This window comes from Ranitomeya imitator, chromosome 1 (genome assembly GCF_032444005.1).
Source record: "Ranitomeya imitator isolate aRanImi1 chromosome 1, aRanImi1.pri, whole genome shotgun sequence".
Taxonomy (NCBI): domain Eukaryota; kingdom Metazoa; phylum Chordata; class Amphibia; order Anura; family Dendrobatidae; genus Ranitomeya; species Ranitomeya imitator.
Window position 1 is genome coordinate 487,041,138 of NC_091282.1, and position 72,089 is coordinate 487,113,226.

Here is a 72,089-nt window from a genome sequence, read left to right on the forward strand (position 1 = left end):
CTGTCCGCAGAAATCCACAAGTGTCCCACGACGATCTCCCGTGAAGAACGGCAGCATCAGCTGATGCGACCACTCTCTAGGGGCTCCAGGAACATAATGACGGGAGGAAGGTATCCTTCCGCACTGTATTCCTCCGCCGCTGTAATAAAAAAAATAGTCCCTAGTCTCACTTTTGGCATTGCTGTATGAGAAATTTTCCCATGCAGCCATTGCCATAAAGTGAGACTTTGTCCTAAGGTAACCTCAGTGATGCACTGCTGGAGCCATTGTCTCCTGTCATTGTGTCACTGAGAGTCCTATAGAGCAGTGACTGTTGTGAATTCTGTTGTCGGGCTCCCTCCTGTGGTCATGAATGGTACTTCGGCTGGTTCTGTCCATGGACTTCCTCTGGTGGGTGTTTCTGAGGTTCCTTCCACAGGTGACGAAGTTAAGTCGTTAGCAGGCTGCTCTATTTAATTCCACTTAGATCTTTGCTCCATGCCACCTGTCAATGTTCCAGTATTGGTCTAGTTCGCTCCTGGATCGTTCTTGTGACCTGTCTTCCCAGCAGAAGCTAAGTTCCAGCTTGTATTTCTTTGGTTTGCTATTTTTCTGTCCAGCTTGCTATTTTTATTGTGGTCTTGCTTGCTGGAAGCTCTGGGACGCAGAGGGAGCTCCTTCGCACCGTGAGTCGGTGCGGAGGGTCTTTTTGCGCCCTCTGCGTGGTCTTTTTGTAGGTTTTTGTGCTGTAACCTTTCCTATCCTCGGTCTGTTCAGTAAGTCGGGCCTCACTTTGCTAAATCTATTTCATCTCTGTGTTTGTATTTTCATCTTTACTCACAGTCATTATATGTGGGGGGCTGCCTTTTCCTTTGGGGAATTTCTCTGAGGAAAGGTAGGCTTTATTTTTCTTTCTTCAGGGCTAGCTAGTTTCTTAGGCTGTGCCGAGTTGCATAGGGAGCGTTAGGCGCAATCCACGGCTATTTCTAGTGTGTTTGATAGGATTAGGGATTGCGGTCAGCAGAGTTCCCACGTCCCAGAGCTCGTCCTTATTGTCAGTAACTATCAGGTCATTCCGTGTGCTCTTAACCACCAGGTCCATTATTGTCCTGACCACCAGGTCACAACAAGTGACATCACCCGATGTCACTGTTCTATAGGGGAGATCGTCGTGGGACACTTGTTATTAATTGGACTACGGCGGACAGGTAGTATACGGTTTATTATTTTACGTTTTTTGCAGGTGCTGAAGTATGGTAAGTATGGTTAAATGAAGAATATTAAAATACTTTTTTCCTAATGTGTGTGTGTTTTATTAACCCATTATTACTATTGGATTAATAATGGATAGGCGTCTTATTGACGCCTCTCCGTTATTAACCTGGCTTAATGTCACCTTACAATAGCAAGGTGACATTAACCCCTTATTACCCCATATCCCACCGCTACACGGGAGTGGGAAGAGAGAGGCTAAGTGCGGAATTGGTGCATCTTGCAGATGCGACATTTCTGGGGCGGCTGCGGACGGGTATTTGTAGCCGGGGGGGGACAATATCCATGGCCCCTCTCTAGGCTATGAATATCAGCCCGCAGCTGTCTGCGTAGCCTTTCTAGCTATAAAATATAGGGGGACCCCACATCATTTTTTTGGGGTCCCCCTATTTTAATAGCCAGTAAAGGCTACGCAGACAGCTGCGGGCTGATATTCTTAGCAGGCTACAAATATTGGCCCCCGGCCGTCGGCTTTCCCCCTCTGGCGCAGAAAATTGCGCAGGAGCCCACGCCGTTTTTTTCCTGTTTTTTTTTTTAAATTCAATGCTCATTAAGGCCTCATTCACACTTGTGTTGGTACGGGTCCGTCGCTATGCGTGGGGCCAATTTACCGACGCACGTTGTGAAATTTGTGCCTGATGTGGGCAGCGGATGTAGTTTTTCAACGCATCCGCTGTCCATTCTGAAGTCCGGGGAGGAGAGGGCGGAGTTTCGGCCATGCATGCGCGGTAGAAAATAGCGGACGCGACGGACAAAAAAACCTTCACTTGAACGTTTTTTCGTGCTCACGGTTCGCCAAAACAATCCGTCGCTAATACAAGTCTATGGGTAAAAAACGCATCCTGCAAGCACATCCTTTTTTTCCCAAAACGACGGATTGTGACTGATTGCTAAAAACGCAAGTGTGAAATTAGCCTTAGAAACATCGGCCTTTCTATTATACAGTGCCTACAAGTAGTATTCAACCCCCTGCAGATTTAGCAGGTTTACACATTTGGAATTAACTTGGCATTGTGACATTTGGACTGTAGATCAGCCTGGAAGTGTGAAATGCACTGCAGCAAAAAAGAATGTTATTTCTTTGTTTTGTTTTTTTTTTAAATTGTGAAAAGTCTTTTCAGAGGGTCATTTATTATTCAACCCCCCAACCCACCAGAATTCTGTTTGGTTCCCCTAAAGTATTAAGAAGGTAGTTCAGGCACAAAGAACAATGAGCTTCACATGTTTGGATTAATGATCTCTTTTTCCAGCCTTTTCTGACTATTTAAGACCCTCCCCAAACTTGTGAACAGCACTCATACATGGTCAACATGGGAAAGACAAAGGAGCATTCCAAGGCCATCAGAGACAAGATCGTGGAGGGTCACAAGGCTGGCAAGGGGTACAAAACCCTTTCCAAGGAGTTGGGCCTACCTGTCTCCACTGTTGGGAGCATCATCCGGAAGTGGAAGGCTTATGGAACTACTGTTAGCCTTCCACGGCCTGGACAGACTTTGAAAGTTTCCTCCCGTGCCGAGGCCAGGCTTGTCCGAAGAGTCAAGGCTAACCCAAGGACAGCAAGGAAGGAGCTCCGGGAAGATCTCATTGCAGTGGGGACATTGGTTTCAGTCAATACCATAAGTAACGTACTCCACCGCAATGGTCTCCGTTCCAGATGAGCCTGTAAGGTACCTTTACTTTCAAAGCGTCATGTCAAGGCTCGTCTACAGTTTGCTCATGATCACTTGGAGGACTCTGAGACTGACTAGTTCAAGGTTCTCTGGTCTGATGAGACCAAGATCGAGATCTTTGGTGCCAACCACACACGTGACGTTTGGAGACTGGATGGCACTGCATACGACTGCAAGAATACCATCCCTACAGTCAAGCATGGTGGTGGCAGTATCATGCTGTGGGACTGTTTCTCAGCCAAGGGGCCTGGCCATCTGGTCCGCATCCATGGGAAGATGGATATCACGGCCTACCTGGAGATTTTGGCCAAGAACCTCCGCTCCTCCATCAAGGATCTTAAGATGGGTCGTCATTTCATCTTCCAACAAGACAACGACCCAAAGCACACAGCCAAGAAAACCAAGGCCTAGTTCAAGAGGCAAAAAATCAAGGTGTTGCAGTGGCCTAGTCAGTCTCCTGACCTTAACCCAATAGAAAACTTGTGGAAGGAGCTCAAGATTAAAGTCCACATGAGACACCCAAAGAACCTAGATAACATGGAGAAGATCTGCATGGAGGAGTGGGCCAAGATAACTCCAGAGACCTGTGCCAGCCTGATCAGGTATAATAAAAGATGATTATTAGCTGTAATTGCAAACAAAGGTTATTCCACAAAATATTAAACCTAGGGGTTGAATAATAATTGACCCACACTTTTATGTTTAAAATTTATAAAAATTTAACTGAGCAACAAAACTTTTTGGTTTGTAAGATTTATGCATCTGTTAATAAATCCTGCTCTTGTTTGAAGTTTGAAGGCTCTAACTTATTTGCATCTTATTAAACCTGCTAAATCTGCAGGGGGTTGAATACTACTTGTAGGCACTGTATATCTATGGATATATCTATCTATCGATATATTTATAGATAGATATATCTATAGATACATAGATGTATCTATCCATATACCTGGCTGCTTCACACATCAGGTTTTTGCCATCAGGCACAATCCGGCCAATTTTGGAAAAAACTGATCCGTTTTTTCCGACAGATCCGTTTTTTTCCGACTGATCCATTTTTTTCCGCCAGATCTGTTTTTTTTTTCAGCCGGATCCGTTTTTTCCACCGATCCATTTTTTCCGCAGGATCTATTTTTTTCCGCCGGATCAGTTTTTTTCTTCCGGATCTGTTTTTTTCCGCCGCATCCGTTTTTTTTCTTCCAGATCTGTTTTTTCCGCCGGATCCATTTTTTTCCACCAGATCCGTTTTTTTCCGCCAATCCATTTTTTTCCTGCGGATCCGTTTTTTTCAAAACTCGCCGGATTGTGCCTGATGGCAAAAACCTGATGTGTGAAAGCAGCCAGATATATGGATAGATACATCTATGTATCTATAGATATATCTATCTATAAATATATCTATGGATAGATATATCCATAGATATATAATAGTAAGGCCGATGTTTCTAAGGCTACTTTCACACTTGCGTTTTTAGCAATCTGTCGCAATCCATCGTTTTGGGAAAAAAACGGATCCTGCAAATGTGCTCGCAGGATGTGTTTTTTACCCATAGACTTGTATTAGCAATGGATCGCGACGGATGGCCACACGTCACATCCGTCGTGCAACGGATCCGTCGTGTTTTGGCGGATATTCGGCACAAAAAAGTCCAAGTGAAGGTTTTTTTGGCCATCGCGTCTGCCACCGAAACTCCGTCCCCTCCTCCCCGGACTTCAGAATGGGCAGCGGATGCATTGAAAAACTGTATCCGCTGCCCACGTCGTGCACAAATTTCACAACGTGCATCGGTACGTTGGCCCCACGCATAGCGACGGACCCGTACCGACACAAGTGTGAAAGAGGCCTTAATGAGCGTTGAATTTAAAAAAAAATAGAAAAAACGACGTGGGCTCCTGCAAAATGTTCTGCGCCAGAGGGGGAAGCCGACGGCCGGGGACCAATATCTGTAGCCTGCTATTAATATCAGCTCGCAGCTGTCTCCATAGCAAATGACGTGGAGTCCCCCTATATTTTATAGCCAGAAAGGCTAGGCAGACAGCTGTGGGCTGATATTCATAGCCTAGAGAGGGGCTTTGGATATTGCCCCCCCCCCGGCTACAAATACCAGTCCGCAGCCACCCCAGAAATGGCGCATCTGTAAGATGCACCAATTCCGGCACTTAGCCCCTCTCTTCCCACTCCCAAGTAGCGGTGAGATATGGGGTAATAAGGGGTTAATGTCACCTTGCTATTGTAAGGTGACATTAAGTCGGGTTAATAACGGAGAGGCGTCAATAAGACGCCTATCCATTATTAATCCAATAGTAATAAAGGGTTAATAAAACACACACACATTAGGAAAAAAGTATTTTAATATTCTTCATTTAACCATACTTACCATACTTCAGCACCTGCAAAAAATATAAAATAATAAACCGTATACTACCTGTCCGCCGTAGTCCAATTAATAACGAGTGTCACACGACGATCTCCCCTATAGAACAGTGACATCGGGTGATGTCACTGCTCTATAGGACCCTCAGTGACACACTGACAGGCGACAATGGCTCCTGCAGTGCATCACTGAGAGGTTACCTTAGGATAAAGTCTCACTTTATGGCAATGGCTGCATGGGAAAATTTCTCATACAGCAATGCCAAAAGTGAGACTAGGGACTATTTTTTTATCACAGCGGCGGAGGAATACAGTGTGGAAGGATACCTTCCTGCTGTCATTATGTTCCTGGAGCCCCTAGAGAGCTGATGCGGCCGTTCTCTACGGGAGATCGTCCTGGGACACTCGTGGATTTCTGCAGACAGGGAGTATATTGGTTGTTTTTTATTTTCATATTTTTTTTACAGATGACACTAGCTTCAGGGAACAAAGTGACAAGTAATGGTGAGCATGAACTCTATGTTTAATGTACTGTATGTCTGTATGTATGTACTGTATGTAATGTATGAATGTATTGTATGCAGTATGTATGTAGTATGTATGTATGTAGTATGTATCTATGTATGTATGTAGTATGTGTGTATGTAGCACGTATGTAGTATGTATGTTTTTTTTTTTCATTCAAAACATTAGCCGGATAATGGGACTACTACTGTCCCATCATTGGCTAATGTGTCAATCACTGTCACTGTAGTAGGCATCATCTGATGGGACTTGAGGTCCCATCGGACGATGCCTGCACACAGGCACAGAGCCCCGGCACACCGCACAGAGCCCCGGCACGCCGCACAGAGCCCCGGCACGCCACACAGAGCCCCGCACACCGCACAGAGCCCCGCACGCCACACAGAGCCCCGGCACACCGCACAGAGCCCTGCACGCCGCACAGAGCCCTGCACGCCGCACAGAGCCCCGGCACGCCGCACAGAGCCCCGGCACTCACGCACAGAGCCCCGGCACTCACGCACAAAGCCCGCACGCCACATAGATCCCCGCACGCGGCACAGAGCCCCGGCAGGCCCGCACAGACCCCCGGCAGGCACACACAGACTCCCGGCAGGCACGCACAGACCCCCGAGAGGCCCGTACAGATCCTCGGCAGGCCCGCACAGACCCCGCCCAGACCCCGCCCGCACACACAGACACCGCCCACACTCTTCCCCCCTCCAGAACAGGATGTAGAAGGTCAGAAAGAGTTTATTTACATTCCGATATTTGTGTCCTGTTGACTTGCATTGGTATCGGGTATCAGTATCGGCAATATCCGATATTTTTTGGATATCGGCCGATCCAATCCGATACCGATACTTCTGGATATCGGAAGGTATCGCTCAAAACTACTTAGTACCCTTTATTTTCTACATGTACTGTCTCTATTTATTTATTTATTTATTTACTTACAGCAGGATATTTACTTATTTTGTTTTTATCCTAGGTTGCTTGTCTTTTTCTATATGTTACATCAATTTTGAAGATGCTCCTTACAAATTGTGATTTGTAAGAATTATTATTATCATTATTATTATTTATTATTATTATAGCCCCATTTATTCCATGGAACTTAACATGTGAGGAGGGGTATACATAATGAAAAACAAATACAATAATCTTAATAAATACAAGTTACGACTGGTACATGAAGAGAGAGGACTCTGCCACGAAGGGGGCACACACTACAAGGGATGTGTGAAAATACAGTATGCGAGGGTAGAGCTGGTCATGCAGTGGTTTGGTCTATCAGTGGTTACTGCAGGTTGTAGGCTTATTGGAAGAGGTAGGTCTTCAGGTTCTTTTTGAAGGTTTCCACGATAGGTGAGAATCTGATGTGTTGGGGTAGAGAGTTCCAGAGTATGGGGGATGCGCGGGAGAAATCTTTTATGCGATTGTGGGAAGAGGAGATAAGAGAGGAGTATAGCAGGAGATCTTGTGATGATCGGAAGTTGCGTGGAGGTAAGTTTAGGGAGACGAAGTCACAGATATATGGAGGAGACAGGTTGTGGATGGCTTTGTATGTCATGGTTAGGGTTTTGAACTGGAGTCGTTTGGTAATGAGGAGCCAGTGCAGGGATTGACAGAGTGGAGGGGCTGGAGAATAGAGGGGGACAGGTGGATTAGTTGGGCAGCAGAGTTTAGAATAGTTTGGAGGGGTGCGAGGGAGTTAGAGGGGAGGCCACAGAGCAGGTGGTTGCAGTAGTCAAGGCATTAGATGAGAAGGGCATGGACTAGGGTTTTTGCAGATTCTTGGTTTAGGAATGTACGGATCCGGGAAATATTTTTTGAATTGAAGTCGGCAGGAAGTGGAAAGGGCTTGGATATGTGGTATGAAGAAGATATCAGTGACAAGGATTACCTCGAGGCAGCGAGCTTGTGGGACTGGGGAGAGTGAGCAGCCATTTACTTTAATGGAGACGTCTGTTGGGGGAGTCGAGTGAGGGGAAAGATGATGAATTCTGTTTTGTAAATATTACATTTTAGAAATCTAATGGAGAAGGATGAAATAGCAGACAGACATTGTGGGTCTGTAATAGTATGGAAAGGTCCACTGTATTAAAGGCAGAGGACAATTCTAGTAGGAGGAAGACAGAGTAGTGTCACTTGGCTTTGGCAGTTAATAGGTCATTAATGACTTTAGTTAGGGCAGTTTCAGTGCAGTGATGTGGTCGGAAGCCAGATTGAAAGTGGTCAAAGAGGGAGCAGGAAGAGAGGTGGGAAGACAGTTCAAAATGGACGTGTTGTTCCAGTAGTTTTGAGGCATAGGGGAGCAGTGATATGGGGCGATAGCTAGATGCAGAGGATGAGTCAAGAGAGGGCTTTTTGAGAATAGCTGTGATTGAGGAATGTTTAAAGCTTGAGGAGAAAACACCAGTTGTTAGTGATAGGTTGAAGAGATGGGATAGGGTTGGGATGAAGACTGTGGTGAGGTTTGAAATGAAGTGGGATGGGATCCGGTCAAGGGCACAAGTGGTGAGATGTGATCTTGAGAGTAGAGTGGAGAGTCGATCTTCTGTAATGGTGGAGAAGTTGGTTTTGGAAAAGGGCTGAGCAATTAAGAAGAAGGGCTCTGGGGGTTGTCAACCAAAACTGTCTCTGATGTTATCGATCTTCTGCTTGAAAAATGAGGCAAAGTCTTCTGCCGGGAGTGGAGAGGGAGGGGGTGCTGGGGGATGGAGGAGAGAATTGAAAGTGTTGAATAACTGTTTAGGGTTGTGAGACAGGGAGGATTTGAGAGATAAGAAGTAGGTTTGTTTTGCTGCAGCGAGTGTGGCCTGGAAAGTAGTGAGGGACTGTTTGAATGCGATGAAGTGCTCATTGGAGTGGGATCTTTTCCATCTCCACTCAGCAACCCTGGTAGCCCATCTCCGTTCTTTGGTCAGGCTGGTGTGCCAGAGCTGTCTGTTGACTTTGCGATCTTTGCTATTTGCGAGAGGGGCAATCGATTTCAGAGCTGCAGCTATTGTGGTGTTATATAAAGCAGCAGCGTCATCCGCAATGTGTAGAGAAATTATATCTGTGAGAGGGAGGAGGGATTCAGAATGAGTGTAGATCGAGGTGTTTAAGATTTCTGCAAGGATGCAAGTTTGTGGAGTGGGGATTGGGGACAAGGAGTGGGGAGGGAAGAGAATGTGAGTAGGTTGTGGTCAGAAAGAGGGAGAGGCAAGGTAGAGAGGTTACATAGGGAGCAGAGGAGGGTGAAGATGAAGTCCAATATGTGGCCATCTTTGTGAGTGGCTGCAGAAGACCATTGAGTGAGGCCGAAGGAGGAAGTGAGAGATAGAAGTTTAGTGGCAGCTGAGAGGGAAGTGTCAATGGGGATGTTGAAGTCGCCCATGATGATAGTGGGGATGTCCACAGAAAGGAAATGAAGAATCAATAACCATTAAAAATTAAACATAAAAATATAATTTTATTGAATAAATTATATCTCAAAATTCATGAAATATATTGTGTAACACGGAACTGAAGTTCATGAAAAAAAGCAGCAGATAAGGGGGCAACATACATGGCCAGTGTAAAGTCTATTTGTAATATTGGTAACACATTGAAAACATAATATCACATGGAACCTCTGCATAGATGGTATACAGTGGGGCAAAAAAGTATTTAGTCAGTCAGCAATAGTGCAAGTTCCACCACTTAAAAAGATGAGAGGCGTCTGTAATTTACATCATAGGTAGACCTCAACTATGGGAGACAAACTGAGAAAAAATATCCAGAAAATCACATTGTCTGTTTTTTTAACAATTTATTTGCATATTATGGTGGAAAATAGGTATTTGGTCAGAAACAAACAATCAAGATTTCTGGCTCTCACAGACCTGTAACTTCTTCTTTAAGAGTCTCCTCTTTCCTCCACTCATTACCTGTAGTAATGGCACCTGTTTAAACTTGTTATCAGTATAAAAAGACACCTGTGCACACCCTCAAACAGTCTGACTCCAAACTCCACTATGGTGAAGACCAAAGAGCTGTCAAAGGACACCAGAAAAAAAATTGTAGCCCTGCACCAGGCTGGGAAGACTGAATCTGCAATAGCCAACCAGCTTGGAGTGAAGAAATCAACAGTGGGAGCAATAATTAGAAAATGGAAGACATACAAGACCACTGATAATCTCCCTCGATCTGGGGCTCCACGCAAAATCCCACCCCATGGGGTCAGAATGATCACAAGAACGGTGAGCAAAAATCCCAGAACCATGCGGGGGGGACCTAGTGAATGAACTGCAGAGAGCTGGGACCAATGTAACAAGGCCTACCAAAAGTAACACACTACGCCACCATGGACTCAGATCCTGCAGTGCCAGACGTGTCCCACTGCTTAAGCCAGTACATGTCCGGGCCCGTCTGAAGTTTGCTAGAGAGCGTTTCGATGATCCAGAGGAGTTTTGGGAGAATGTCCTATGGTCTGATGAAACCAAACTGGAACTGTTTGGTAGAAACACAACTTGTCATGTTTGGAGGAAAAAGAATACTGAGTTGCATCCATCAAACACCATACCTACTGTAAAGCCTGGTGGTGGAAACAGCATGCTTTGGGGCTGTTTCTCTGCAAAGGGGCCAGGACGACTGATCCGGGTACATGAAAGAATGAATGGGGCCATGTATCGTGAGATTTTGAGTGCAAACCTCCTTCCATCAGCAAGGGCATTGAAGATGAAACGTGGCTGGGTCTTTCAACATGACAATGATCCAAAGCACACCGCCAGGGCAACGAAGGAGTGGCTTCGTAAGAAGCATTTCAAGGTCCTGGAGTGGCCTAGCCAGTCTCCTGATCTCAACCCTATAGAAAACCTTTGGAGGGAGTTGAAAGTCCGTGTTGCCAAGCGAAAAGCCAAAAACATCACTGCTCTAGAGGAGATCTGCATGGAGGAATGAGCCAACATACCAACAACAGTGTGTGGCAACCTTGTGAAGACTTACAGAAAACGTTTGACCTCTGTCATTGCCAACAAAGGATATATTACAAAGTATTGAGATGAAATTTTGTTTCTGACCAAATACTTATTTTCCACCATAATATGCAAATAAAATGTTAAAAAAACAGACAATGTGATTTTCTGTATTTTTTTTTCTCAGTTTGTCTCCCATAGTTGAGGTCTACCTATGATGTAAATTACAGACGCCTCTCATCTTTTTAAGTGGTGGAACTTGCACTATTGCTGACTGACTAAATACTTTTTTGCCCCACTGTATATAACAATGCAAGTGCAGAATGAAGTAAAGAGAAAAAAGTAGACAGCAGCTAAAATTTGATAAATAACATACCAAGATTCTAGCTATCCAATGAAATAATGTAAGTAATAATAGCTATACTTACCAGTAGGGTTGAGCGAAACGGGTCGAACATTTTCAAAAGTCGCCGACTTTTGGCTAAGTCGGGGTTTCATGAAACCCGATCCGACCCCTGTGCGGGGTCGGCCATGCGGTACGCGACTTTCGCGCCAAAGTCGCGTTTCAATGACGCGAAAAGCGCCATTTCTCAGCCAATGAAGGTAAACGCAGAGTGTGGGCAGCGTGATGACATAGGTCCTGGTCCCCACCATCTTAGAGAAGGGCATTGCAGTGATTGGCTTGCTGTCTGCGACGTCACAGGGGCTATAAAGAGGCGTTCCCGCCGACCGCCATCTTACTGCTGCTGATCTGAGCTTAGGGAGAGGTTGCTGCCGCTTTGTCAGAAGCAGGGATAGCGTTAGGCAGGGTCCATTAACCACAAAACCGCTTGTGCTGCAGCGATTTGCACTGTCCAACACCACCCTCGGTGTGCAGGGACAGTGGAAGTTTTTTTTTTTTTTTTTTTCCCCTCAGCGCTGTAGCTCATTGGGCTGCCCTAGAAGGCTCCCTGATAGCTGCATTGCTGTGTGTACGCCGCTGTGCAAACCAACTGCTTTTTTCAAAGCACAAATCCTCTTGTTCCTTCCTTTCTGCACAGCTATCTTTTTTGTTTGTCCACACTTTTTATTTCATTTGTGCATCAGTCCACTCCTTATTGCTGCCTGCCATACCTGGCTGAGATTACTGCAGGCAGGGAGATAGTAGCTGCCTGCCATACCTGGCTGAGATTACTGCAGGCAGGGAGATAGTAATTGTAGGACATTCCCTGTTTTTTTTTTTTTTTTGGTGGGAGATTAAGATTGGCAATTTGGCATTTCTGCTAGAGTGCCATCCCTGTGTGTGCCATCTCTCTCACATAGTGGGCCATAGAAAGCCTTTTCATTTTTCTGTATTTTTTTTTGTGGGGTGTATAAATTCTCCCTGATAAAAATACAGTGGGAGATTAATATTGGCCTTTGGGCTTGTGTGCCAGTCCTGAGTGTGCCATCTCTCTCACAAATAGTGGGCCATAGAAAGCCTATTTTATTTTTTTTGGGGTTTTATAAATTCTCCCTGAAAAAAAGGGAGATTAATATTGGCCTCTGGGCTTGTGTGCCAGTCCTGAGCGTGCCATCTGTGCCAGCCCTAGGCGTGCCATCTCTCTCACAAATAGTGGGCCATAGAAAGCCTATTTATTTTTTTTTTTGGTTTTATAAATTCTCCCTGAAAAAAAGGGAGATTAATATTGGCCTCTGGGCTTGTGTGCCAGTCCTGAGCGTGCCATCTGTGCCAGCCCTGAGCGTGCCATCTCTCTCACAAATAGTGGGCCATAGAAAGCCTATTTAATTTTTTTTTTTGTTTTATAAATTTTCCCTGAAAAAAGGGAGATTAATATTGGCCTCTGGGCTTGTGTGCCAGTTGTGAGCGTGCCATCTGTGCCAGTCCTGAGCGTGCCATCTCTCTCACAAATAGTGGGCCATAGAAAGCCTATTTAAATATTTTTTTGGTTTTATAAATTCTCCCAGAAAAAAAGGGAGATTAATATTGGCCTCTGGGCTTGTGTGCCAGTCCTGAGCGTGCCATCTGTGCCAGCCCTGAGCGTGCCATCTCTCTCACAAATAGTGGGCCATAGAAAGCCTATTTAATTTTTTTTTTTGTTTTATCAATTTTCCCTGAAAAAAGGGAGATTAATATTGGCCTCTGGGCTTGTGTGCCAGTTGTGAGCGTGCCATCTGTGCCAGTCCTGAGCGTGCCATCTCTCTCACAAATAGTGGGCCATAGAAAGCCTATTTAAATATTTTTTTGGTTTTATAAATTCTCCCAGAAAAAAAGGGAGATTAATATTGGCCTCTGGGCTTGTGTGCCAGTCCTGAGCGTGCCATCTGTGCCAGTCCTGAGCGTCCCATCTCTCTCACAAATAGTGGGCCATAGAAAGCCTATTTTATTTTTTTTTTGGGTTTTAGAAATTCTCCCTGAAAAAAGGGAGATTAATATTGGCCTCTGGGCTTGTGTGCCAGTTGTGAGCGTGCCATCTGTGCCAGTCCTGAGCGTGCCATCTCTCTCACAAATAGTGGGCCATAGAAAGCCTATTTAAATATTTTTTTGGTTTTATAAATTCTCCCAGAAAAAAAGGGAGATTAATATTGGCCTCTGGGCTTCTGTGCCAGTCCTGAGCGTGCCATCTGTGCCAGTCCTGAGCGTGCCATCTCTCTCACAAATAGTGGGCCATAGAAAGCCTATTTAAATATTTTTTTGGTTTTATAAATTCTCCCAGAAAAAAAGGGAGATTAATATTGGCCTCTGGGCTTCTGTGCCAGTCCTGAGCGTGCCATCTGTGCCAGTCCTGAGCGTCCCATCTCTCTCACAAATAGTGGGCCATAGAAAGCCTATTTTATTTTTTTTTTGGGTTTTAGAAATTCTCCCTGGAAAAAAAAAGGGAGATTAATATTGCCCTTTGGGCTTGTGTGCCAGTACTAAGCGTTCCATCTCTCTCTCTCTCTCAGTCAGTGGGCCATAGAACGCCTATTTTTGGTTTTATTTGTTTTCTAAATTCTCCCTGAAAAAATCATTTTATTTTATTTGGTTTCTAAATTCTTCCTGATAAAATCATATTTTTTTTATTATTTTTATTTCTAAAGTCTCCCTGAAAAAAAAAAAAAAAAAACAACCAAAAAAAACAGTGGGAGATTAATATTGGCCTTTCTGCTTGTGTGCCAGTCTTGACTCCTGGGTGTGCCATCTCTCTCTCTCTCTCTCTCTCTCTCTCTCTCTCTCTCTCTCTCTCTCTCTCCAATTGTGGTCCATAGAAAGCCTATATTTTTTTTCCTTGATTTGGGTTCTAAAATCTACCAGAGAAAATAACTCCATCAATCATTGGTAGAAAAATATTGGCCTCTGGGCTTGTGTGCCACTCCTGATTCCTGTGTGCGTCATCTCTCACTCAGTGGCCCATAGAAAGCATATAGTTTGTTACATTTGTTTTCTAAATTCTCCCTGCAAAAATCTATTTTTTTTTTTTTGGGGGGTTTCTAAAGTGTTCCTGAAAAAAATAAAAATAAAAAAAAAAATAATAGTGTGACATTAATATTAACATTTGTGCTTCAGTGACAGTCCTGCGTGTGGGGCATCTCTCTAATTTGCAGCCACCAAAAAAAGAGTGTGTAACATTGGGCCTGATTTTCGCTGTGGTCTCACCAACCTGTAAAGGGGTAGCTAAATCATACTGAAGTTATAGCTCACCGTGTAAGTTGTGTGACTGCAACAAATAACGTTAGTTTGGTTACGTTTTTAAAACAATGAGGAAGTCTAGTGGAAGAGGTCGTGGCCGGGGGCGTTCATTGTCAGCTGGTAATGAGGGTAGTGGTAGTGGTGGAGCATCAGGTGGTCGTGGGGGAAAAAATATTGCACCTAAGTCTGGAGCTGTGGAGCCAGGTTCGTCGTCCGGCTACACAAGGCCTCGAACGCTCCCTTTTCTGGGATTAGGAAAACCGCTTTTAAAGCCGGAGCAGCAAGAGCAAGTTTTGGCTTATCTTGCTGACTCAGCCTCTAGCTCTTTTGCCTCATCTCGTGAAACTGGTAAAAGTAAAAGCAGCGCGTCGTTAGTGGATGTTCACGGTCAGGGACAAGTCACTTCCTTGTCCTCTTCAGCAAAAACAACAACAGAGAAGAATGCAGCAGGCGACACAACGGGTTACTCCATGGAGCTCTTTACACATACCGTCCCTGGCTTAGAAAGTGAAGCAGTTAACAGTCCATGCCCATTACAAATTGAATCTGACATGGAGTGCACTGACGCACAGCCACAGCCAGACTACTATGCTGGTCCTTTGACTCAGACCACAACATTGCCCTCGCAGGGTGCTGATCAAGAATCAGACCCTGATGAGACTATGTTGCCCCATCACGAACGCTATACCACCGAACGACACGGTGACACAGACGAAGTTGCGCAGGAGGTACAAGAAGAGTTATTAGATGACCCAGTTCTTGACCCCGATTGGCAGCCATTGGGGGAACAGGGTGCAGGCGGCAGCAGTTCTGAAGCAGAGGAGGAGGAGGGGCCGCAGCAGGCATCAACATCGCCACAGGTTCCATCTGCCGGGCCCGTATCTTGCCCAAAACGCGTGGCAAAGCCAAAACCTGGTGGAGGACAGCGTGGCCATCCGGTTAAAGCTCAGTCTGCAATGCCTGAAAAGGTATCCGATGCTAGAAAGAGTGCAGTCTGGCATTTTTTTAAACAACATCCAATTGATCAGCGCAAAGTCATCTGTCAAAAATGTTCTACTTCCTTAAGCAGAGGTCAGAATCTGAAAAGTCTCAATACTAGTTGCATGCATAGACATTTAACCACCATGCATTTGAAAGCTTGGACTAACTACCAAACGTCCCTTAAGGTTGTTGCACCCTCGGCCAATGAAGCTAGTCATCAACGCAACATCCCTTCCGGCAGTGTAGGACCACCATTTAGCGCACCACCTGCTGTATCTGTGCAGGTATCTTTGCCAGGCCAAAGCAGTCAGGGTCAGGGAATCACCAGTTTCGTAGTAGGAAACACTGCATCTAGGGCACCGGCGGCAACAATACCATCTCCCACCGTCTCTCAGTCTGCCATGTCCACCGGCACCCCCGCTAGTTCCACGATCTCCAGCTCTCCAGTCCAGCTCACCCTACATGAGACTATGGTTAGAAAAAGGAAATACTTAGCCTCGCATCCGCGTACACAGGGTTTGAACGCCCACATAGCTAGACTAATCTCGTTAGAGATGATGCCCTACCGGTTAGTTGAAAGCGAAGCTTTCAAAGACCTGATGGACTACGCTGTACCACGCTATGAGCTACCCAGTCGACACTTTTTTTCCAGAAAAGCCATCCCAGCCCTCCACCAGCATGTTAAAGAGCGCATCGTCCATGCACTCAGGCAATCTGTGAGCACAAAGGTGCACCTGACAACAGATGCATGGACCAGTAGGCATGGCCAGGGACGTTACGTGTCCATCACGGCACACTGGGTAAATGTGGTGGATTCAGGGTCCACAGGGGACAGCAAGTTTGGGACAGTTCTGCCTAGCCCACGGTCTAGTAAACAGTTGTCTGTAGCCGTTCGCACCCCCTCCTCCTCCTCCTCCTCGTCCTCCTGCAGAAGCAAGAGCTCGTCCACAGACCGCAGTCGCACAAACACTCCATCCGCACCTGCCACTGTTGCACACCAGGTCTCCCATTATGGGGCAGCTACTGGCATACGTCAGCAGGCTGTATTGGCTATGAAGTGTTTGGGCGACAATAGACACACCGCGGAAGTTCTGTCCGAGTTCTTGCAGCAAGAAACGCAGTCGTGGCTGGGCACTGTAGATCTTGAGGCAGGCAAGGTAGTGAGTGATAACGGAAGGAATTTCATGGCTGCCATCTCCCTTTCCCAACTGAAACACATTCCTTGCCTGGCTCACACCTTAAACCTGGTGGTGCAGTGCTTCCTGAAAAGTTATCCGGGGTTATCCGACCTGCTCCTCAAAGTGCGTGGACTTTGCGCACATATCCGCCGTTCGCCTGTACACTCCAGCCGTATGCAGACCTATCAGCGTTCTTTGAACCTTCCCCAGCATCGCCTAATCATAGACGTTGCAACAAGGTGGAACTCAACACTGCACATGCTTCAGAGACTGTGCGAACAGAGGCGGGCTGTTATGTTTTTGTGGGAGGATACACATACACGGGCAGGCAGTAGGATGGCAGACATGGAGTTGTCAGGTGTGCAGTGGTCGAAGATTCAAGACATGTGTCAAGTCCTTCAGTGTTTTGAGGAATGCACACGGCTGGTTAGTGCAGACAACGCCATAATAAGCATGAGCATCCCCCTAATGCGTCTGCTGATGCAAAGTTTGACGCACATAAAGGATCAGGCGTCTGCACCAGAGGAAGAGGAAAGCCTTGATGACAGTCAGCGATTGTCTGGTCAGGGCAGTGTACATGACGAGGTACCGGGCGAAGAGGAGGTGGAGGATGAGGAGGATGATGGGGATGAGTATATTTTTAATGAGGAAGCTTTCCCGGGGGCACGGGAAATTGGTGGCGTGGCAAGGCCGGGTTCTGGTTTTTTGAGGGACACAAGTGACGTAGATTTGCCTGCAACTGCCCCTCAACCAAGCACAACCGCAGATTTGACAACGGGAACTTTGGCCCACATGGCGGATTATGCCTTGCGTATCCTCAAAAGGGACACACGCATTACAAAAATGATGAACGATGACGATTACTGGTTGGCCTGCCTCCTTGATCCTCGCTATAAAGGCAAATTGCAAAATATTATGCCACATGAGAACTTGGAACTAATATTAGCAACAAAACAATCAACTCTTGTTGACCGTTTGCTTCTGGCATTCCCTGCACACAGCGCCCGTGATCGTTCTCACACGAGCTCCAGGGGCCAGCAGACCAGAGGTGTTAGAGGGGCAGAAATCAGAAGTGGCGTTGGACAGAGGGGTTTTCTGACCAGGTTGTGGAGTGATTTTTCTATGACCGCAGACAGGACAGGTACTGCAGCATCAATTCAAAGTGACAGGAGACAACATTTGTCCAGTATGGTTACAAACTATTTTTCATCCCTTATCGACGTTCTCCCTCAACCGTCATTCCCATTTGATTACTGGGCATCCAAATTAGACACCTGGCCAGAATTGGCAGAATATGCATTGCAGGAGCTTGCTTGCCCGGCAGCTAGTGTCCTATCAGAAAGAGTATTCAGTGCTGCAGGTTCAATACTAACAGAAAAAAGGACTCGTCTGGCTACCCAAAATGTAGATGATCTAACCTTCATTAAAATGAACCACAACTGGATTTCAAAATCTTTTGCCCCACCCTGCCCGGCTGACACCTAGCTTTCCTATGAAAAGGTCTTGCCTGTGGACTATTCTGAATGACTTTTCCAATCTCGTAATTTTCTTCACCTGATTGTCCAGCATACGACATGTTTCCACCTCACGAAATGGCCAAACTCCCCACACGGGGCCGTGCTATCGCCACTTTGCGCTTGGACCCTTGAGAGTGCTGTTTGTCTGAAGAGGTGGGTGTGGCCGCTTTTGGTCGACGGCACTGCCACTGGGTCCCTCATAGTACAATAAAGTGTCTCTGGCGGTGGTGGTGCGCACCCAACGTCAGACACACCGTTGTAATATGAGGGGCCCTGTGCCTGTACCGCCGGCCACAAGACAGTTCCCCCCCCCAGCTCAAACAGTGCTCTACCACTAGCAAAATTATCTCTCACAGCTTCACCAATGTGTAGTCTAGCCGCTGACATCCTTCAATGCCTGGCACTGACAATACCATTGTTTTGACATTTTTGTTATGTTAGGCCTTCGAAGCCTGTCTGCGGTCCCTTCTTTCTACAACTACTACACTGACCAGGCCACTGCTGGCCGTGTTACCCTGGAACCAATTTAAAAGTGCCTACAGTCAGCCCAATTTTGTTATGTTAGGCCTTCGAAGACTGTCTGCCGTCACTCCTTCCACTAGACTTCCACTGACCATACACTGCTGCCCATGTACCCCTGGAACCAATTTAAAGTGCCTACAGCCAGCCCAATTTTGTTATGTTAGGCCTTCGAAGCCTGTCTGCGGTCACTCCTTCCACTAGACTTCCACTGACCAGACCACTGCTGCCCGTGTACCCCTGGAACCAATTTAAAAGTGCCTACAGCCAGCCCAAGTTTGTTATGTTAGGCCTTGGAAGCCTGTCTGCGGTCACTCCTTCCACTAGACTTCCACTGACCAGACCACTGCTGCCCGTGTACCCCTGGAACCAATTTAAAAGTGCCTACAGCCAGCCCAAGTTTGTTATGTTAGGCCTTCTAAGCCTGTCTGCGGTCCATTCTTTCAACTACTACTACACTGACCAGGTCACTGCTGCCCGTGTACCCCTGGAACCAATTTAAAATTGCCTACAGCCAGCCCAATTTTTTTATTTTAGGCCTTCGATGCCTGTCTGCGGTCCATTCTTTCAACTACTACTACACTGACCAGGTCACTGCTGTCCGTGTACCCCTGGAACCAATTTAAAATTGCCTACAGCCATGTGTTATTATTTTAGGCCTTCGATGCCTGTCTGCGGTCACTCCTTCCACTAGGCCTCCACTGACCACACCACTGCTGTCCGTGTACCCCTGGAACCAATTTAAAATTGCCTACAGCCAGCCCAATTTTTTTATTTTAGGCCTTCGATGCCTGTCTGCGGTCCATTCTTTCAACTACTACTACACTGACCAGGTCACTGCTGCCCGTGTACCCCTGGAACCAATTTAAAATTGCCTACAGCCATGTGTTATTATTTTAGGCCTTCGATGCCTGTCTGCGGTCACTCCTTCCACTAGGCCTCCACTGACCACACCACTGCTGTCCGTGTACCCCTGGAACCAATTTAAAATTGCCTACAGCCATGTGTTATTATTTTAGGCATTCGATGCCTGTCTGCGGTCCATTTTTTCAACTACTACTACACTGACCAGGTCACTGCTGCCCGTGTACCCCTGGAACCAATTTAAAATTGCCTACAGCCATGTGTTATTATTTTAGGCATTCGATGCCTGTCTGCGGTCCATTTTTTCAACTACTACTACACTGACCAGGTCACTGCTGCCCGTGTACCCCTGGAACCAATTTAAAATTGCCTACAGCCATGTGTTATTATTTTAGGCCTTCGATGCCTGTCTGCGGTCACTCCTTCCACTAGGCCTCCACTGACCACACCACTGCTGTCCGTGTACCCCTGGAACCAATTTAAAATTGCCTACAGCCAGCCCAATTTTTTTATTTTAGGCCTTCGATGCCTGTCTGCGGTCCATTCTTTCAACTACTACTACACTGACCAGGTCACTGCTGCCCGTGTACCCCTGGAACCAATTTAAAATTGCCTACAGCCATGTGTTATTATTTTAGGCATTCGATGCCTGTCTGCGGTCCATTTTTTCAACTACTACTACACTGACCAGGTCACTGCTGCCCGTGTACCCCTGGAACCAATTTAAAATTGCCTACAGCCATGTGTTATTATTTTAGGCCTTCGATGCCTGTCTGCGGTCACTCCTTCCACTAGGCCTCCACTGACCACACCACTGCTGTCCGTGTACCCCTGGAACCAATTTAAAATTGCCTACAGCCAGCCCAATTTTTTTATTTTAGGCCTTCGATGCCTGTCTGCGGTCCATTCTTTCAACTACTACTACACTGACCAGGTCACTGCTGCCCGTGTACCCCTGGAACCAATTTAAAATTGCCTACAGCCATGTGTTATTATTTTAGGCATTCGATGCCTGTCTGCGGTCCATTTTTTCAACTACTACTACACTGACCAGGTCACTGCTGCCCGTGTACCCCGGGAACCAATTTAAAATTGCCTACAGCCATGTGTTATTATTTTAGGCCTTCGATGCCTGTCTGCGGTCACTCCTTCCACTAGGCCTCCACTGACCACACCACTGCTGTCCGTGTACCCCTGGAACCAATTTAAAATTGCCTACAGCCATGTGTTATTATTTTAGGCCTTCGATGCCTGTCTGCGGTCACTCCTTCCACTAGGCCTCCACTGACCACACCACTGCTGTCCGTGTACCCCTGGAACCAATTTAAAATTGCCTACAGCCATGTGTTATTATTTTAGGCCTTCGATGCCTGTCTGCGGTCACTCCTTCCACTAGACTTCCACTGACCACACCACTGCTGCCCGTGTACCCCTGGAACCAATTTAAAATTGCCTACAGCCAGCCCAATTTTTTTATTTTAGGCCTTCGATGCCTGTCTGCGGTCCATTCTTTCAACTACTACTACACTGACCAGGTCACTGCTGCCCGTGTACCCCTGGAACCAATTTAAAATTGCCTACAGCCATGTGTTATTATTTTAGGCCTTCGATGCCTGTCTGCGGTCACTCCTTCCACTAGGCCTCCACTGACCACACCACTGCTGTCCGTGTACCCCTGGAACCAATTTAAAATTGCCTACAGCCATGTGTTATTATTTTAGGCCTTCGATGCCTGTCTGCGGTCCATTCTTTCAACTACTACTACACTGACCAGGGCACTGCTGGCCGTGTACCCCTGGAACCAACATCAGAAAATATAAAAATAAGTATTTTGCTTATAAAAAAGAAAATACTGGTGAGATATCAAATGCAGACATTTTAACATTAAAAACAAACACACAACTAAAATCTGGTACAGTACTAAAAATGGCCACCAGCTACAATTACTTTCTCCTGCAAGTAGTTAACTGAAAGTTTTTTTAAATTGAAAACACACATATGGCATCCACCGAGTGTTGTCCTGTCGCGTCTTCTTTATATTATTGCCGAGAAGATGCAAAATAATGAAAATAATAAAATCATTAATTACCAAAATAATAGAGAAAGTCAACACCACATTGCAAATAAACATTCATTCCAAATAAAGAAGCAGGGCGCGTCCGAGGGTGAGTATATACCTAATAAGAATATAATCACCCTCGGACGCGCAATGCTTATTTCCAACAGCCTTCCTTCCTAAGAATCAGCCCTTCCGTCGTGTAGAGAGACGTTGTGTTACACTCCAAGGTGTTCCCCAGGTTGCCTTTCCTGAGCTTCGATCTTCCGGCTCTCGTTTAGTAGTTCTTGGAAACTACTCTGCATTAGGCCTTCAAATTGGGTATGGGGTGTAGAGAGATGGTGTGTTCCACTCCAAGGTGTTCCCCAGGTTGCCTTTCCTGAGCTTCGATCTTCCGGCTCTCGTTTAGTAGTTGTTGGAAACTACGCTGCATTAGGCCTTCAAATTGGGTATGGGGTGTAGCGAGAGGGTGTGTTACACTCCAAGGTGTTCCCCAGGTTGCCTTTCCTGAGCTTCGATATTCCGGCTCTCGTTTAGTAGTTGTCGGAAACTACGCTGCATTAGGCCTACAAATTGGGTATGGGGTGTAGAGAGAGGGTGTGTTACACTCCAAGGTGTTCCCCAGGTTGCCTTTCCTGAGCTTCGATCTTCATGCTCTCGTTTAGTAGTTGTCGGAAACTACGCTGCATTAGGCCTACAAATTGGGTATGGGGTGTAGAGAGAGGGTTTGTTACACTCCAAGGTGTTCCCCAGGTTGCCTTTCCTGAGCTTCGATCTTCCGGCTCTCGTTTAGTAGTTGTTGGAAACTACGCTGCATTAGGCCTTCAAATTGGGTATGGGGTGTAGCGAGAGGGTGTGTTACACTCCAAGGTGTTCCCCAGGTTGCCTTTCCTGAGCTTCGATCTTCCGGCTCTCGTTTAGTAGTTCTTGGAAACTACACTGCATTAGACCTTCAAATTGGGTATGGGGTGTAGAGAGAGGGTGTGTTACACTCTAAGGTGTTCCCCAGGTTTCCTTGCCATTGCTTCGGTCTTCCGACTCTCGTTTAGTAGTTGTAGAAAAGTACACTGCATTAGGCCATACAAAATGGGTATGGGGTGGAGAGAGATGGTGTGTTACACTCCAAGGTGTTCCCCAGGTTGCCTTTCCTGAGCTTCTATCTTCAGGCTCTCATTAAATTGTGGTTAAATGGAACAACTGCATTTGGCGTACTAGTTGGTTTGGGGCCTACTATCGGTGTCTGCCACTCCTTGCTGTTCTCCTCCACTGAACAAAGCTGTGCCGCCTGTTTACTACGGTTGCCAATTTTGAACTGCATTTCGACTACTTACTGATTTGGCCCTACTCTCTGTGTCAGCCTCTCATTCCAGTTGTCCTCCACTGCAATGCCCCCTGGTTATTCCTGTGTTACCAATTTTGAACTGCATTTAGCCCACTTTCTTCTTTGGGCCTATATCTGTGTTTCCACTTCATCGTGCCCATTGCCCAGCCAGTGATAGATGAGTCTGCTGGTACATTGACCCATAACGCAACATTCCCCGTGCACGCTACACAACAACATTGTGACCCTGCTGAAAGTCAGGTTGCTCTTCCCGCATACCATACCACCTTACACGGGGACAAAGAGGAAGGTGCAGATGAAAGTGCAGGTTCCTTCATCAGGTGGGGGGAGGAATACTAGTTGGCGACGTCACTGGCACAGGGCCTCTCATAGTACGCAAAAGTGTTGCTGCCGGTGGGAGGCGCCCCCGCCGTGCAAACACACCGCTGTACTTTGAGGGGCCCTGTGCCAGTGCCAATGCCAACGAGTGGGCCCCCCCTGCTTGCTCAGGTTCACAGCACTTGCAAAGTTGAAATACTTACCTCTCCCTGCTCCACTGCCGTGACGTGGTCCAGATTTCCTGGGCCCACTAATTACTTGAACCAGCCCTACCCCCCACAACTTTAGCCAAATGACCCCCAATTTCAAATGCCTTCCAATTATTATAAGGTAAATTACGCTTGACAAGCTTCATTAAGAAGAATGGATGGTTTTGACATTAAAATGGCCACTCTAGGTGTTTTCCTGGCCCCCACTCACTGCCGACTATGCTGCCCCATTGACTTGCATTGGGTTTCGTGTTTCGGTCGATCCCGACTTTACGTCATAATCGGCCGATTTCACTCGACCCGACTTTGGACATAGTCGGGTTTCGCAAAACCCGGCTCGACTCTAAAAAGGTCAAGGTCGCTCAACTCTACTTACCAGGAGATATCTAAATCTCCAACATACGTTTCGCTTTGGCTTTCTCAAGGACTCAACTCATTATGAGACGCTGTGGATTTTTTTCCCTTCACCTCATTTTCCATTTACACTTTTAATACTATTTGCTATATATAACAGAAAAGCAGGTGTGTCCAGCGAGTGGTGAAGGTAAAAAATAGCTTTTAATGAAAATAAGTTAAAATATATCCGTATGTATGGCATCCAGCACTCAGCACACACTTTCTATAGAACCTAATGACGATCTACGTGTTTCAACCTGGTGGTCTTAGTCATGATCTGAATTAGAAGCAAGGTATTACAATTAAGTAGTTTCCTCTGAGACTTTCATTGGTCGATATTTGAGTACAATCAATTCCACCTGCCCATATACAATGCATATACATAGTTAACCCCTTCATGACCTTGGGATTATTCGTTTTTCCGTGTTCGTTTTTCACTCCCCTCCTTCCCAGAGCCATAACTTTTTTATTTTTCTGTCAATTTGGCCATGTGAGGGCTTATTTTTTGCGGGACGAGTTGTAATTTTGAACGACATCATTGGTTTTTAGCATGTCGTGTACTAGAAAACGGGAAAAAAATTCCAAGTGCGGTGAAATTGCAAAAAAAGTGCAATCCCACACTTGTTTTTTGTTTGGCTTTTTTGCTAGATTCACTAAATGCTAAAACTGACCTGCCATTATGATTTTCCAGGTCAGTACGAGTTCATAGACAACTAACATGACTAGGTCATTTTTTACCTAAGTGGTGAAAAAAAAATTCCAAACTTTGCTAAAAAAAAAAAAAAAATTGCGCCATTTTCCAATACTTGTAGCGTCTCCATTTTTCGTGATCTGGGGTCGGTAGAGGGCTTATTTTTTGCGTGCTGAGATGATGTTTTTAATGATAGCATTTTGGTGCAGATACGTTCTTTTGATCGCCCATTATTGCATTTTAATGCAATGTCGCGGCGACCTAAAAAATGTAATTCTGGCGTTTAGAATTTTTTTCTCGCTATGCTGTTTAGCGATCAGGTTAATGCTTTTTTAATTGATAAATCGGACGATTCTGAGCGCGGCGATACCAAATATCTGTAGATTTGATTTTTTATTGATTTATTTTGATTGGGGCGAAAGGGGGGTGATTTAAACTTTTATATTTTTTTTATTTTTTTCACATTTTTTTTATTTATTTTTTTTTACTTTTGCCATGCTTCAATAGCTTCCATGGGAGGCTAGAAGCAGGCAAAACGCGATCGGCTCTGCTACATAGCAGCGATCTGCTGTTCGCTTCTATGTAGCAGAATTGCAGGTGTGCTGTGAGCGCCGACCAGAGGGTGGCGCTCACAGCCACCGGTGATCAGTAACCATAGAGGTCTCAAGGACCTCTATGGTTACAATTCTGAAGCATCGATGTATAAATTATTCTTTTGAAGGCTGAAACCCTCCAAAATGTGGTTTAAGTTAAGAAAATAAATTGGCATCAATGCATAAATATTGATCAGTTAATGGACACAGAATGGTCAGATTTTGGCAAGACAAAAGTTTTGTCGCCCACAGAAAGTATTGTGATATTCAAACAAATAATTAACTTAAACTACAAATATATGTTGCATAACATTGGTGAATGAAGTTGTGGTGCTACTAGAGTCATATTTAATATTTTGTGTGACTTCCATGAGCTTGAAGGACTGCATCCATGCGGTTCAAGAATGATTCATACAATTTATTAATGAAGTCTTCGGGAATAGCAAAGAATGCAGTCTTACATGCCTCCCAGAGTTCATCTAGATTCTTTGGTTTTGTCTTCCAAGCTTCCTCTTTCATCCTACCCCAAACATGCTCAATGATGTTCATGTCTGGTGACTGGGCTGGCCAATCCTTGAGCACCTTGATCTTTTGTGCCTGGAGGAACTTTGTTGTAGAGATGGATGTATGAGATGGAGCACCATCCTGCTGCAGAATTTGACGCCTTTTACGATTTGGAATATAAGAGGTAGCTAGTACTTCTTGATATTTTAGGCTATTGATATTGCCTTCCACCTTGCAAATGTTTCACACTCCCCCATACTGAATGTAACCCCAGACCATGATCTTTCCACCACCAAATTTAACTGTTTTCTGGGTGTATTTTGGATTCATACGGGCTCCAGAAGGTCTCTTGCAGTATTTGAGTGGCTGTGGTGTAATTCTACTGAAAATTCATCAGAGAAATCCACCTTCTGCCACTTTGCAAATGCCACAGGTTTTTTTATTTGCCTTTTGTTTAGTGCTGGCTTCTGGGTACTGATTCGACCATGGAGGCCATTTCGAGACAGAATCCTATAAACTGTTCTAGTTGACACAGGGACTTGAGGTGACCAGGCCTGTTGGAGCTCTGCTGCAGTGGAAGAGGGGTTTGCTTTGGATTTTCTAACTAACAAACGTTCCTCCTGAGCAGTTGTCTTGCGGGGTCTGCCGGACCTGGGCTTGTCAAACACATCTCCAGTTTCTTCAAATCTTTTTTTTAATTCTTTGTACTTGACGCTGAGACACATTAAAGGTGCCAGCCACCTCTGCAGTGGATCTGGTCTTCAGCCTCTTGATAATCCAGGCTTTGGTCGCCAGGTGGAATTTTGGCATGTTGTCAGCGCTCAAGTTGCAGTTCAAGTGAAGGTCTGGGGTGCTGGGTTTCTTTTTATACACACACACTAATTAACCGATCATTTACTGAGCACAGTTGAGGATATAAACTAGGATTGGGTGCCTTATATGACCAGGCGACAAAACTCTTGCCAAAATCTGACCATTCTGTGTCCATTAACTGATCAATATTTCTGCATTGATGCCAATTTATTTTCTTAACCTAAACCACATTTTGGAGGGTTTCAGCTTTCAAAAGAATAATAATTTATACAACCAATGGATGAATTTAACGTCAGGTTATAAGCTTTTATTTACATAACATGGATAAGTGACATAACTTCTGTCAGGGAGTGTATTATGCATAGACTTATGTTGCTCCCTTACTTTTTTCATGAACGTCAGTTCCATGATTGTAGGTTATCATTATATAGGATATCCACTGAGTATTTATGTTAATAATGTATTATTTGTATGTTAATATTTTGATACTTAGTATTTGGAGATTTTATTGTTATACAATACAATAATACATACAGCAACATAATTATTTATTTATTTAAACTTTGAACAAAATAAGGTAAAATTAATGGAATTGTGAAATTATTGAATTTTCTTTTTTAGACTAAGAAAGCAAAAATATATTTTCTGCATACATCTTTAAGTACTATGCCATCTCCACTGCCTTGTGCTATGGCCAAAGGAAGCATATTGGAATATTTATAAGTTTGATATTTGTAGCCAAGTGAACGAGTGAGTGGAAATGTTAACAGCAGATCTGGAAACGCTAAAGAATAAATGATTAGCCCTTTTCCCTCATTTCATAGTAAATGGAATTCCATAAGGTATCTTGAAGACATTGGATCTCTTTATGAGGCAATTGTTAGATATTTCAGGAAAAAGAGCAAAAATACTTGACATTGCAAACTCAACCACTTGATTCTGCAACGACTGACCAGCCAAACGTCAGAGCAGGCCAAAGATATGAAGCCTTGAGTGATGAAAGCATAATCTTTCACTATAGTTTATAGGCAGATGTCATCATGTTCTTATAGACACAGTGCAGTTTGCCTGATGTCACTAAATGACAAATATGCAATGTAATCAAGATAACTGAAGAAATACTAAAACTATGCAGGTTGTTCTGGACATGACTACATGATCCAAGTGATTACTTGTTACCTCTGAATATACCATATTACAACCGTATAGATTAAAGGGAACCTGTCACCCCCAAAATCGAAGGTGAGCTGAGCCCACCAGCATCAGGGGCTTATCAACAGCATTCTGTAATGCTGGAGATAAGCCCCCGATGTATCCTGAAAGATGAGAAAAAGAGGTTAGATTATACTTACCCAGGGGCGGTCCCAGTCTGGTTCTGGTCTGATGGGCGTCGCGGTCTGGTCCGGGGCCTCCCATCTTCTTACGATTACGTCCTCTTCTTCTCTTCACGCTGCGGCTCCGGCGAAGGCATACATTGTCTGCCCTGTTGAGGGCAGAGCAAAGTACTGCAGTGCGCAGCCTCTCTGACCTTTCCCGGCGCCTGCGCACTGCAGTACTTTGCTCAACAGGGCAGACAAAGTACGCCGGAGCCGGAGCCGCAGCGTGAAGAGAAGAAGATCATTGTTTAGAGACACCTGCACAGATATGGCCTTCATGGAAGAGGCATTAGAAGAAAACCCCTCCTGCATACTCACCATAAAATTCAGTGTCAGATGTATGTAAAAAAAATCTAAACAAGCTTGATGCATTTTGGAAACAAGTATGTGTGGAGAAAAAAGGGCACAGAATTTCAGGAAAAGAATAACTTGCCAACTATTAACCATGGGGGTGAATCAATCATGCTTTGGGGTTGTGTTGCAGCAAATGGCACGGGGAACATTTCACAGGTAGAGGGAAGAATGGATTCAATGAAATTTCAACAAATTCTTGATGCAATCAGCACCATCTGTAAAAAAAAGCTGAAGTTGAAAAGAGGATGGCTTCTACAAATGGATAAAGATCCTAAGCACACGTCAAAATCCACAATAGACTACCTCTAAAGGTTCAAGCTGATGGTTTTACAATGGACCTCACAGTCCCCTGATCTAAACAACATTGAAAATATGTGGCTAGACTTCAAAATAGTAGTGCATGCAAGCCAGCCCAGAAATCTTACAGAACCGGAAGAATTTTCCAAGGAAGAATGGATGAAAATTCCTCAAACAAGAACTGTAAGACTGTTGTCTAGCCACAAAAAAAAAACATTTACAAGCTGTGATACTTTCAAAAGGGGGTGCTACTAGATACTAACCATGCAGGGTGCCCAAACTTTAGCATCAGACCATTTTCCTTTTTGTAATTTTTAAAATGTAAAAGATGAAAAAAAATAAATATATGTATAACCTAAAATACAAAATAAATGTGTCATCTTTAACTTTAGGTCTTTTAGAGATAATTTAATTTTCAACCTGCTTAACAGTTCACAAGGGGTGTCCAAACTTTTATGTGCCACTGTAAGTTCTACTGTTAAGCAGGACACGCATTTAACAGACTACAAAATGTTGCCAGTCACTTCTAATGGCCATCGTAACTTTGCACAACACCATTGCACGGTGCCAATGGGTTGCCATGGCAGCAAGGGGCGTTCTGAAGGCCTCTATGTTTGACATGTAAGGTCTCCTACTAAACCAAGCCTGTATTGCATGGTACTATGAACATGATGATTTCATGAAGTTCAGCCAGATAAGTGATCCCTTGAATATCAAGTGTTCACAGGGTCAAAAGTCGTAAGGGGACAATTTAAAAAGTAAAACATTAAAAATGTAATAAAATATATTAAAAAAATGTAACAAAATGTCCCCAAATGTAAATATGAAAAAAACATTTGGTGTGCGTGCTTACTTATCTCTTAAAGGGAACATCAAAGCAAAAAAACATAGAAAAAGCAAATTGACATTTTTCAGTCTCCACAATCTTCAAAATGTGCAACAAGAAGTCACCGGAACATCATTTGTACTCTACATTTAAATAAATAAAAACAAGCCCTGACATAGCCCCATGGAAAGAAAAATAAAATGTTACAGGTCTCACAAAATTTCAAAACATGTTATAAGTATTGCTTTAATCATGCAGACCTAAAGAATCATATTTGTAGGTAAATTCTAACATAGAATAAGCGTTGTAAAGACTAAACCAAAAAGCAATGGCAGAATTTTTTCACCAGTTCACTGCACTTTTTTCTAATTTTTCAACACATTATATAAAAAAATGAATATTATCATTCAAAACTCCAACTTGTCCCACCAAAGACAAGCCCTCATACTGTTATGTCATCATAAAAATAGTAAATGTATTGTTCTTGGAAAACGGGGAAGAAAAAAACAACAACTAAATAATTACCGTAGTCAGTCCTGTGGGTTTAATAAATACATTTTGTAGGGCTCATGCAAATGTCCGTGCAAATTGGTCCGAGCACAAACAGATAATGCACAGTATGGGCTTGGCTCTCCCGACTAGAGATGAGCGAACCCGAACTCTAAAGTTCGAGGTTTGTACTGGATGCCTTGTGTCCGGTGCTCAACTCCGAACACAGACTTCTCCTGGACGCCCATTGTACTGTTTCGAAATAAAGTCTGTTGAAAGGCTGCAGCACAGCCAATCAACAAGCTTTTAGACTATGGGCACTTCCAGAGCCATCACAGCCATGCTAAGTATGCAAGAATGCACCTATCCTTGCACATTCTAGCTTACCATCATCAAAGACTTCCAAATCCTGGTCCCAGCCCAGCGTTCACCTGTCCCTCCCGAGGCCTTGGAACAAAAATGAAAGTTCTCAGACACCCACCCACAGGCCCAAATGCGAAATGGGCAGATTTCCAGTCTGCTTGCCAAGTAAATATTGCCATATAGGATGAAGACATGGAGCATTTTTGCCATTTCTCAAGGCGGCAGCCATCCCTCAGTACTCAGTCCCTAGCCAACACTTTTTCTCCCGGTGTGGCATCCCTGCCTTGTGCCAGCACATGTCCAGGAAAATTACCCGTGCCCTTACTAATGCAATTACTGGCATTTTTCATTTAATCACTGACACATGGACAAGCGGTGGGGCCAAAGATGCTACATTTCGATGACGGCACACTAGGTGAACATTGTGGTGGATTGGGCCGAGTCACACCCTGGCATGGCGCATATGCTCCTGACTAGTGTTGAGCGACCTTGACCTTTTTAGAGTCGAGTCGTGTTTCGCAAAACCCGACTATCTTAGAAGTCGAGTCGAGTGGAATCGGCCGATTATGGCGAAAAGTCGGGTATCGCCCGAAACACGAAACCCAATGCAAGTCAATGGGGGAGCATAGTCGGCAGTGAGTGGAGGCCAGGAAAACACCTACACTGCCCATTTTAATGGCAAAAACATCCATTCTTGTTACAGAAGCTTGTCAATCGTAATTTAGCTTATAATAATTGGAAGGCATTGGAAATTGGGGGTCATTTGGCTAAAGTTGTGGGGGGTTGGGCTGGTTCAAGTAATTAGTGGGCCCAGTAAATCTGGACCACGTCACGGCAGTGGAGCAGGGAGAGGTAAGTATTTCAACTTTGCAAGTGCTGTGATCCTGAGCAAGCAGGGGGGGCCCACTCGTTGGCATTGGCACTGGCACAGGGCCCCTCAAAGTACAGCTGTGTTTTTGCACGGCGGGGGCGCCTCCCACCGGCAGCAACACTTTTGCGTACTATGAGAGGCCCTGTGCCAGTGACGTCGCCAACTAGTATTCCTCCCCCCACCTGATGAAGGAACCTGCACTTTCATCTGCACCTTCCTCTTTGTCCCCGTGTAAGGTGGTATGGTATGCGGGAAGAGGAACCTGACTTTCAGCAGGGTCACAATCTTGCTGTGTAGCGTGCACGGGGAATTTTGCGTTATGGGTCAATGAACCAGCAGACTCATCTATCACTGGCTGGGCAATGGGCAGGATGAGGAGGAAACACAGATATAGGCCCAAAGAATAAAGTTGGCTAAATGCAGTTCAAAATTGGTAACACAGGACTAACCAGGGGGCATTGCAGTGGAGGACAACTGGAATGAGAGGCTGACACCGATAGTAGGCCCCAACCCAACTAGTAGGCCAAATGCAGTCTAACATTAACAACTACTTAACGAGAGCCTGAAAATGGAATTTCAGGACAGGAAACCAGGAGAACAGCAAGGAGTGGCAGACACCGATAGTAGGCCCCAAACCAACTAGTACGCCAAATGCAGTTGTTCCATTTAACCACAATTTAATGAGAGCCTGAAGATAGAAGTTCAGGAAAGGCAACCTGGAGATCACCTTGGAGTGTAACACACCATCTCTCTACACCCCATACCCAATTTGTAGGCCTAATGCAGTGTAGTTTTCAACAACTACTAAACGAGAGTCGGAAGACCGAAGCAATGTGGACGAAACCTGGGGAACACCTTGGAGTGGAACACACCATCTCTCTACACCCCATACCCAATTTGTAGGCCTAATGCAGTGTAGTTTCCAACAACTACTAAACGAGAGCATGAAGATCGAAGCAATGGACAGGAAACCTGGGGAACACCTTGGAGTGGAACACACCATCTCTCTACACCCCATACCCAATTTGTAGGCCTAATGCAGCGTAGTTTCCAACAACTACTAAACGAGAGCCAGAAGATCGAAGCTCAGGAAAGGCAACCTGGAGAACACCTTGGAGTGGAACACACCATCTCTCTACACCCCATACCCAATTTGTAGGCCTAATGCAGCGTAGTTTCCAACAACTACTAAACGAGAGCCGGAAGATCGAAGCAATGGAGAGGAAACCTGGGGAACACCTTGGAGTGGAACACACCATCTCTCTACACCCCATACCCAATTTGTAGGCCTAATGCAGCGTAGTTTCCAACAACTACTAAACGAGAGCCAGAAGATCGAAGCTCAGGAAAGGCAACCTGGAGAACACCTTGGAGTGGAACACACCATCTCTCTACACCCCATACCCAATTTGTAGGCCTAATGCAGCGTAGTTTCCAACAACTACTAAATGAGAGCCGGAAGATCGAAGCAATGGAGAGGAAACCTGGGGAACACCTTGAAGTGGAACACACCATCTCTCTACACCCCATACCCAATTTGTAGGCCTAATGCAGCGTAGTTTCCAACAACTACTAAACGAGAGCCAGAAGATCGAAGCTCAGGAAAGGCAACCTGGAGAACACCTTGGAGTGGAACACACCATCTCTCTACACCCCATACCCAATTTGTAGGCCTAATGCAGCGTAGTTTCCAACAACTACTAAACGAGAGTCGGAAGATCGAAGCAATGGAGAGGAAACCTGGGGAACACCTTGGAGTGGAACACACCATCTCTCTACACCCCATACCCAATTTGTAGGCCTAATGCAGTGTAGTTTCCAACAACTACTAAACGAGAGCCGGAAGATCGAAGCTCAGGAAAGGCAACCTGGAGAACACCTTGGAGTGGAACACACCATCTCTCTACACCCCATACCCAATTTGTAGGCCTAATGCAGTGTAGTTTCCAACAACTACTAAACGAGAGCATGAAGATCGAAGCAATGGAGAGGAAACCTGGGGAACACCTTGGAGTGGAACACACCATCTCTCTACACCCCATACCCAATTTGTAGGCCTAATGCAGTGTAGTTTCCAACAACTACTAAACGAGAGCATTAAGATCGAAGCAATGGCGAGGAAACCTGGGGCACACCTTGGGGATGCAGACACCGTTAGTAGGCCCTACCAAAGTTGTACCCCCAATGCAGTTTTAAAATTCCTAGAGGCTGAAAACAAGACTATTGACGCTCAGCTTTTTTCAAAGGAACACAGCTGAATTGAGTGGCGCAGACAGACACAGGTAGTAGGACTTAAACCAAAAATGTGGCTCACTGCAGCTTAAAAAAGTTACAGGGGTACACAAGCAGCAGTGCTCTGGGCAGTGGAGGACAATTTCAATAGTGGACCGCAGACAGACTTTGTACGCCTACTATTAAAAAAAGGATGCTCTATGCAATTAAAAATAGGTTCCAGGGGTCTACGGGCAGCAGTGGTGTGGTCAGTGGACGAGTATTGGAAGGAGGGACCGCAGACAGGCGTAGTAGGCCTAACATAACAAAATTAGGCTGTAGACACTGTAAAATTGGATCCAGGGGTACACGGGCAGCAGTGGTGTGGTCAGCGGAGGAAAATTGGAATTAGGGACTGCAGACAGACTTTGTAGGCTGTCCCCTGTGGACCATGCATCCAACACATTAACCCAGTGCGCCGTAATGGACACGTAAGTGGTGTGGTCAGTGGAGGCCTAGTGGAAGAAGTGACCGCAGACAGGCATCGAAGGCCTAACATAATAACACATGGCTGTTGGCAATTTTAAATTGGTTCCAGGGGAACACGGGCAGCAGTGGTGTGGTCAGTGGAGGCCTAGTGGAAGGAGTGACCGCAGACAGGCATCGAAGGCCTAACATAATAACACATGGCTGTTGGCAATTTTAAATTGGTTACAGGGGAACACGGGCAGCAGTGGCCTGGTCAGTGTAGTAGTAGTAGAAAGAACGGACCGCAGACAGGCATCGAAGGCCTAAAATAAAAAAATTGGGCTGGCTGTAGGCAATTTTAAATTGGTTCCAGGGGTACACGGGCAGCAGTGGTGTGGTCAGTGGAGGCCTAGTGGAAGGAGTGACCGCAGACAGGCATCGAAGGCCTAACATAATAACACATGGCTGTAGGCAATTTTAAATTGGTTCCAGGGGAACACGGGCAGCAGTGGCCTGGTCAGTGTAGTAGTAGTAGAAAGAACGGACCGCAGACAGGCATCGAAGGCCTAAAATAAAAAAATTGGGCTGGCTGTAGGCAATTTTAAATTGGTTCCAGGGGTACACGGGCAGCAGTGGTGTGGTCAGTGGAGGCCTAGTGGAAGGAGGGACCGCAGACAGGCATCGAAGGCCTAACATAATAACAGATGGCTGTAGGCAATTTTAAATTGGTTCCAGGGGTACACGGGCAGCAGTGGTGTAGTCAGTGCAGGCCTAGTGGAAGGAGTGACCGCAGACAGGCATCGAAGGCCTAACATAATAACACATGGCTGTAGGCAATTTTAAATTGGTTCCAGGGGAACACGGGCAGCAGTGGCCTGGTCAGTGTAGTAGTAGTAGAAAGAACGGACCACAGACAGGCATCGAAGGCCTAAAATAAAAAAATTGGGCTGGCTGTAGGCAATTTTAAATTGGTTCCAGGGGTACACGGGCAGCAGTGGTGTGTGTTATGTAGGAAATCCAGTGACACAGTGTGCCAGCAATCAGAGCACATACAGTGATCTGACAATAACCCAAAAACAATAGAATGAGCTCTGAGACGTGGAATCTCTGTAGACCGCAATACCTGAACCTATCCTAAACACATCTAAAGGCAGCTGTGGATTGCGCCTGACACTACCTATGCAACTCGGCACAGCCTGAGGAGCTGACTAGCCTGAAGACAGAAAAACAAGCCTGACTTGCCTCAGAGAAATACCCCAAAGGAAAAGGCAGTCCCCCACATATAATGACTGTTAGCAAGATGAAAAGACAAACGTAGGGATGAAATAGATTCAGCAAAGTGAGGCCCGATATTCTAGATAGAGCGAGGATAGCAAAGAGAACTTTGCAGTCTACAAAAAACCCTAAAGCAAAAAACCACGCAAAGGGGGCAAAAAGACCCACCGTGCCGAACTAACGGCACGGCGGTACACCCTTTGCGTCTCAGAGCTTCCAGCAAAACGAATAGACAAGCTGGACAGAAAAAATAGCAACAAAAGCAAAGAAGCACTTATCTAAGCAGAGCAGCAGGCCACAGGAAAGATCCAAAAGCTCAGATCCAACACTGGAACATTGACAAGGAGCAAGGAAGACAGAATCAGGTGGAGTTAAATAACAAAGCAGCCAACGAGCTCACCAGAACACCTGAGGGAGGAAGCTCAGAAGCTGCAGTACCACTTGTGACCACAGGAGTGAATTCAGCCACAGAATTCACAACAGTACCCCCCCGATTGAGGAGGGGTCACCGAACACTCACCAGAGCCCCCAGGCCGACCAGGATGAGCCACATGAAAGGCACGAACAAGATCTGGAGCATGGACATCAGAGGCAAAAACCCAGGAATTATCTTCCTGAGCATAACCCTTCCATTTAACCAGATACTAGAGTTTCCGTCTAGAAACACGAGAATCCAAAATTTTCTCCACAATATACTCCAATTCCCCCTCCATCAAAACCGGGGCAGGAGGCTCAACAGATGGAACCATAGGTGCCACGTATCTCCGCAACAACGACCTATGGAATACATTATGTATGGAAAAGGAGTCTGGGAGGGTCAGACGAAAAGACACAGGATTGAGAATCTCAGAAATCCTATACAGACCAATAAAACGAGGTTTAAATTTAGGAGAGGAAACCTTCATAGGAATATGACGAGAAGATAACCAAACCAGATCCCCAACACGAAGTCGGGGACCCACACGGCGTCTGCGATTAGCGAAAAGTTGAGCCTTCTCCTGGGACAAGGTCAAATTGTCCACTACCTGAGTCCAGATCTGCTGCAACCTGTCCACCACAGAATCCACACCAGGACAGTCCGAAGACTCAACCTGTCCTGAAGAGAAACGAGGATGGAACCCAGAATTGCAGAAAAATGGAGAGACCAAGGTAGCCGAGCTGGCCCGATTATTAAGGGCGAACTCAGCCAACGGCAAAAAGGACACCCAATCATCCTGGTCTGCAGAAACAAAACATCTCAGATATGTTTCCAAGGTCTGATTGGTTCGTTCGGTCTGGCCATTAGTCTGAGGATGGAATGCCGAGGAAAACGATAGGTCAATGCCCATCCTACCACAAAAGGCTCGCCAAAACCTTGAAACAAACTGGGAACCTCTGTCAGAAACAATATTCTCAGGAATGCCATGCAAACGAACCACATGCTGGAAGAACAAAGGCACCAAATCAGAGGAGGAAGGCAATTTAACCAAGGGCACCAGATGGACCATTTTAGAAAAGCGATCACAGACCACCCAAATGACTGACATCTTTTGAGAAACGGGAAGGTCAGAAATGAAATCCATCGAAATATGTGTCCAAGGCCTCTTTGGGACCGGCAAGGGCAAAAGCAACCCACTGGCACGTGAACAGCAGGGCTTAGCCCTAGCACAAATCCCACAGGACTGCACAAAAGTACGTACATCCCGTGACAGAGATGGCCACCAGAAGGATCTAGCCACTAACTCTCTGGTACCAAAGATTCCAGGATGACCAGCCAACACCGAACAATGAAGTTCAGAGATAACTTTACTAGTCCACCTATCAGGGACGAACAGCCTCTCCGCCGGACAACGATCAGGTTTATTCGCCTGAAATTTTTGCAACACTCGCCGCAAATCAGGGGAGATGGCAGACACAATGACTCCTTCCTTGAGGATACTCGCCGGCTCAGATGAACCCGGAGAGTCGGGCACAAAACTCCTAGACAGAGCATCCGCCTTCACATTTTTAGAGCCCGGAAGGTACGAAATCACAAAATCGAAGCGGGCAAAAAATAACGACCAACGGGCCTGTCTAGGATTCAAGCGCTTGGCAGACTCGAGATAAGTAAGGTTCTTATGATCAGTCAATACCACCACGCGATGCTTAGCTCCTTCAAGCCAATGACGCCATTCCTCGAATGCCCACTTCATGGCCAGCAACTCTCGGTTGCCCACATCATAATTACGCTCAGCAGCCGAAAACTTCCTGGAAAAGAAAGCACATGGTTTCAACACTGAACAACCAGAACCTCTCTGTGACAAAACCGCCCCTGCTCCAATCTCAGAAGCGTCAACCTCGACCTGGAACGGAAGAGAAACATCTGGTTGACACAACACAGGGGCAGAACAAAAACGATGCTTCAACTCCTGAAAAGCTTCCACAGCAGCAGAAGACCAATTAACCAAATCAGCACCCTTCTTGGTCAAATCGGTCAATGGTTTGGCAATGCTAGAAAAATTACAGATGAAGCGACGATAAAAATTAGCAAAGCCCAGGAATTTTTGCAGACTTTTCAGAGATGTCGGCTGAGTCCAATCCTGGATGGCTTGGACCTTAACCGGATCCATCTCGATAGTAGAAGGGGAAAAGATGAACCCCAAAAATGAAACTTTCTGCACACCGAAGAGACACTTTGATCCCTTCACAAACAAAGAATTAGCACGCAGGACCTGATCTGAGAAGATCAAAATGTCATCCAAGTAAACAATCAGGAATTTATCCAGATACTCACGGAAGATGTCATGCATAAAGGCCCCTTCACATTTAGCGACGCTGCAGCGATACCGACAACGATCCGAATCGCTGCAGCGTCGCTGTTTGGTCGCTGGAGAGCTGTCACACAGACCGCTCTCCAGCGACCAACTATGCCGGTAACCAGGGTAAACATCGGGTAACTAAGCGCAGGGCCGCGCTTAGTAACCCGATGTTTACCCTGGTTACCATGCTAAAAGTAAAAAAAAAAAAACACTAGATACTTACCTACCGCTGTCTGTCCTCCAGCGCTGCGCTCTGCTTCTCTGCTCTCCTCTTGTACTGTCTGGGAGCCGGAAAGCAGAGCGGTGACGTCACCGCTCTGCTTTCCGGCTCACAGCCAGTACAGGAGGAGTGCAGAGCACAGCACTGGAGGACAGACGGCTGTAGGTAAGTATCTAGTGTTTGTTTTTTTTTACTTTTAGCATGGTAACCAGGGTAAACATCGGGTTACTAAGCGCGGCCCTGCGCTTAGTTACCCGATGTTTACCCTGGTTACCAGTGAAGACATCGCTGGATCGGTGTCACACACGCCGATCCAGCGATGTCAGCAGGAGTCCAGCGACGAAATAAAGTTCTGGACTTTCCTCAGCGACCAACGATCTCCCAGCAGGGGCCTGATCGTTGGTCGCTGTCACACATAACGATTTCATTAACGATATCGTTGCTACGTCACAAATAGCAACGATATCGTTAACAATATCGTTATGTGTGAAGGTACCTTTAAAGACTGAAACACAGATGGAGCATTGGCAAGTCCGAACGGCATCACTAGATACTCAAAATGACCCTCGGGCGTATTAAATGCAGTTTTCCATTCATCTCCTTGCCTGATTCTCACCAGATTATACGCACCACGAAGATCTATCTTAGTGAACCAACTAGCCCCCTTAATCCGAGCAAACAAGTCAGATAACAATGGCAAGGGATACTGAAATTTAACAGTGATATTATTAAGAAGGCGGTAATCAATACACGGTCTCAGCGAACCATCCTTCTTGGCTACAAAAAAGAACCCTGCTCCCAGTGGTGATGACGATGGGCGAATATGTCCCTTCTCCAGGGATTCCTTCACATAACTGCGCATAGCGGCGTGTTCAGGCACGGATAAATTAAATAATCGACCTTTAGGGCATTTACTACCAGGAATCAAATTGATAGCACAATCACAATCCCTATGCGGAGGTAGGGCATCGGACTTGGGCTCTTCAAATACATCCTGATAATCAGACAAGAACTCTGGGACCTCAGAAGGAGTGGATGATGAAATAGACAAAAATGGAACATCACCATGTACCCCCTGACAACCCCAGCTGGATACCGACATAGAGTTCCAATCCAATACTGGATTATGGGTTTGCAGCCATGGCAACCCCAACACGACCACATCATGCAGATTATGTAGCACCAGAAAGCGAATAACTTCCTGATGTGCAGGAGCCATGCACATGGTCAGCTGGGTCCAGTACTGAGGTTTATTCTTGGCCAAAGGTGTAGCATCAATTCCTCTCAACGGAATAGGACACCGCAAAGGCTCCAAGAAAAACCCACAACGTTTAGCAAAATCCAAATCCATCAGATTCAGGGCAGCGCCTGAATCCACAAACGCCATGACAGAATACGATGACAAAGAGCATATCAAGGTAATGGACAGAAGGAATTTGGATTGTACAGTACCAATGACGGCAGACCTATCGAACCGCTTAGTGCGCTTAGGACAATCAGAAATAGCATGAGTGGAATCACCACAGTAGAAACACAGACCATTCAGACGTCTGTATTCTTGCCGTTCAACTCTGGTCATAGTCCTATCGCACTGCATAGGCTCAGGTTTAATCTCAGACAATACCGCCAAATGGTGCACAGATTTACGCTCGCGCAAGCGTCGACCGATCTGAATGGCCAAAGACATAGACTCATTCAAACCAGCAGGCATAGGAAAACCCACCATGACATCCTTAAGAGCCTCAGAGAGACCCTTTCTGAACAAAGCTGCCAGCGCAGATTCATTCCACAGAGTGAGTACTGACCACTTCCTAAATTTCTGACAATATACTTCTATATCATCCTAACCCTGGCACAAAGCCAGCAAATTTTTCTCAGCCTGATCCACTGAATTAGGCTCATCGTAAAGTAATCCGAGCGCCAGGAAAAACACATTGACATTACTCAATGCAGGGTCTCCTGGCGCAAGAGAAAATGCCCAGTCCTGAGGGTCGCCGCGCAAAAAAGAAATAATAATCAAAACCTGTTGAATAGGATTACCAGAAGAATGAGGTTTCAAGGCCAGAAATAGCTTACAATTATTTTTGAAATTAAGAAACTTAGTTCTATCACCAAAAAACAAATCAGGAATAGGAATTCTTGGTTCTAACATAGATTTCTGATCAATAGTATCTTGAATCCTTTGTACACTTGTAACGAGATTATCCATTGAAGAGCACAGACCCTGAATATCCATGTCCACACCTGTGTCCTGAAACACCCAAATGTCTAGGGGAAAAAAAAGACTGAACACAGAGCTGAGAAAAAAAAATGATGTCAGAACTTCTTTTTTCCCTCTATTGAGAATCATTAGTTTGGCTCCTTGTACTGTTATGTAGGAAATCCAGTGACACAGTGTGCCAGCAATCAGAGCACATACAGTGATCTGACAATAACCCAAAAACAATAGAACGAGCTCTGAGACGTGGAATCTCTGTAGACCGCAATACCTGAACCTATCCTAAACACAACTAAAGGCAGCTGTGGATTGCGCCTGACACTACCTATGCAACTCGGCACAGCCTGAGGAGCTGACTAGCCTGAAGACAGAAAAACAAGCCTGACTTGCCTCAGAGAAATACCCCAAAGGAAAAGGCAGCCCCCCACATATAATGACTGTTAGCAAGATGAAAAGACAAACGTAGGGATGAAATAGATTCAGGAAAGTGAGGCCCGATATTCTAGATAGAGCGAGGATAGCAAACAGAACTTTGCAGTCTACAAAAAACCCTAAAGCAAAAAACCACGCAAAGGGGGCAAAAAGACCCACAGTGCCGAACTAACGGCACGGCGGTACACCCTCTGCGTCTCAGAGCTTCCAGCAAAGCGAATAGACAAGCTGGACAGAAAAAATAGCAACAAAAGCAAAGAAGCACTTATCTAAGCAGAGCAGCAGGCCACAGGAAAGATCCAAAAGCTCAGATCCAACACTGGAACATTGACAAGGAGCAAGGAAGACAGAATCAGGTGGAGTTAAATAACAAAGCAGCCAACGAGCTCACCAGAACACCTGAGGGAGGAAGCTCAGAAGCTGCAGTACCACTTGTGACCACAGGAGTGAATTCAGCCACAGAATTCACAACAGGTGTGGTCAGTAGAGGCCTAGTGGAAGGAGGGACCGCAGACAGGCATCGAAGGCCTAACATAATAACACATGGCTGTAGGCAATTTTAAATTGGTTCCGTGGGTACACGGGCAGCAGTGGTGTGGTCAGTGGAGGCCTAGTGGAAGGAGTGACCGCAAACAGGCATCGAAGGCCTAACATAATAACACATGGCTGTAGGCAATTTTAAATTGGTTCCGTGGGTACACGGGCAGCAGTGGTGTGGTCAGTGGAGGCCTAGTGGAAGGAGTGACCGCAAACAAGCATCGAAGGCCTAAAATAAAAAAATTGGGCTGGCTGTAGGCAATTTTAAATTGGTTCCAGGGGTACACGGGCAGCAGTGGTGTGGTCAGTGGAGGCCTAGTGGAAGAAGTGACCGCAGACAGGCATCGAAGGCCTAACATAATAACACATGGCTGTAGGCAATTTTAAATTGGTTCCAGGGGTACACGGGCAGCAGTGGTGTGGTCAGTGGAGGCCTAGTGGAAGGAGGGACCGCAGACAGGCTTCGAAGGCCTAACATAAAAAAATAGGGCTGTTGGCAATTTAAAATTGGTTCCAGTGGTACAAGGGCAGCAGTACAATGATCAGTGGAGGCCTAGTGGAAGGAGGGACCGCAGACAGGCTTCGAAGGCCTAACATAAAAAAATAGGGCTGTTGGCAATTTAAAATTGGTTCCAGGGGTACACGGGCAGCAGTACAATGGTCAGTGGAGGCCTAGTGGAAGGAGGAACCGCAGACAGGCTTCGAAGGCCTAACATAACAAAAATGTCAATACAATGGTATTGTCAGTGCTAGGCATTGAAGGATGTCAGCGCATAGACTAAACATTGGTGGAGCTGTGAGAGATAATTTTGCAAGTGGTAGAGCACTGTTTGAGCTGGGGGGGGGGAACTGTCTTGTGGCCGGCGATACAGGCCCAGGGCCCCTCATATTACAACGGTGTGTCTGACGTTGGGTGCGCACCACCACCGCCAGAGACACTTTATTGTACTATGAGGGACCCAGTGGCAATGCCGTCGACCAAAAGCGGGCACACCCACCTCTTCAGACAAACAGCACTCTCACGGGTGCTGGCGCCAAGTGGCGATACCACGGCCCCGTGTGGGGAGTTTGGCCATTTAGTGAGGTGTAAACATGTCGTATGCTGGACAATCAGGTGCAGAAAATTACGAGATTGGAAAAGTCATTCAGAATAGTCCACAGGCAAGACCTTTTCATAGGAAAGCTAGGTGTCAGCCGGGCAAGGTGGGCCAAAAGATTTCGAAATCCAGTTGTGGTTCATTTTAATGAAGGTTAGATCATCTACATTTTGGGTAGCCAGACGAGTCCTTTTTTCTGTTAGTATTGAACCTGCAGCACTGAATACTCTTTCTGATAGGACACTAGCTGCCGGGCAAGCAAGCTCCTGCAATGCATATTCTGCCAATTCTGGCCAGGTGTCTAATTTGGATGCCCAGTAATCAAATGGGAATGACGGTTGAGGGAGAACGTCGATAAGGGATGAAAAATAGTTTGTAACCATACTGGACAAATGTTGTCTCCTGTCACTTTGAATTGATGCTGCAGTACCTGTCCTGTCTGCGGTCATAGCAAAATCACTCCACAACCTGGTCAGAAAACCCCTCTGGCCAACGCCACTTCTGATTTCTGCCCCTCTAACACCTCTGGTCTGCTGGCCCCTGCAGCTCGTGTGAGAACGATCACGGGCGCTGTGTGCAGGGAATGCCAGAAGCAAACGGTCAACAAGAGTTGATTGTTTGGTTGCTAATATTAGTTCCAAGTTCTCATGTGGCATTATATTTTGCAATTTGCCTTTATAGCGAGGATCAAGGAGGCAGGCCAACCAATAATCGTCATCGTTCATCATTTTAGTAATGCGTGTGTCCCTTTTGAGGATACGTAAGGCATAATCCGCCATGTGGGCCAAAGTTCCAGTTCTCAAATCTGCGGTTGTGCTTGGTTGAGGGGCAGTTTCAGGCAAATCCACATCACTTGTGTCCCTCAAAAAACCAGAACCCGGCATTGCCGCGCCAACAATTTCCAGTGGCCCCGGAAAAGCTTCCTCATTAAAAATATAATCATCCCCATCATCCTCCTCGTCCTCCTCCTCCTCTTCGCCCGCTACCTCGTCCTGTACACTGCCCTGGCCAGACAATGGCTGACTGTCATCAAGGCTTTCCTCTTCCTCAGCTGCAGACGCCTGATCCTTTATGTGCGTCAAACTTTGCATCAGCAGACGCATTAGGGGGATGCTCATGCTTATTATGGCGTTGTCTGCACTAACCAGCCGTGTGCATTCCTCAAAACACTGAAGGACTTGACACATGTCTTGAATCTTCGACCACTGCACACCTGACAACTCCATGTCTGCCATCCTACTGCCTGCCCGTGTATGTGTATCCTCCCACAAAAACATAACAGCCCGCCTCTGTTCGCACAGTCTCTGAAGCATGTGCAGTGTTGAGTTCCACCTTGTTGCAACGTCTATGATTAGGCGATGCTGGGGAAGGTTCAAAGAACGCTGATAGGTCTGCATACGGCTGGAGTGTACGGGCGAACGGCGGATATGTGAGCAAAGTCCACGCACTTTGAGGAGCAGGTCGGATAACCCCGGATAACTTTTCAGGAAGCACTGCACCACCAGGTTTAAGGTGTGAGCCAGACAAGGAATGTGTTTCAGTTGGGAAAGGGAGATGGCAGCCATGAAATTCCTTCCGTTATCACTCACTACCTTGCCTGCCTCAAGATCTACAGTGCCCAGCCACGACTGCGTTTCTTTCTGCAAGAACTCGGACAGAACTTCCGCGGTGTGTCTGTTGTCGCCCAAACACTTCATAGCCAATACAGCCTGCTGACATTTGCCAGTAGCTGCCCCATAATGGGAGACCTGGTGTGCAACAGTGGCAGCTGCGGATGGAGTAGTTGTGCGACTGCGGTCTGTGGACGAGCTCTCGCTTCTGCAGGAGGACGAGGAGGAGGAGGAGGGGGTGCGAACGGCTACAGCCAACTGTTTCCTACACCGTGGGCTAGGCAGAACTGTCCCAAACTTGCTGTCCCCTGTGGACCCTGCATCCACAACATTCACCCAGTGTGCCGTGACGCGTAACGTCCCTGGCCGTGCCTACTGGTCCATGCATCTGTTGTCAGGTGCACCTTTGTGCTCACAGATTGCCTGAGTGGATGGACGATGCGCTCTTTAACATGCTGGTGGAGGGCTGGGATGGTTTTTCTGGAAAAAAAGTGTCGACTGGGTAGCTCGTAGCGTGGTACAGCGTAGTCCATCAGGGCTTTGAAAGCTTCGCTTTCAACTAACCGGTAGGGCATCATCTCTAACGAGATTAGTCTAGCTATGTGGGCGTTCAAACCCTGTGTACGCGGATGCGAGGCTAAGTACTTCCTTTTTCTAACCATAGTCTCATGTAGGGTGAGCTGGACTGGAGAGCTGGAGATCGTGGAACTAGCGGGGGTGCCGGTGGACATGGCAGACTGAGAGACGGTGGGAGATGGCATTGTTGCCGCCGGTGCCCTAGATGCAGTGTTTCCTACTACGAAACTAAAGATTCCCTGACCCTGACTGCTTTGGCCTGGCAAAGAAACCTGCACAGATACTGCAGGTGGTGCGGAAAATGGTGGCCCTACACTGCCGGAAGGGATGTTGCGTTGATGACTAGCTTCATTGGCCGAGGGTGCTACAACCTTAAGGGACGTTTGGTAGTTAGTCCAATCTTGCAAATGCATGGTGGTTAAATGTCTATGCATGCAACTTGTATTGAGACTTTTCAGATTCTGCCCTCTGCTTAAGGTAGTTGAACATTTTTGACAGATGACTTTGCGCTGATCAATTGGATGTTGTTTAAAAAAAATGCCAGACTGCACTCTTTCTAGCATCGGATACCTTTTCAGGCATTGCAGACTGAGCTTTAACCGGATGGCCACGCTGTCCTCCAACAGGTTTTGGCTTTGCCACGCGTTTTGGGCAAGATACGGGCCCGGCAGATGGAACCTGTTGCGATGTTGATGCCTGCTGCGGCCCCTCCTCCTCCGCTTCAGAACTGCTGCCGCCTGCACCCTGTTCCCCCAATGGCTGCCAATCGGGGTCAAGAACTGGGTCATCTATTACCTCTTCTTGTAGCTCGTGTGCAACTTCGTCTGTGTCACCGTGTCGGTCGGTGGTATAGCGTTCGTGATGGGGCAACATAGTCTCATCAGGGTCTGATTCTTGATCATTACCCTGCGAGGGCAATGTTGTGGTCTGAGTCAAAGGACCAGCATAGTAGTCTGGCTGTGGCTGTGCATCAGTGCACTCCATGTCAGATTCAACTTGTAATGGGCATGGACTGTTAACTGCTTCACTTTCTAAGCCAGGGACGGTATGTGTAAAGAGCTCCATGGAGTAACCCGTTGTGTCGCCTGCTGCATTCTTCTCTGTTGTTGTTTTTGCTGAAGAGGACAAGGAAGTGACTTGTCCCTGACCGTGAACATCCACTAACGACGCGCTGCTTTTACATTTACCAGTTTCACAAGAGGAGGCAAAAGAGCTAGATGCTGAGTCAGCAAGATAAGCCAAAACTTGCTCTTGCTGCTCCGGCTTTAAAAGCGGTTTTCCTACTCCCAGAAAAGGGAGCGTTCGAGGCCTTGTGTAGCCAGACGACGAACCTGGCTCCACAGCTCCAGACTTAGGTGCAATATTTTTTTTCCCACGACCACCAGATGCTCCACCACTACCACTACCCTCATTACCAGCTGACAATGAACGCCCCCGGCAACGACCTCTTCCACCAGACTTCCTCATTGTTTTAAAAACGTAACCAAACTAACGGTATTTGTTGCTGTCACACAACTTACACGGTGAGCTATAACTTCAGTATGATTTAGCTACCCCTTTACAGGTGGGTGAGACCGCAAGGAAAATCAGGCACAATGTTACACACTCTGTTTTTGGTGGCAACAAATGAGAGAGATGCCACACACGCAGGACTGTCACTGAAGCACAAATGTAAATATTTATCTCCCACTGATTGATTTAGTGATTTTTTCAGGTAGATTTTGGAACCCAAATCAAGCAAAAAAAATAATAGGCTTTCTATGGCCCACAATTGGAGAGAGAGAGAGATGGCACACCCAGGAGTCAAGACTGGCACACAAGCAGAAAGGGCAATATTAATCTCCCACTGATTTGATTTTTTTTTTTTTTTTCAGGGAGACTTTAGAAAAAAAAAATAATAAAAAAAAACGATTTTTTCAGGAAGAATTTAGAAACCAAATAAAATAAAATGATTTTTTCAGGGAGAATTTAGAAAACAAATAAAACAAAAAATAGGCTTTCTATGGCCCACTGAGTGAGAGATGACGCACACAGGAGTCAGGAGTGGCACACAAGCCCAGAGGCCAATATTTATCTCCCACTGATTGATTTAGTGATTTTTTCAGGTAGATTTTGGAACCCAGGGATAGTATATAAAGTAATGTAGCGGCGCTAGTGACACAGCATAAAAAAGCAGCAAGTACCTCCTTACCACATAGGAGGAAGCAGGGAAAATAATCTATAACTGATGAAAAAAATCAATCAATCAAACTTGCGCTAAGAAATGCATGTAAAAGGAGGCCAAAAATAATAATAGTTGTAATTTACCTGATGAGGAGGAGGAAGATACAAATAAATGGATGGTGACGTTGCTTGTATGTAATAATGGGTACACTATTCAAGGTCTAAAAGTGGAGACATATAAATGTAAAAAATATATATTAAGGTAGCGGGAATCCCAAAAATGGATATCTACAATCATGTACACATCTAGCCCTAAAATAAAATAATCCCGTCCCAATGAATGCACATATCAGAGAGCCTGGAAATAAATCGTACCTGCCGCAGGATGCACATCAGGTGAATGTGGAAAGTGCCAATAAGAAGCGATGCAGGTAAGTGCTGCAGATAAAAATACCTTCACCGTCCTTTGTAGAGATTAAAAGCGCTGGCGGTAGTTCATAGCGTGCTGTCCCGGCCGGTGACAGCCGCCACAAAAAGAGGAGCGTGTGCGAGGAGCGCGGCGCTCAGAGATGCTGTAGTTGGCAGGACCTGCGTGATGTTCGGGTCACGTGTCCGGTAAGTCACGTGGTGCCCCTGTCGGAGGTACGGAGCACTGGGGGAGCCAAAATTAAACCAACGCGTTTCGGATTGCCACGGAATCCTTCTTCAGGGTAGGCTCCCGCTGTGCTCTGCTGGTATTAAATAGTCTTGGCTCCCTCCCCTAGTGTCAATCAAACGCAAAAAGTTCAATTCCATTATTTAACCCCTTAGGCTTAAGGGTGTCTAGTTCAAAAATAAGCCGAGTCTCCTCTCTTGACATTTGTTTAATATAGTCCCCATCACGCCAATCTTTACGGACCAGTTTGATTCCAGCTACCTTTATTCCATTTATGGAGCCTTTATGGTGAATTGCAAAGTGCTTAGAAAGCGGATGTTCATCGTATTTTCTCTTAATGTTACGTAGGTGTTCTTGAATTCTCCTGCAAAGGGGGCGTTTAGTTCGTCCTACGTACAATTTCTTACAGGGGCACTCAATTGAATAAATAGCTCCTCTAGTAGTGCAAGTAATAAAATCAGTAATCTCTACTTGTATACCATTGTGCGATGTTATAAACTTTTGTTTAGTTGGACGCAAAGACTTGCACATCTTGCACTTATGACATGGGAAGAAACCCTTGATGATTTGTTTAAAGGGGCCTGTGCGTTTCTGTGTTGGAGCTGGGCATCGCACAGTGGGAGCAATGAGAGAGCCCAAATTACGTGCTTTTCTGAATACAAAATGGGGAAAATTGTATAATTTCTCCCCAATCACTTTATCATCTTGCAGAAGGGACCAATGTTTGTTCACAATCTTTCTCAATATTTGGGTGTTAGAATTATATTGCGTAATGATTGGAATAGATATTTTATTGTCACTTTCATTACGATCATCATCTGCCACAATCTTATTGGTGATGAGTTGCTCCCTAGGAATGCGGCTGACAACATCCCTCGTTTCCAATAAGTAATTGTGGTTATATCCCTTGTTTACAAATTTATCTATAAGGGTATCTGATTCCTGAATAAAATCAGTATGTCTGGAGCAATTACGATTTATCCGCATAAATTGGCTACGAGGGACATTAAGTAGCCATCTTGGAAGATGGCAACTGCCCATAGAAATATAGCTGTTTGAGTCTGTTGGTTTGTTATATGTGCGTGTTTGAATTTTTCCACTTTCAATAAAAATATTAAGATCTAAAAAATGAATACTCTCTTTATTAATTAATGCTGAGAATTGAAGATAAAAATCGTTAATATTAAGTGTGTTTAAAAACAGGTCCAGTGAAACCTCATCACCTTCCCATATAAAAAGGATATCATCAATAAAACGAAGCCATAGGGCCAGGCCCACGCGCAGATGCCACCCCTGGTAGATGTGGAGCTCCTCCCACATACCAACGTAGAGGTTAGCATAACTGGGCGCGAACCTGGTCCCCATAGCGGTGCCCCACTGCTGGGCATAGTAGTCCGCCCCCAAAGGGGGAGGTATCGTGATTCTGGATGAATCATATTATGACGAGGAATCACGTCGCCTGTTAGGAGATACCAGAACCTATAAGAAATTAGATAGCGATCCTTCAGCCCTATTCACACAGGCCTTAAAAACGCTTTTAAGTAAAGGCCTGGAGGGAGGTGTTTTGAACAAACGAGAGTTTGATTACATTTATACTCCATATCCTAGGATACCTGTGTTCTATCACCTCCCAAAAATTCATAAGGATCTCACCAATCCTCCGGGCCGTCCTATTATTTCAGGTATTGGCAGTCTTACCTCGAATTTGTCCCATTATGTGGACTGTTTTTTACAACAAGTTGTCCCTACATTGCCATCTCATCTTAAGGATAGTAAACATGTTCTACAAATTCTCAATCAAATACAATGGAAGGAAAATTATATATTGGGTACACTTGATGTAACCTCATTATATACGGTTATCCAACATGAGAAAGGACTGGCAGCTATGACGCATTTCCTAAATTCTTCACAATTGTTTCATACAGAGAAATTTTTAAGTGACTGTGCACTTTTTATTTTAACTCACAATGTTTTTAAATATGGGGCGGACTACTATGCCCAGCAGTGGGGCACCGCTATGGGGACCAGGTTCGCACCCAGTTATGCTAACCTCTACGTTGGTATGTGGGAGGAGCTCCACATCTACCAGGGGTGGCATCTGCGTGCGGGCCTGGCCCTATGGCTTCGTTTTATTGATGATATCATTTTTATATGGGAAGGTGATGAGGTTTCACTGGACCTGTTTTTAAACACACTTAATATTAACGATTTTTATCTTCAATTCTCAGCATTAATTAATAAAGAGAGTATTCATTTTTTAGATCTTAATATTTTTATTGAAAGTGGAAAAATTCAAACACGCACATATAACAAACCAACAGACTCAAACAGCTATATTTCTATGGGCAGTTGCCATCTTCCAAGATGGCTACTTAATGTCCCTCGTAGCCAATTTATGCGGATAAATCGTAATTGCTCCAGACATACTGATTTTATTCAGGAATCAGATACCCTTATAGATAAATTTGTAAACAAGGGATATAACCACAATTACTTATTGGAAACGAGGGATGTTGTCAGCCGCATTCCTAGGGAGCAACTCATCACCAATAAGATTGTGGCAGATGATGATCGTAATGAAAGTGACAATAAAATATCTATTCCAATCATTACGCAATATAATTCTAACACCCAAATATTGAGAAAGATTGTGAACAAACATTGGTCCCTTCTGCAAGATGATAAAGTGATTGGGGAGAAATTATACAATTTTCCCCGTTTTGTATTCAGAAAAGCACGTAATTTGGGCTCTCTCATTGCTCCCACTGTGCGATGCCCAGCTCCAACACAGAAACGCACAGGCCCCTTTAAACAAATCATCAAGGGTTTCTTTCCATGTCATAAGTGCAAGATGTGCAAGTCTTTGCGTCCAACTAAACAAAAGTTTATAACATCGCACAATGGTATACAAGTAGAGATTACTGATTTTATTACTTGCACTACTAGAGGAGCTATTTATTCAATTGAGTGCCCCTGTAAGAAATTGTACGTAGGACGAACTAAACGCCCCCTTTGCAGGAGAATTCAAGAACACCTACGTAACATTAAGAGAAAATACGATGAACATCCGCTTTCTAAGCACTTTGCAATTCACCATAAAGGCTCCATAAATGGAATAAAGGTAGCTGGAATCAAACTGGTCCGTAAAGATTGGCGTGATGGGGACTATATTAAACAAATGTCAAGAGAGGAGACTCGGCTTATTTTTGAACTAGACACCCTTAAGCCTAAGGGGTTAAATAATGGAATTGAACTTTTTGCGTTTGATTGACACTAGGGGAGGGAGCCAAGACTATTTAATACCAGCAGAGCACAGCGGGAGCCTACCCTGAAGAAGGATTCCGTGGCAATCCGAAACGCGTTGGTTTAATTTTGGCTCCCCCAGTGCTCCGTACCTCCGACAGGGGCACCACGTGACTTACCGGACACGTGACCCGAACATCACGCAGGTCCTGCCAACTACAGCATCTCTGAGCGCCGCGCTCCTCGCACACGCTCCTCTTTTTGTGGCGGCTGTCACCGGCCGGGACAGCACGCTATGAACTACCGCCAGCGCTTTTAATCTCTACAAAGGACGGTGAAGGTATTTTTATCTGCAGCACTTACCTGCATCGCTTCTTATTGGCATTTTCCACATTCACCTGATGTGCATCCTGCGGCAGGTACGATTTATTTCCAGGCTCTCTGATATGTGCATTCATTGGGACGGGATTATTTTATTTTAGGGCTAGATGTGTACATGATTGTAGATATCCATTTTTGGGATTCCCGCTACCTTAATATATATTTTTTACATTTATATGTCTCCACTTTTGGACCTTGAATAGTGTACCCATTATTACATACAAGCAACGTCACCATCCATTTATTTGTATCTTCCTCCTCCTCATCAGGTAAATTACAACTATTATTATTTTTGGCCTCCTTTTACATGCATTTCTTAGCGCAAGTTTGATTGATTGATTTTTTTCATCAGTTATAGATTTTGGAACCCAAATCAAGCAAAAAAAATAATAGGCTTTCTATGGCCCACAATTGGAGAGAGAGAGAGAGAGATGGCACACCCAGGAGTCAAGACTGGCACACAAGCAGAAATGGCAATATTAATCTCCCACTGATTTGATTTTTTTTTTTTTCAGGGAGACTTTAGAAAAAAAAAATAATAAAAAAAAATGATTTTTTCAGGAAGAATTTAAAAACCAAATAAAATAAAATGATTTTTTCAGGGAGAATTTAGAAAACAAATAAAACAAAAAATAGGCTTTCTATGGCCCACTGAGTGAGAGATGACGCACACAGGAGTCAGGAGTGGCACACAAGCCCAGAGGCCAATATTTATCTCCCACTGATTGATTTATTGATTTTTTTCAGGTAGAATTTAGAACCCAAATCAACCAAAAAAATAAATAGGCTTTCTATGGCCCACTATTTGTGAGAGAGATGGCACGCTCAGGACTGGCACACAAGCCCAGAGGCCAATATTAATCTCCCACTTTTTTTTTTTTTTTTTCAGGGAAAATTTATAAACCCAATTAAAAAAATAATAAATAGGCTTTCTATGGCCCACTATCTGAGAGAGAGAGATGGCACGCTTAGGACTGGCACACAAGCCCAAAGGCCAATATTAATCTCCCACTGATTGATTTATTGATTTTTTCAGGTAGAATTTAGAACCCAAATAAAGCAAAAAAAAAAAAATAGGCTTTCTATGGCCCACTGAGTGAGTGATGATGCACACAGGAGTCAGGAGTGGCACACAAGCCCTTAGGCCAATATTTTTCTCCCACTGATTGATGTAGTGATTTTTTCAGGTAGATTTTGGAACCCAAATCAAGCAAAAAAATAAATAGGCTTTCTATGGCCCACTGACTGAGAGATGGCACACACAGGAGTCAGGAGTGGCACACAAGCCCTGAGGCCAATATTTTTCTCCCACTGATTGATGTAGTGATTTTTTCAGGTAGATTTTAGAACCCAAATCAAGCAAAAAAATAAATAGGCTTTCTATGGCCCACTGAGTGAGAGATGGCACAGACAGGGATGGCACTCTAGCAGGAATGCCATTCTTAATCTCCCACAAAAAAAAAAAAAAAAAGGAACTGTCCTTCAATTACTATCTCCCTGCAGTAATCTCAGCCAGGTATGGCAGGCAGCAATAAGGAGTGGACTGATGCACAAATTCAATAAAAAGTGTGGACAAACAAACAAGATAGCTGTGCAGAAAGGAAGGAACAAGAGGATTTGTGCTTTGAAAAAAGCAGTTGGTTTGCACAGCGGCGTACACACAGCAATGCAGCTATCAGGGAGCCTTCTAGGGCAGCCCAATGAGCTACAGCGCTGAGGGGAAAAAAAAAAAAATGTAGCTTCCACTGTCCCTGCACACCGAAGGTGGTGTTGGACAGTGGAAATCGCTACAGCACAAGCGGTTTGGTGGTTAATGGACCCTGCCTAACGCTATCCCTGCTTCTGACGGAGCGGCAGCAACCTCTCCCTAGGCTCAGATCAGCAGCAGTAACATGGCGGTCGGCGGGAACGCCCCTTTATAGCCCCTGTGACGCCGCAGACAGCAAGCCAATCACTGCAATGCCCTTCTCTAAGATGGTGGGGGCCAGGACCTATGTCATCACGCTGCCCACACTCTGCGTTTACCTTCATTGGCTGAGAAATGGCGCTTTTCGCGTCATTGAAACGCGACTTTGGCGCGAAAGTCGCGTACCGCATGGCCGACCCCGCACAGGGGTCGGATCGGGTTTCATGAAACCCGACTTTGCCAAAAGTCGGCGACTTTTGAAAATGAACGACCCGTTTCGCTCAACCCTACTCCTGACGACAAGCATTGCTGACCCTACTTCTATCAGGGTTTCCTCCATCTCCTACAGCAGTTTCTGCACCACCTCCTGCTCCTCCTCATCCTTTGTCTCCAATGTGGTATCTCAGAGCATGTCATCCACATCAACCAGAAGCTGGAAGCTCTTCAGCACTGCCTAAGCATAGTGACAACAGGATCTGCTGAAGTTAACTTTTCTAGGAGACAAACCGCACATCACGGCAGAGTTACTTAAAGGAATAACATACCAGACAGATCTATGTTTTTTGCTGCTAAAACTCCAACCAGGCATGGTCATGTTTGATAATGAGCCTAACCTGGTGGCGGTTGTGAAGCTTGGCCAGCTCACACACATACCATGCTTGGCACATGTGCTGAACTTGGTAGTTGAGTGGTTTCTGAAAACATACCCAGATTTTCCAGAGTTTTGGTCAAGGTATGCAGCGTGAGCGCCCATTTCCGCAAGTCGTATACAGCTGCAGATGAGCATGCATGTGCCAGCTCACGACTGGTGTGCGACGTCACCACGTGCTGGAACTCCAGACTGCAAATGCTGGCAAGGCTTTGTGAGCCGAAGAGGCCAGTGGGTGAGTACCAGCTCCAACACCCCCGTCGGTGTTCTGGTCAGCCTCCGCACATAACAACTGAAGAGTGGGCAAAGATGTCTGACATTTGTTTGATTCTCCAAGACTTTGAGGACTCCTCAAAGATGGTGAGCTGCGATGACACCATAATCACCACAACTATCCCACTTCTGTGCCTACTTAAACAGTAACTGCTCACAATTAAACATGAAGCTTTGCATGTGGACCAGGTGGGGATGGAGAAAGAATAACACAGAGAGATTGTATCCAACCCAGCCTCATCTCATCTGCTCAGTGCAGATTGGGTGACAAAGAGAATGTGGAAGCTGAGGAGGAGGAGGAACAGGAGCTGGTGGCTAGTTCAACAGAGGCTAGTAGCCAGACGACCTTAGTGCCATATCTCCTACATGGATGGGCTAAGGATGGGAATGAGAAGGAAGAGAGGGAGGAGGAGGAGATGAAGAGTCATCATCATGGTATAGACAGGGAAGTGTTGGCTGTATGGAGCTTGGCACATATGGCCAACTTTATGTAATAAAAAACACCAAAAACAGGCAAAGATGCTTACCTGTCTAAACAGGCCTCAATACAAATGCACAAGCAGGGTGCAGCGGACCCAAACAAAATAGCAAATGCACAGGTGCAATACCTAATGAAACAGCCAGCCTTCAATAAGGGTTTGGCCGTGTGGTACACCAATGCACTAAGATAAAATACTCTGTATGTGGCGTGTTCACACAAGGAATACAAAGCATCTGGCTACAGCCTATTAATAATGCCCTATGGCGGGCTGCCCAGTGCTAAAAAGCATCCTGTGCGAACAGAGGCCACAGTGTACAGAACAATTCGGGCCCAGCTGCACCCTGCAAAAAATATACGTGCAAAAAAACATATAAATATATGTAAGGTCTTAGTTGATATTAGGGCCATAATATGGAAGCTGGCAACCCACGCCAAGGGTCCTTACGTATTGCCAGTCCTACTCTAACATGAAAAACACCAAAAAAGGACACATTCAAGAAAAAACACCAAAAACAGGCAAAGATGCTTACCTGTCTAAACAGGCCTCAATACAAATGCACAAGCAGGGTGCAGCGGACCCAAACAAAATAGCAAATGCACAGGTGCAATACCTAATGAAACAGCCAGCCTTCAATAAGGGTTTGGCCTTGTGGTACACCAATGCACTAAGATAAAATACTCTGTATGTGGCGTGTTCACACAAGGAATACAAAGCATCTGGCTACAGCCTATTAATAACGCCCTATGGCGGGCTGCCCAGTGCTAAAAAGCATCCTGTGCGAACAGAGGCCACAGTGTACAGAACAATTCGGGCCCAGCTGCACCCTGCAAAAAATATACGTGCAAAAAAATATATAAATATATGTAAGGTCTTAGTTGATATTAGGGCCATAATATGGAAGCTGGCAACCCACGCCAAGGGTCCTTACGTATTGCCATTCCTACTCTAACATGAAAAACACCAAAAAAGGACACATTCAAGAAAAAACACCAAAAACCGGCAAAGATGCTTACCTGTCTAAACAGGCCTCAATACAAATGCATGAAGCTTTGCATGTGGACCAGGTGGGGATGGAGAAAGAATAACACAGAGAGATTGTATCCAACCCAGCCTCATCTCATCTGCTCAGTGCAGATTGGGTGACAAAGAGAATGTGGAAGCTGAGCAGGAGGAGGAGGAACAGGAGCTGGTGGCTAGTTCAACAGAGGCTAGTAGCCAGACAACCTTAGTGCCATATCTCCTACATGGATGGGCTAAGGATGGGAATGAGAAGGAAGAGAGGGAGGAGGAGGAGATGAAGAGTCATCATCATGGTATAGACAGGGAAGTGTTGGCTGTATGGAGCTTGGCACATATGGCCAACTTTATGTAATGCTGCCTTCCTGTAACCCTCACATTACATTCATCTTGTTCAAAAAAGAGTACTGGTTGTTCATCCTGCTTGACCAATGCTACTGGAAAACTTTGCACCTCTTCTTATTGAGGTGGAGAGGTCTTCTAAAATGGTGCTATACCAGAAGGCAATTTTAGAAAATATGTTGAAAAATTTCAAATCAGCCAACACTAGTGGCAGGGGGCATGCTTCCTTACCCAACCAAGAAAGAGAGACCAGGGAGACACACAGCAGAGGCAGGGGTACACTGTCAAACATGTAGGCAAATTTCATTTCAGTGTCTAGTACCTGATTGGTACTTGGTATTTTTGACAAGGAGGGGAAAGTTTTTATAGGTGATCAAGCAATACATGGCCGACCAAACCAGCGTACTTCTTAATTCCGCTGTGACTTTCAACTATTGGGACAACTGGAATGAGCTGTCCCTCTATGCCTTGGAGGTGTTGTGCTACCCTGCCACTAGCATCTTATCTGAGCGGGTTTTTAGTGCCGCTGGTGGGGTCATAACAAACTGGCGCTTTCGCCTGTCAACAGAGAATTCAGACTGGATCACTATCATAAAAATGAATAAAGCCTGGATTAGCCCACACTTTCCCCATCACGTAATGAGAGCAGGACAAAAAAGTGTTTGTAATATTCAATAGTTTAATGAAGCCCGCCAGTTGTTGGCTTTCAGGGGTCTATGGATGATAATAATCATATTTTCTGTCTAGCATTGCACTTTCTACAAAGCCTTTATGACTGTATAAGTACATCAACTACACTTTCAAAATATTTTTGGTAAAAATGTTGTTATGGATTCAATGACTCATCCATACAGTTTAACATGGCTATTATTGTATTACGGTGGCATGTAAAAAGTAAGAAAAGCATAGAAAAATAATTTAGTATTAGATCACTCATTCATACAGCATTGCTTGCTTTATGTCACATTTTTGTGGTATACAACAGTAGAAAAAAATGTTTTAAAATTTGCATGCTTCTTCACATTTCTTAGTTGTACACTATTCTGTGTTCTGGGGTATATTTTTGTGATATATAAGAATTAAAAAAATGTTTAAAAATTTTGCTGAGTTACATTTCTTAGACATACAGTATTACGTGTTATTGGGTACAATTTCTTGATATACTCCAAAAACTTTTTTTTTTAAATATTGATCACCCATAGACTATTCCTTGGTCTGGAGTATATTTTGCTCTTAATCAAAAAACTTGTTCCAAATTTATCGCTATCATAGTGATCACCCATAGGGTATTACATTACATCTTCTTGGGTACATTTTGTTACTATAAAAGGCTCAGAAAACATCACATTGGTCACCCATAGGGTACTTCATTTTATTGGGTACATTTAGTTGCTATATAAGCATCCAAATACTTGTCTAATATTTATCAGTATCATATTGCTCACTCATAGGGTATTACATCTTCTTGGGTACATGTCATGCTGGAGTGAGAGAGATGCCTAGCATGTGGTGCATCACTAGGGAAGATGTTCAAGGATTCCCTAGTGATAGGGAGAATAGAGATGGGTCATGTCCTAACTTAAACCTGAGTCTAATCCCTGCACTCCCTATTATCCCTAGTCAGGTCCATCCCCCATGTGTGATCACATGCTTAAGCCCTCTCTGGCCCTGAACTTATCCTGTCTTATGCGCAGGCCAATGAGACACTAGTCCTACTACTACAAGGAAGGTACGACAAACAGTGGGAAAACACACAACCAATAACACTACTTAGCTTCTCCAACAGGAAACTTCACTGCTGCAACTACAACAAACACCTTAGGCTAGGTTCACATTGCGTTTAGTACAATCGGTTTAATGGATCCGTTAAACGCATGTACTGAATGAGCCAAATTTGGTGTAAATTTGGCTTCACGTTAACGCTTGCGTTAACGCACGTGACTGTGTTACGTCATTTTGATGTCCGTTCGTGAAGCATCCGTTTGTCTGCCTTCAGGCACTGTCAATAAAGTTGTTCTCTTTTTTTTTTTTGCTCTTTTGTCAGCATTGTGTGTGTGTGGATAAACATTCTCCATTTTGAAACCATTGAGTGAACTTCTGCAAGCAAGATGCTTGTGTCTGAGCTTGTTAGATTTCGCTTGACGCTGTTGCAACTTGGGCAGAGAGGGCGTATTTCCCAAAGGAGATATTGGATCCATAAAGTGATTTTTTTTAAGGAATACATATGGTGCCTTTCACACCCTGTATGTTCAGCTTCGGGAGTTCATGAGAGAGGTGACCACTATGGTGTAGTGAAGACTTTTTGGTAGTTACAATGGCGCCAACTGCGATAGAAGGGCAAAAATGTTTGCCGAAAATGTCACCAGTGTGAGCTGAACAAACCCCTGGAACAGCAGGCCCCTATTCAGGCTATTGGAACCTCTGTGCCTTGGAGGTCCTGATTATCGACTATCTGATGATCTGAACTTCACACAATGCCTATGAATATTGCTTGGTGATGACTGATAATTTCATCAAGTTTGCGGTGGTGAAATATCTTCTATAGGGACCTGAAGGGCTGACTTCTAACTAATATCTGGAGGTATGGAGTGCCACTGTGTAGCTGGACAACCCGTGACCGTGACACAGCAAAAAATGGGTGGGAACGTTCTTTGTTAATATGTACTGTGTAACTGGCTTGTGATAGCTATGTATTAATTTAATTTAGGACATTACATAATTAGGAAATAATTGACCACTATAATATCATCTGATGTAGAATGTAAGCCCGCAAAGGCCGGGTACTCTCCCCTCTGTACCTGTCTGACACCATAGAATCAATGATGCTATGAAAAGAAATAATAATAATAATAATAATAATAATAATAATAATAATAATAAAATGTATTTGTTTTTTACACTGCTTTGTCGTATGTTGTATTGCTCAACGTGATATTTAATGGGTTTGAATGCTTCTTGTGAACCCAAACAGTTTGATTATACTGTGAGCGCTAGGTGCCAATCATACAAAGAATGGTAATTTTATTGTTGGTAAATGACCACTATCAACATTCCCTAGAGTATGGGTCTCTACCCATTGATGTGAACCATTGATTTACCATCTCATGGATAGATATTGACCACTGTCAGGCTATGTGCACACAATGCGGATTTTGCTGCGGATCTGCAGCATTTCCGCAGCTGCGGATCCGCAGCAGTTTCCCATGAGTTTACAGTTCAATGTAAACCTATGGGAAACCAAAAACGCTGTGCCCATGCTGCGGAAAAAAACGCGTGAAAAAGCAGCGGTTTACATTCCGCAGCATGTCACTTCTTTCTGCGGATTCCGCAGCAGTTTTACAACTGCCCCTATGGAAAACCGCAGTTGTAAAACCGCAGTGAAAACCACATAAAAAACGTGGTAAATCCGCAATAAATCTGCAGCAAAAACACAGCGTTTTACAGAAAAATCCGCAGTGGCCAAGAATACGTGTGCACATAGCCTTAAGACCTTGATGTTCAATTAGATGCATTCAATATATGTTTTGCTTGTTGTTCTTTGCTTCAGGTAAAGGGAGCATCATGATCGCCTCTTATCCATTGGGTTTCGCCTCTCTTCTCTGTTTAACCCCTTAGTGACAGAGCCAATTTGGTACTTAATGAACGAGCCAATTTTTACAATTCTGACCACTGTCACTTTATGAGGTTATAACTCTGGAATGCTTTAACGGATCCCGCTGATTCTGAGATTGTTTTTTGTAACATATTGTACTTCATGTTAGTGGTAACATTTCTTCTATATTACTTGCGATTATTTATGAAAAAAACGGAAATATGGCGAAAATTTTGCAATTTTCAAAATTTGTATTTTTATGTCCTTAAATCAGAGAGATATGTCACAAAAAATTGTTAATAAATAACATTTCCCACATGTCTACTTTACATCAGCACAATTTTGGAAACAAATTTTTTTTTGTTAGGGAGTTATAAGGGTTAAAAGTTGACCAGAAATTTCTCATTTTTACAACACCATTTTTTTTTAGGGACCACATCACATTTGAAGTCATTTTGAGGGGTCTATATGATAGAAAATAACCAAGTGTGACACCATTCTAAAAACTGCACCCCTCAAGGTGCTCAAAACCACATTCAAGACGTTTATTAACCCTTTACGTGCTTCACAGGAACTGAAACAATGTGGAAGGAAAAAATGAACATTTAACTTTTTTTTGCAAACATTTTAATTCAGAACCATTTTTTTTTATTTTCTCATGTGTAAAAACAGAAATGTAACCATAATTTTTGTTATGCAATTTCTCCTGAACACGCCAATACCCCATATGTGGGGGTAAACCACTTTTTGGGCGCACCGCAGAGCTTGGAAGGGAAGGAGTGCCGTTTTACTTTTTCAATGTAGAATTGTCTGGAATTGAGATCGGACGCCATGTTGCGTTTGCAGAGCCCCTTGTGTGCCTAAACAGGGGAAACCCCCCACAAGTGACACCATTTTGGAAACTAGACCCATTATGGAACTTATCTAGATGTGTGGTGAGCACTTTTAACCCCCAAGTGCTTCACAGACGTTTATAACGTAGAGCCGTGAAAATAAAAAATCACATTTTTTCTACAAAAATGATCTTTTTGCCCCCAAATTTTTATTTTCACAAGGGTAACAGGAGAAATTAGACCACAAAAGTTATTGGGTAATTTCTCCTGAATACGTCGATACCCCATATGTGGGGGTAAACCACTTTTTGGGCGCACCGCAGAGCTTGGAAGTGAAGGAGCGCCTTTTGACTTTTTCAATGCAGAATTGGCTGGAATTGAGATCGGACGCCATGTTGCGTTTGGAGAGCCCCTGATGTGCCTAAACAGTGGAAACTCCCCACAATTGACACCTTTTTGGAAACTAGACCCCTTAAGGAACTTATCTAGATGTGTGGTGAGCACTTTGAACCCCCAAGTGCTTCACAGAAGTTTATAACGTAGAGCCGTGAAAATAAAAAATCACATTTTTTCTACAAAAATGATCTTTTTGCCCCCAAATTTTTATTTTCTCAAGTGTAACAGGAGAAATTAGACCACAAAAGTTGTTGTGCAATTTCTCCTGAGTATGTCGATACCCCATATGTGGGGGTAAACCACTGTTTGGGCGCACCGCAGAGCTTGGAAGAGAAGGAGTGCTGTTTTACTTTTTCAATGTAGAATTGGCTGGAATTGAGATCGGACGCCATGTTGCGTTTGGAGAGCCCCTGATGTGCCTAAACAGTAGAAACCCTCCACAAGTGACCCCATTTTGGAAACTAGACCCCCCATGGAACTTATCTAGATGTGTGGTGAGAACTTTGAATGCCCAAGTGCTTCACAGAAGTTTAGAATGCAGAGTCGTGAAAATTAAAAAATATTTTTTTTTCCACAAAAAAGATATTGTAGCCCCCAAGTTTTTATTTTCACAAGGGTAACAGGAGAAATTGGACAGCAATAGTTGTTGTCCAATTTATCCTGAGTACGCTGATGCGCCATATGTGGGGGTAATCCACTGTTTGGCAATGGGCGCACAGCAGAGCTCTGAAGGGAAGGAGCGCCGTTTTGGAATGCAGACTTTGATAGAATGGTCTGTGGGCGTTATGTTGCGTTTGCAGAGCCCCTGATGTACCTAAACTGTAGTAACCCCCCACAAGTGACCCCATTTTGGAAACTAGACCCCCCCAAGGAACTTATATAGATGTGTGGTGAGAACTTTGAATGCCCAAGTGCTTCACAGAAGTTTATAATGCAGAGTCAATGAAAATAAAAAATATTTTTTTTTCCACAAAAAAGATTTTGTAGCCCCCAAGTTTTTATATTTACAAGGGTAACAGGAGAAATTGGACCGCAAAAGTTGTTCAATTTATCCTGAGTACGCTGATGCCCCATATGTGGGGGTAACCCACTGTTTGGGCGCACGGCAGAGCTCAGAAGGGAGGAAGCACCATTTGACTTTTTGAGCGCAAAATTGGCTGTCGTGTTTGGAGACCCCCTGATGTACCTAAACAGTGGAAACCCCCCAATTCTAACTCCAACCCTAACCCCAACACACCCCTAACCCTAATCCCAACCCGATCCATAATCCTAATCAAAACCCTAATGATAATCACAACCCTTACCCCAAAACAACCCTAATGTCAACCCTAACCAAAACCCTAATCAAAACTAAATCCAACACACCCCTAATCCTAATCTCAACCCTAACCTCAAAACTAACCCTAATCCCAATACACCCCTAATCACAACCCTAACCTTAACCCTAATCCCAAACCTAACATTAATCACAAGCGTAACCCTAAGGCCGGCCTCACACTCAGCGTTGAAAAATACGGTCCGTATTTTACGGCCGTAATACGCTCCAAAATTAGAAATACGGTGGTCCGTAAGAACTCCGTAGGCAAGGTGTGGTCGCGTATTTTGCGCATGTAATGTTGCGTATGTAATCCGTATGCCCACCGTAATGCGTATTTTTCACGCAACCTGACAAAATGGACATATAACGGTTTTGGAGGCTGAAATTGATTTAAATTACCCTCATCAACCCTATTTACGGCCTCTACAACAGGTGTCTCACTCCCATATGGTCATTTTGTGGTTTTGCAACTGTTGGAGTGTTGTTGTAACATTTTGACCATGTCTGACCACCTGCAGTTCACCCCAACGCAGCGTGTTTTGTTTAACTGGCTATTGTCTTGTCGGTTTGGGCACCCATACCCTGTGTTTGTGGATCCGCGAAGGAGGAGCAGAAGAATGTGGGTGCATCCTCTTCTGACTAAACGCCTCACTAAAGGCCATTTTCATCGGCTATATACAGCTCTGCGGGAACATCCAGACAAGTTTTATCTGTACTGTCGCATGTCTATACAAACCTTTGACAGATTGTTGGAGATATTATGCCCAGGAATAACATTTCAGGACACAAGGCTGCGCAAAGCCATCTCTGCTGAGGAGCGTCTTCTCCTCACGTTACGGTATGTATTCGCCATCCTCACATACTGTATGTTGATGATCTTTTTTATAAATGTTTCTTCTTTTTAAAATTTTTACCCATAATATGTGTACATTAAGGCCAAAGCAGATGTGACAACGTGACGTAACTGTTATATTTCAGCCCCTTAAGGCCATTTTTCCCATTTCAGTGTTAATTTAGTAGGCCACAAATGCAAATATGATTGTGCTTATTCATGTTTTGTGTGCACTCTTGATACAAACCTAATTTATTGTGTTTGTTTCACTTACAGATTTCTGTCCACTGGATTGTCCTTTGCGGGTCTCCACCTTGAATTTTTGATTGGCCGCTCCACCATTTCTGGCATTGTGCGGTTAACCTGTCGCCAAATATGGGATAGACTTAAGGACCTTGTGATGCCTGAGCCCAAACAGGTTGATTGGCTCAAAATAGCCCGTGGGTTCAAGGTCAATTGTGACTTCCCAAACTGCATTGGGGCGGTGGATGGGAAACATATTAGGGTACGTAAGCTGCCGAACTCTGGCTCCCAATTCTACAACTATAAGCAGTTTTTCTCTGTAGTTCTGTTAGCTGTAGTTGACAGTAACTACAGGTTTATCATTGTAGACATTGGGGCCTATGGACGAACTGGAGACTCTAGGGTCTTCAATTCGTCTATAATGGGTCGGCGGCTACGTGAAAACCAGTTAGACCTCCCACCACCACAACAACTCCCAGGCTCCACTGCAGAAGCACTGCCTTTTTTTTTGGTTGGAGATGAGGCCTTCCAACTCACCAAACACATCATGAGGCCTTATCCCCGGCGCAACCTGGACCACCGTCGGAGGATATTTAATTTGCGCCTTTCTAGGGCGCACAGACTGGTGGAGTGCGCCTTTGGTATTCTGGTGGCCAAATGGCGTGTCCTACAGACTGCCATGCAGCTCAGTGAGGCTACAGTCAATGAAGTAATCAAAGCATCTGTAATTTTGCACAACTATACCCGCATACATGATTGCTTCTCAGATGGTAATGATGAACACATGTTGCGTAGTGTCATTAGTCCAACACCACATGGCCCACCTCCGCGCCGTCCCCTTTCTGGTATCAAAGTTAGGGATGTATTGACCAATTATTTTGTTTCTCCTCAGGGTTCTACTCCCTGGCAAGATTATGCTGTTTCTCAGTTGTGATTTTTGTTATTTTAAAGATATGTTTTTGTAATATATTATTATCAACCACTGAAAACGTACTGTGTGTGTTTTTTTCCTTAATGACCATATGTTTCTGTTTTCTGAATATGTGTGTGATGCAAAAATGATTAGTCTACAAACATCAATTGGCTTTTTTGTAAACTTTTTACTAACTTTGCAACCCTTTTTTTTTTGTTAACCCCATATTTTTGCCATATGGTTTTGATAAGCCTTTTTTATGGGTTGCTTTATACCAAGGATCCACAACAAAGTGGAAATGTTTTGAAAACACAACATTAACATGGTAGCCAGCTACCAAAACAAAACAAAAAAAACAAAACTAAATTACAGATCCCTGTAAGTTGGTGGGGGAGATGTTGGCAGCTCTGGGTCCTGGTCTGGTGGCCTTTGTTGGGCCGATGGCAGTTCATCCTGTGAGGATGCAGTGGCTTGCGGCCCAGAATACTGGCCTTGTCCATATTGGCCAGATGTGTGTTGACCAAAAGCCATTTGGCTCTGGGCATCATGCTGAGGTACAGATTGCCTTGCATCATACCCCAACCCAAAATGGCCATGTTGTCCAAACCCAGGTTGGGACCAGCCAACATCACTGTTTCTGGAGAAGTGGCCATATTGGGATTGGGGGTTGAAGCCTGCCATTTGGTACTCTAATGGCCTTTGTAGATTTTGGGATGGGAGCGGTTGAAGGGGAGGCATACGTGGAGTAGGTGCAGCAAATCCTGATTGATTTGGCTCCTGTTGAGGGAATTGAAGGCGCAAGAGGTTTGTTTGGCCAAGCTGCCTTCGCTCCAGGTATTCAAAAACCTCATAGGGGTTATTTGGAGGGGTGCTTAAATCAATCAGGATTTGCATACACCCTCTCACACGTAGCCTCACCTCACGGGGAAGGGGTCTAAGGTATCGGGCAAGGCTGCGGGCAAAGGCCTCCTCGCCATCATCTGTGGCTGCCCTGGCCAAATAGTTGAGGACCCCAGCATCAACTTCACTTCTTCTGCCTTCAAGCTCTCTCCTTCGCCGGGATCTCCGTAAAGGCCCAGCTGCCTGTGACACCAGTGGGCCTGTAGGGCTGCTGCTGTGCCCATGTTCCACAGGCCTTGGTACATGTGCTGCTGAGGGAGGTGGTGCAGCATCTTCATCACTTGCTGCTGCCTGCAGTGATGATGGTGCTGATGGGTCCTCAATGATGGATCCTGATGCAGCCACAGATGGTCCTGCAACCTCTTCCTCAACACTTACAGGATCAATGATAGGGTCTGATTCTGATCCGGTTTCCCTCTCTGTGAGGTTTGACTGTGTTCTGTAAAGAAAACAATAAAATAAAATTATTATTTTTACATTGTTTAATTAGACATCGGTGTGCAATATTAAAATAAAACCAAAAAAAAAACAGCAGCACAACATCTCCTTCTCTACTCCCCTATTATCTCATATTCACACAAGAATATCCAAGATTTGTCTTGGAGAGCCCCACAAATGTAACAAGCACTATCACGACACATCATAATGTGGCATACCATTTCAAGCTACAAAAAATCCAGGCACAACCACCTCTTCAAACAATAAGATAACATGCAGTAACAACCCATACCACAAAACACTGCCTGAACATCTCTAAACTCGCATACTACATTCTCACCCATCCCTTGTTGAATCTTGGGATGCTTGGCGGACAGGGTCCTCTCTCCTCCAGGACCCTTTTGGCATTTATGCTTGTTTACATTATTGTTGGCACTATATTGACACATCCTTACATGGAACTTGCAATGTCATAACCCTAATCCACCAAAAAAAAAAAGATTTAGTTTAATTACAAATGTGTAGAGTGGTTTTTACTTACTGCCTAAGATCCATACTGGCATCCAAAAAGGAAAGACGGTCGTAATATATATACTTCCTCTTCTTCAGTGGGGCTGCTGACCCACTCCTAGCCCGCTGCTGTCTTTCCCGCCGGTATTGGTCCCGGATGCTGCGCCATCTTGTCATAACATCATCCACTGCAATTACAAGGGCACAAATAATGTTCTATATCATTCTGAACATCGCTTAGTCCAGTTGTCAGACATATTTGTATTGTTAAAGCAAAAAGTGGCTATAGCACAATAATTTCCATGGTGAGTCAGATGATAAAGGGATTACATGCAGAGGGCTATATATCGCCCACAGTTAATAACTTGACAGTATCAGACTGGTAGAGAGGGGAGAGAACCCTGTTCTTGCAAACATACATTAGGTAAGATATGCTAGGATAGGAAAGGAACATGGCTTGTGCTATAATGAGAATAATGCTCAAAATTATCTAAAAATAAGACAAGGGACAACAACCCTCAGGACGGAGTATGAGGCCAAGAAAAATATTTAGCAGGGCAAGATGAACATGAACTATGTCCAGAAACACTTTGGCATGTTACTCAGCTTTTGAAAATGACAAATAAGGCCATAAATGACATATAAAGATAAAAATGATTGCTCAAGTAATCAAGTAGGGAAAGCATCTTTTAAAGTAAAATCTTGTGAATACATGAGTGTACTTACATAGACTTGTCTGCTCCGCACGTGGCCGTTGGGCATAATCAGGGAATAGTAGCCCACAGATGGCCCTCCAAGCTGCCTCTTTCCTGGCCCGGTTAGAATAGTTAGGATCCCGCTGGTCCCATATTTCTGGCCTTTCTTGGACCAGGATGAGGAGCATATCCACGTTAATGATGGATGCCATGCTGCTTGGAACTCTGTGGAGGCGAGCACCAGACTTCCGGGATGTCTGTGTGGCTTTTTGAGCTAATTAGCATGTCTGAGTTTCATGATTGAGGGCTTGGCTCAATTCCTTGCACCTGGCGATGTCTGGAGATGTCTGGCGTATTTTACGCAAGTCACACTGTTGGTCCGTGTGTAATCTGTATATTTCTCGCCCCCATAGACTTTCATTGGCGATTTTTTTTTGCGCAATACGGTGACAAACGCAGCATGCTGCGATTTTCTACCGCCGTAGAAGGCCGTATAATACGGATCCGTAAAATACGGCAGATAGAAGCTTCGCCATAGAGATGCATTGTACCGTGTGCAATCCGTATTTTCTGCACCTCTCTTACGTCCGTAAAACTCGCGAGTGTGAAGCCGGCCTAATGCCAACCCTAATCCAAAACCTAACCCTAATCCCAACTCTAACCCTAACTTTAGCCGCAACCCTAGCCCTAATTTTAGCCGCAACCCTAGCCCTAACTTTAGCCCCAACCTTAACCCTAATGCTACTTTCACACCTACGTCGTTTGGCATCCGTCGCAATCCGTCGTTTTGGACAAAAAACGGATCCTTTAAATGTGCCCGCAGGATGCGTTTTTTGCCCATAGACTTGTATTGCCGACGGATCGCGACGTGCACTGGATCAGTTGTGTTTTGGCGGACCGTCGGCACAAAAAATCGTTCAATGTAACTTTTTTTGTACGTCGCGTCCGCCATTTCCGACCGCACATGCGTGGCCGTAACTCCGCCCCCTCCTCCCCAGGACATAGATTGGGCAGCGGATGCGTTGAAAAACTGCATCCGCTGCCCACGTTGTGCACAATTTTCACAATGTGTGTTGGTATGTCATACCGACGCAAGAGTGAAAGAAGCCTAACCCTATATTTAGCCCCAACCCCAACCCTAACCCTAAATTTAGCCCTAACCCTAGCCCTAGCCCTAACCCTAGCCCTAACCATAACCCTAGCCCTAACCCTAATCCTAACCCTAGCCCTAACCCTAACCCTAGCCCTAACCCTAACCCTAGCCCTAACCCTAATTTTAGCCCCAACTGCTTTCTCCTGCTGGCCGGCAGATGGCGACAGATGGCGGGCGCACTGCGCATGCGCCCGCCATTTTGTTTCCCAAAGAAGATGCCGGCAGGCAGGAGAGGACCCAGGAGGACCCAGGGACACCGGTAAGTATAATAGGGTCCCCGAATCCACCTATTTCTCTGTCCTCTGATGTGCGATCACATCAGAGGACAGAGAATTACACACCACTTTTTTTTTTTTTGTGATCACCGGTAAACAGTTAATTACCGGCGAAGCGCAAAACAGGGGTCGGTATAACCGACCCCGATCATGTTCTTTGGGGTCTCGGCTAGGGCCCCGGAAGACGAGACCCCAAAGATTCTCCCGGTGCCGGCTGGCGGGCGCACTGCGCATGCGCCCACCGGAAAAAGAAGGCGGCGCCCATCGGGAGCCACAAGGAGCACCGGGGGAGACAGGTGATTATTGGGGGGCTATCTGGGACCCCATTTCTCTGTCCTCTGATGTGCGATCACATCGGAGGACAGAGAAATTAAAAGGGAAATCGCGTTTTTTTTTTGCGATCGCCGGTAAACGGTTAATTACCGGCGATCGCAAAAGCAGGGTCGGTAAAAACCCCCCGAATCATGTTCTCTGGGGTCTCAGCTACCCCCGGCAGCCGAGACCCCGGAGAAAATCGGACTCTGGGGGGGCGCTATTTACTTTTTAAGTACCCTCAACTGCCGCCGTTAAAAGGCGTATCGGCGGTCGTTAAAGGGTTAACAATGCAGTATTATTTTATTAATTATTAGTTAAAGTTAAATTATAAAAAGATGCACAAAAAAGTTTTTATGGTATTTTTTCATAGCTCCTTTTTTACTGGCTCTTTTGAGTCATTTTTAAACTGCATTTAACAATAAAAAGATTCTTCGTTATTAAATGGAGTTAAAAAAACAACAAGTGGTTTAGGTCAATAAAAAGGACAACACAAAACATGCTGGAAAAATGCTCAAAAAAAAATTGACCTTCAAAAATGTTGCTGAAGCGCTCAGGAAATTGCCAAAAAACAAATGAACAAAACTCTAACGTTTGCTTAAACATTGCGGATTTTGCTGCGGATTGACAGCGGATTTGATGCTGCGGACCTGCAGCTGTTTTCCATGCTTTGTACAGTACCATGTAAACATGTGGAAAACAAAATCCACACTGCACATGCTGCGGAAAAAAATGCGTGGAAACGCAGCAGTGTTTTTTCCGCAGCATGTTAATTCTTTGTGCGGATACCACAGCATTTTACACCTGCTCAATAGGAATCTTCAGCTGTAAAGCCGCAGGTGGAATCCGCACAAAAACCGCACAAAAACCGTGGTAAATCTGCGGGTAATCCACAGTGTGGTTTACCTGAGGAATTTGCAAAAACTGTGCGGAACAATCCGCACACCAATCCGCAACGTGTGCACATAGCCTAAGCATCTTCCTTTTGAAAAACTCGGAGAATTGGCCTGCCAGAAAAAGATATGTGCACATACCCTTAGGTTTCTTGAAGACTGAAAACTCTTTGGCATGTCTTCTCCTCAAGCCATATGTTTTCCGTACACAAAAAGCACAGTCAGGAAACCTATGTATCAACATTGTCTGTGTGTAAGTGTTCTATAACTGAAGACAGACAGCACAAGGAAATTTTATTATTTATCTCAACAAAACACATAATGACAGTTACATACACAATATTTCAGATTGTCTTCCCTTTTTATAGATATTATGAGGCGGCACACCTGGTCTTCTTTTGCTACGCTTCACCTCAGAATTTTTATGAATGCCAATATATAGGAACAATAACTGCTTGAAAGGCAGATGGACGCTAACGAAATCCACACACAAAATCAGATAGGCCTGTGGTGAGCCTGCAAAGCTGGCCATCATTCTTACCACAGGATGTAATCAGGTGCGGCATTCTCTGGCAAACCACTCACATCCACGGGATGAGCATAATGTAAGAAACGTGAACTATAAAACTATAGCAAGAATTGAAGATGAAACTTAAACAACTTAAACACACTGGAAAATGATAACTCATTCCCATCCTCCTCATAGGAAATTCAGAGCCTGAAATGTAAACTTCTATCTAAAGGAACTAAAAAAGTAGGTCACAAACTTATTGTCATGTAAAAGGTAAGGACACCATATTTGACATATAAATATTTGACTATATTAAATATTATGTATTGAATATGCATATGTTCACATATGTTAAAATTGTAAATTACAACATTGAGTAATATAGTAAGTTATCAATATTGTCAGTATTCAGATAAACACATTTGGGTGGTGTCCAAGCATTTAGCTCTGTGTATGTATGCATGTAAGTGGTAAGCACCGTATTTTCCGGCGTATAAGACGACTGGGCGTATAAGACGACCCCCAGCTTTTCCAGTTAAAATATAAAATCTTCTCAAAAGTCGGGGGTTGTCTTATATGCCGGGTGTCGTCTTATAGGGTGGGTGTGGAGCAATCTGCGGTCGACGTATATAGTGGGGGGGAGTGGTCCCGATGAGGAGGTGATGGAGCGTCTCACCAGGAAGGTGTAAGTGAAGCAAACTGTCAGCGTGTGGGATGCCAGGGGTATGCAAAAAAGAGAGAGAGTGGTGCTGTGCCTAGAAAAATACTCCTCTTTCACTCATCTGGCTCACCCTTGTATCCTATTATCTCCTTCTCTGCCTCTGCTTCACTTACACCTTCCCGGTGAGGCGCCTCCTCACCTCGTCATTGGGACCGCTCCCCCCACAATATGCGGCAACCGCAGATTACTCCGCATCTGCCCTATAAGACGACACCTGGCGTATAAGACGACACCCGACTTTTGAGAGAATTTTCAGGGGTTAAAAAGTAGTCTTATACGCCAGAAAATACAGTATATACAATCAACCTGCATGGGTTCCACAAGGACAGCTGCTTCTGGAGGCTGTGAAAAGAGCGTTCTATGGAAAGATGGGGACAAACAAGTCAGTTTCCTTTCACGCATCACCTCTTTGGTTCACTTTTGAAAGCTGCAATTGCTTCGGATTGCCAGAAAGATTAATTCACCTACAGAGGCCGGGATGTCAAGTCTAGTCAATTCATTCTTGATCCTTCCAAATAATCCTTCCCAGAAGGCAGCTATCAAAGCTTCGTCATTCCATCCAAGTTCGGAAGACAAGGTACAGTACCGGGCGATATACTGGCTGACGGACAATTCTCCCTCACGCAGTCTGAGCAGGGAAGATGCAGTGGAGGAATCAAAGCCAGTTTCATCCAAGACCTTATGCAAGGTCCCAAGGAGGACCTGTAGGTCCATGGTCACAGGATCCTTTCTCTTTCACAAGGGATTAATCCACGACAGGGCTTCACCTGCAAAATGGGACATCAGGAATGCCACTTTAGCCCGATCAGTAGGGAACTGATCAGCCAAAAGTTCATTGTGAAAGGTGCACTGGTTCAAGGATACATAGCACTGATTAGGGTCCCCGCTGAATCATGGACGAACCAATAGGCGGACATTATCTCCTAGGGTATAGGTCGCAGTCAGAGAAGCCTGGCACATAGCTGTGGCACCTTGAGCTGGAGCGAAAGAAGCGATGGTTAGAGTATCCATACGGGTACAGTCCTCAAATATGACAATTTTTTTCTTGCTGATCATGCTGACAGAAAAGTACTTTTTACAGGTTCAAGGCCTGGGGGATCTTGGGATCAGTAGAATCCATGGCCTGAGCAAACTTTCACACCTGCAGGTGACACACGTGGTTCGTGAACCCACTGTGCCATAGGGCATAGGAAGGGGTGTAGCTAAGCGGCTACCTGGTGTTCGCTAGAGCTACTGATGGTGCAGACAGACTGGGCTGCAGGTAGCCACCAGATACCACTCCTAGACAGGCACCTTTACTGCAGATGCCGATCCCAGGGACAGGTTCACTGACACAGGTAGAAGTGACTGAGGTCACTGACTAGCAGGAAACGGAGACAGAGGTACTGTATGGATTGCTTGGATGTTGAAGATAGGTTCTTCTTCACACTGGTAGATATCAGGTAATAGTTCAGGACCTGGCCACAGAGACAACAGAAACAGGGACAACAGAAACAGGACTGGCCACACTGCGACCCGGGGACCGGGTTCAGGTACCGCAGACACGGTTTCAGTCTTGCCAAAGTGGTCACAGGAACCAAGGAAAACTATGAAAGGCTAACGGGAACACAGGATGCAGGAATAACTTTAACAGACTAGGAATGGGGGAGCTGGCAACATACAGTTGCACACACCAACACCACTAAGATAAACTATAAGGGTTGCTGAGCTATTGGCTGGGAGACACCTTGCAGGTCATTACTTTAACAAAATGCCTCCCACCTATTGTCATGTGTGCATGCTGCCCCTTTAAGCGCAGGGAAGCACTTGCTTACCAGTCACCCACGTTCTAACAGAGTGCGCACAGAGGAGGAGGAGACAGCTTCCGAGGATGCTGCTGCTGCCACGACGGTGCTTAAACCGGCATCTCTGCATGGTGGAAGGATGGGAACCATGCAGAGGCATCGGCAAACGCTACATTGACACTAGAGAGGCATAGACAGAGCCATAGCTTACTCTACTAATAGGTGGCCATGAGGGAAGAGTATCTGCTGAATTGGAAACTTAGATATAAATACAATGAAAAGTATTC